The sequence below is a fragment of the Gossypium arboreum genome, chromosome 8, assembly GCF_025698485.1.
Source record: "Gossypium arboreum isolate Shixiya-1 chromosome 8, ASM2569848v2, whole genome shotgun sequence".
In the NCBI taxonomy this organism is placed as follows: Eukaryota; Viridiplantae; Streptophyta; class Magnoliopsida; order Malvales; family Malvaceae; genus Gossypium; species Gossypium arboreum.
Window position 1 is genome coordinate 139,498,902 of NC_069077.1, and position 72,089 is coordinate 139,570,990.

At 34.0% G+C, this 72,089-nt stretch overlaps 6 protein-coding genes, 1 long non-coding RNA gene and 1 pseudogene across 7 annotated transcripts in view; 4 read left to right on the forward strand and 4 right to left on the reverse strand.

Moving 5' to 3' along the window:
- The window catches only part of LOC108469876 (uncharacterized), an 8,101-nt gene extending 735 nt beyond the window's left edge, over positions 1–7,366 (reverse strand). The window contains exons 1-6 of the mRNA XM_017770960.2: positions 5,513–7,366; positions 5,060–5,200; positions 3,165–4,926; positions 2,474–2,766; positions 1,065–1,903; positions 1–979 (exon numbers count right to left, since the gene is read on the reverse strand). The exon at positions 1–979 is cut by the window's left edge and continues 735 nt beyond it. Coding sequence (XP_017626449.1) covers positions 1–979; positions 1,065–1,903; positions 2,474–2,766; positions 3,165–4,926; positions 5,060–5,200; positions 5,513–6,928 — 5,430 coding nt within the window. The 5' untranslated portion in view covers positions 6,929–7,366. The remainder of the gene's footprint in view (positions 980–1,064; positions 1,904–2,473; positions 2,767–3,164; positions 4,927–5,059; positions 5,201–5,512) is intronic.
- An 8,827-nt stretch (positions 7,367–16,193) lies between these two features.
- Positions 16,194–19,387, forward strand: LOC108470010 (indole-3-acetic acid-amido synthetase GH3.17-like). Its single transcript, XM_017771184.2, has 4 exons — positions 16,194–16,559; positions 16,655–16,756; positions 17,704–18,524; positions 18,615–19,387. Exons 1-4 carry the CDS (start codon positions 16,279–16,281, stop codon positions 19,184–19,186), a joined length of 1,776 nt encoding a protein of 591 aa, XP_017626673.1. The 5' UTR covers positions 16,194–16,278; the 3' UTR covers positions 19,187–19,387.
- Positions 19,388–20,157: 770 nt separating this feature from the next.
- On the forward strand, positions 20,158–24,864 carry LOC108470009 (indole-3-acetic acid-amido synthetase GH3.17-like). Its single transcript, XM_017771183.2, has 4 exons — positions 20,158–20,590; positions 20,683–20,784; positions 23,176–23,999; positions 24,088–24,864. The coding sequence occupies exons 1-4, from the start codon at positions 20,310–20,312 to the stop codon at positions 24,663–24,665; spliced, it is 1,785 nt and encodes a 594-aa protein (XP_017626672.1). The 5' UTR covers positions 20,158–20,309; the 3' UTR covers positions 24,666–24,864.
- A 1,080-nt stretch (positions 24,865–25,944) lies between these two features.
- On the forward strand, positions 25,945–26,634 carry LOC108468555 (lysine-rich arabinogalactan protein 19-like). Its single transcript, XM_017769435.1, has one exon. It carries the CDS (start codon positions 25,945–25,947, stop codon positions 26,632–26,634), a length of 690 nt encoding a protein of 229 aa, XP_017624924.1.
- Positions 26,635–27,750: 1,116 nt separating this feature from the next.
- Positions 27,751–32,461, reverse strand: LOC108467572 (uncharacterized). The gene is made up of 12 exons (XM_017768247.2): positions 32,132–32,461; positions 31,290–31,354; positions 30,857–30,955; positions 30,561–30,693; positions 30,413–30,472; positions 30,102–30,161; positions 29,713–29,835; positions 29,413–29,484; positions 29,071–29,208; positions 28,819–28,974; positions 28,557–28,661; positions 27,751–27,995 (listed from the first exon to the last, which is right to left on the reverse strand). Exons 1-12 carry the CDS (start codon positions 32,354–32,356, stop codon positions 27,963–27,965), a joined length of 1,269 nt encoding a protein of 422 aa, XP_017623736.1. The 5' UTR covers positions 32,357–32,461; the 3' UTR covers positions 27,751–27,962.
- Positions 32,462–34,135: 1,674 nt separating this feature from the next.
- LOC108468554 (probable serine/threonine-protein kinase At1g54610) lies at positions 34,136–48,068 on the reverse strand (annotated as a pseudogene).
- Positions 46,731–47,514, forward strand: LOC128279408 (uncharacterized). Its single transcript, XR_008269524.1, has 2 exons — positions 46,731–46,988; positions 47,266–47,514. It is a non-coding gene; the product is annotated as an uncharacterized LOC128279408 (long non-coding RNA).
- Positions 48,069–49,779: 1,711 nt separating the features above from the next.
- LOC108467643 (MLO-like protein 11) lies at positions 49,780–56,268 on the reverse strand. Its single transcript, XM_017768359.2, has 15 exons — positions 55,181–56,268; positions 54,623–54,680; positions 54,259–54,491; positions 54,033–54,149; positions 53,825–53,885; positions 53,522–53,616; positions 53,338–53,412; positions 53,139–53,224; positions 52,058–52,107; positions 51,821–51,861; positions 51,495–51,665; positions 51,361–51,396; positions 51,208–51,275; positions 51,061–51,121; positions 49,780–50,431 (listed from the first exon to the last, which is right to left on the reverse strand). The coding sequence occupies exons 1-15, from the start codon at positions 55,313–55,315 to the stop codon at positions 50,048–50,050; spliced, it is 1,671 nt and encodes a 556-aa protein (XP_017623848.1). The 5' UTR covers positions 55,316–56,268; the 3' UTR covers positions 49,780–50,047.
- Positions 56,269–72,089: the final 15,821 nt, after the last annotated feature.

Below are 72,089 nucleotides of genomic sequence, written 5' to 3' on the forward strand. Positions count from 1 at the left end.
TGATTTCCATTCCTTAAGCAGAACCTTTTGCATCAAACTCAGGAGGGCATGTAGGCAGCCAGAGCAGCATTGATAAAAGCATGTAACTTCTGATTCAGCTGGGAGAACAGTTCCACTTGAAGAGAAATTGGGATCCTTTTCGTGTTCATGATCTTCATGCTCAACATCTTCAGATGTGATACTGATCCTTGTTTCAGAAGCATTAATCTGGCTGCAAGATTTCCCAGAACCAGAGAACTTTGCACCATTCAGTTCATCTGAACTACAGAACCCATTCTTAGAAGGAACAGATTCACTGGGTGCAAATCCATTACATTGTTTAGAAGACCGAGGATCTCCCACAAGGGTAGGATTTATAGTAGTTACTGACTCACTTAGAGCAGGCATTGTCCCGTTTTGCTTGCCTACACAAACCAGCTCATCGACCACAGAATAGTTACGATGCTCCATTGAAATAGTATTACCACTGAGACCTACATTCATTACCGCACCTTCCACTGCAACAACTTTACCCTCATCACTAGGAGTACAATCATCATCTATCTTGTTCGTGTCAATGGAATCTATATTTTGAGCATTTAATTCTCCATCAACCATAGGATTTCTAGTACTTCCAGACACACACAAACTAGGATTTGTGGCAGTCTGCTCATCTACATGTGCAACTGGTATGTCAGCCAGAGTACAATTAAGATGTTCTTCGGAATCAGTATTACCACTGAGGCCTATCCCTTGTATGGCTTCTTCAAAAAGTTTCACTTTTCCATCATTGTCATCCTTTTCTTTCAAGTCAATGAAATCGCTATTTTGCACAGTGGATTCATTAATTTTTGCACCTGGACCTTCAGATTCAGGGAAACTTTTCGGTCCATATTCCTTAATTCTATCTGTATCATTCACATGTATAGAATAATTACCTTGAGATCCCAAAGCATATGGATTGGGGCTTGATGCTTTTATTTGAAGATCCTGATCCAAACTGCAAATGAATCAAATCTCTTGTTAGATTATAATCCATACACATATATGAACCAAGACATATATATGTAATGAGAAAAGTGTACCTCTGCAGTGAATAAACCCAGCTGTTGACTATATCTTCCACATAAGCAACTTGAGACAGGATATGAACATACTGACATCTGTCTTTTCCAGTATTAACTTTTGCATTAATCCACCCAACTAGTAGCTCAAGAACCTTCCGCACCTCAGAGGAAACTTCTCTGAGTGATGTATATAAGCCTCTGTATGCTGATAAACCAACGGCAACCAGACCTCTGACCAAACCAAATTTCTCTTTGCTTTTAATGTTGCTGGACCCACAAGTTGCCTTGCCAGATGAGTTGGTGGGACGAATGATACAAGAGTTGAAAGGCCAGCCCTTCCAAGGACCACCTATTTCTGCAGAAGGACCTTCTTTAAGTTTCGATGTCACCCAGCAAAGCTCTGCAAAATGAGGGCATCGCAAAATCTGATACCCAAATGAAGTTATTGCCAGCATCAAGCTTGATTTGCCCTTCAAATTTTTACTGCTGGTTGGTGGTGTCGGCACCGTAACAGACAAATCACCATGAGGGTGTGATCCAACTTCACAAGCCAAACCATGAGATGTATTATCATTTTCTGTAGCTGCACTAGTTTGGACAGAATTTTTTCTTTTGGGACCTTCATGGACATGAGATCTTTGATGAATCAAGTGAACGAAAGATTGAAGGAGATCTCTTGATAACTCTGCAGCAGATAGTTTAACAACCATATCATGGTCGAAATCCCTGCCAAGATGCACAGTAAATCTGGGTACTGCATGCCCTAATGTAGTTTTCCGATTGCAATTTGGTAGATCACTCCTAAAAAATTCCCTTATCCTATCAGGGAGCTCCAGATAGGGAGTTTCAGAAGTAGCCTGTTTGGAGATAAGAAGCCCTAAGCCTTAGACATGCTTGCAAAGAAATTTACGATTAAACAAGGATCAGCTCAAAATACTAACAAGTTCATAACAATTGGCTTCATAATATCCTAAACCAAGTAAAAGGACCAAGCATGAAGTTTCAAGCACCATGTTTCAAGTTTGTATTTTAGTTTGATAAGTCAATCTATTCATGTCAAGTTTGCAGAGAACGAGCTCTACCTAATACCTTTCTCCAATGCAGTTATGTCAACTCTAAAGTTTATCTGAATCAATCAGCTTAAAAAACTGATAAGCAGTAACTATCAAATTAACCTCTACTGTAAAATGGAAGAAGTTCTACTAGATAGCAAGTAGAAAAAGTGCTAATATGTCCCATCTGACACTAGACAAATCAAAGCAACCAAGGAATTGTTGAAGAAAATAGAAATAAGAAAATCAGATATCCAGAGCAAAGCAAAAACTACTTTCATTACAAAGCTCCACAAGTAGAGCCTAGATACTCAAGCAACCAAAAAAAAAAGAGTATTAGATCTTGCAAATAAGTAAAATGAAAATAACTCGTACCAGAATTATCAACGATGTAGACACACAAATAGATTCCACTTGCTCAACAAATGAGCTCCAGGCACATGAGATGCTATGAACAGCAGCTGTATCCTCTCCTGTTTCTGCCAGCTCAGATTGTTGCTGAGAGGATCCATTTTCCTTTTCAACAAATTGAGGATCTTCCTCCATTGGTGCTTGATGTAATGTTGAAGAGGAATTGCTCTCCTCAGCAACTTGGTAAATGGTCTCCACAGCCCACAAATCTATTCTTGGCATAAACACTACACTTGATCCCAGGCTTGCACATTTCACTGCCAATGAATTTGTAGTTTGTAAGGATTTCCCAATGAACAAGATCAACTAAACCTTTAGTCAAACATCACAAAAGAAATTGCTTTTGAGTTTAAAACACGTGGTGTGAAAGGATAGAATAAAAGCAGAAAACATGACACAAGAAGCTGAGTAGTTGCCATACATGCTCTTGAAACCCCTTACACACCACTAAGCTACCAACTAGAAGAGGGAAAAGAATGATAAAGAAATATTCCTAGATTACAGAATCACTAAGTAGCCTGAACCATGACCCAAGAAGCATAGATGGCGAAAAGGTGCATCAAAATAGTATATCTCATGTTAATTAAAGAACAAACAGGAATTACTGAAGAAATAATTCTGCCTAGAACATCAAGATGAAGTATGAGGAACATACTCAAAATTTGAGTTACTCCTTGAATTAAGTCACCATGCCCTTCTTGTGCAATTGTAGCCAAATCAACTTTATGTATTTCAACATTCCCAACAAAACAGTGAAGAAGACAGGAAGCAAGATGCTTTTGGCCAGACCCTGGACAACCAGCAATTAATATTCGAAACCCTCTTTTCCTGGTTGAAGTCAAATAGGTACTTCGTGACAAACTGGAGCGTGTGCTGCCATTATGCACTATTGAATGTTCAAACTTGCCAACATCATCACTAATATCACCTACGGATGCATCATAATCAGCAAAGCTAGTCTTTCCAATTAGCATTCCAGCACATGATAGCCTACTTACTATCTGCTTAACAACCTGTCCTTCTTGAAGAAGATCACGAACATGGGACCACCAATGATCCTTGGGCAGTCCCCTTTCATGCAATGTGGAAACAATTGCACTCTCAATCACAGCACCACTTTCAGAAAGAAGGGGTGGCAACCAGAGGCGCTCATCCAAACGTAGAGAAAGAAGCAAATCAGATAATGGTTCTACCAGACAAGGAACGAGATGAGCAGGAAGAGGAGAGGCAACTAAATCTTGAGCAGCCATTCCTGCTTCTCTGCGCGAGCAAGGAGGTGGAGAACATGACAACGCTTCCAACCAATCCCTTTCCTCAACTTTGAAAGTGGGAAGAGGAACACGTTTAGCACCCAGAACTTTCTGTTCAGCAGCAGACAATATTTCCTGCAAAGGAAAATTCCTCTTCAGAGCAATAACAGCTGTTTGAGTACAAAGGGCCTGCAAATCTGCACCAGCAAACCCTACAGTCTTTCTTGCAACCCATTTCAGCAAAGAGCCAGTAACTGGTTTTGGCCATTTTTGAGTATGAAGTTCAAGGATTGCAGCCCTGTCCTCCATTGATGGCAGTGGAAAATAAATTTCTCGATCAAATCTCCCTGGCCTCCTCAATGCAGGATCAACAGCATCAGGGCGATTTGTTGCACCTATCACCACCACTGAGCCTCGGGACTTTAAACCATCCATCAGAGAAAGCAATGTGGACACAACTGAACTATGTGTCTGATCTTGCTGCCTTGTCCGTCTAGGTGCTAAGCCATCTATCTCATCAAAGAATATGATTGAAGGTTGACATTTCTCAGCGACCTGGAACAAGAGCCTCAGCTGACGTTCAGCATCACCAACATATTTCCCTAAGCAGTCAGCACCTTTGCGGGCAAAATATGCAATTCGTTTATCCCCACGAGCACAAGAACCAATCAATGCTCGCACTACAAGAGTTTTACCTGTTCCAGGATAGCCATGCAAAAGAACACCTCTGGGTGGTGTAAGCCCCAGATTATCAAAGAACTCAGGATACAACAGCGGTAAGATGACAACTTCCTTCATGCAACGGATAACATCCTGCAAGCCAGCAACAGATTCCCAACCCTCAAAAGATTTTCCACTGTCAGACTCTGAACCTCCAATATAGACAGGTGCTATTCTTAACAAATCCCGATGAAGTCTCTTGCCCTCCCGTTTCAAGAACTCTTCATCCTCACCACAATTCTCCAACCATTTTTCTTCTGCTTCAATATCCTTTCGCCACGCATCATTTGATTCTTTCCTCATTTCCAACTTCATTTTCTTAGCTTTCATTTTCTTTATCTTAGCTAAATATTGAATACCATGAGGTTGAAAAAGATGTCGATGATCAGTGCAGGCTATGAGAAACTTGCGATGATCAAATATACACCCATTAGCCCTTGCACAAGGCTGCAAAAAATAGAATGCTATTGATAAGAAAGTAATATGGACATCTTCATTTGTCTCTAATGAAAACTGAAGCAAGAGAAGGGGAGGCTGTACTGAGGGAGATTCTTTGGAAAAAAGATATCAAGAAACATACCAAGTGGTATGTTTTTGGACATCGATCAACACGACATCCAATTGTTGCTCCAGGCCTCCCACATCTGGTGCACTTTAATGCTCTTCCTCTACAAAGTGCTGCCCTAACATTTTTTAAGTGACCCAAGCCAGCAAAATAAACCTACAAAAAGGAACATTAGAAAAAAGGGGATATATATGCAAACAGAGAGAGTGAATATTGTTAAAAGGGGAAGTTTCACAATGGAATGGACAACAAGCTATGGTACAAGACCATGGTGTATCAAAAGCCCAAAGAAGCTACAGTAACAATAGTGGACGTCCAAAATACCTATAAAATCCTAGAGCTTATTGAGGAGGAAACAATAGTTGATAAAATCAGCATAATATGTGTAAATGCATATATGTGCATACTCAAAAATATCACGAAAAGGCAATTAATAAGCTCAAAAAAGAGGTGGAAAATAAAGCTCACCTCAGGACTCCATACAGCACACTGTTGATGAACCCAGATTCGAGCAATACCATAACGATCATTTGTAGGACCCAGGAGACGACCAAGCCACCCAGGTTCATCACCAAACCCATCCCAAATGTCATAGTTAGGTTCCTCAGAAGCTGAAGAGCTGTATGCTTCATTTTCACTATCACCAGCATCATGAACCAGCTTCTTTGGTGGTTTGCCATCAGTTGCACCACCACACAAACCACACCTCCTCCCTTGTTTGATTCGTGGCTTGCTAATTGTCTCAGCAGCTGTTTGATTTGACTCTTCTACCTTCATATCACTTTTATGCTCCAAAGTTTTTTTAGGAACCTTAAACAATCCATTATCTTTTGCATCATGAACACAACAATCTTCAACTTCCTCTGCAACATTATGTACTTCTATAACATCCTCTCCATTTGCTCCTTCATCCTGACATTTGAACTGTTGAACTTGTTCTTCCGCCGGCTCCATGCTTTCAATTAATTCAATTACCTTAGCATTTTCTTGGTCAATGTAGCCCTCATCCAATTTCATACAATTTGATACTTCTCTATGTTCTTTGTTAATCACCTCAACCAGATTGCCATCCAACCTCTCCTCATTTCTCTGACTTATTTCATTCTCTACAACAGCTGTACCTTCCACAACCTCATCCTCATTATTTTCACTCATTTCACTTTCAAAAGCAGACACACCCTCCACTACTCCATCACCTCTAATTCCTCCTTTTTCCACCTCTCTTTCTTCTTCCTCGCAACAAATATCAACCTTCACTTCACTCCCTGAACCACTAGCCGCCTTAACCCTCCCCAGCCTCTTGGATTTAACAACCACCATTTCCCTATCACTCATTTGACCCTCCTCTTCCATTTCGTCCTCCTCCTCATCATCATCATCATTTTCATCCTCCTCCCCCTCCTCCTCGTCCTCCTCATTCCCACCTACATCCTCAAAAAGCTTCCTGCTACTAGACAGAACTCTGTCCTCCATCTTCACTTTGACACTCGCATTCCTTCTCCTTGTCCTCAACCTTGACGTCCAACTCCCCAGAGTCAGTACCTCCCTCATCCGTTCCTCCTCCTCCTCCTTCACACTTCCTAACCTCCTCTTACCCCGACCAGACCTCCCACTCTTCCCAACCTTTTGCCTTTTCTTCGGAGGCCTAGGTGACACATCCAAAATAACAGGCGCTCTCCTGACCCGTGAGCTCCTACGGAGTTCCAAATCCACACTCTCTGGCCCTTCAACATCATCCCCCTTATTTCCTTCTCTATGGTTCCTATTATACTCTTCTTCACATATTGCATCTAATCTCTTACGCTTCGTTTGAAGCCTAGTACCCGTTTTTTTCCCACAACCCCTCTGTTTCGATGAAGAAACCGAGGTCGGTGTTAATTGCATGACCACCAACCCCCCACAAGTTAATATGTAAAACCTCTAATTTATATACCAAAATATTCCTAAACTTCCATAAAACATTGCATATAGTATTAATCGAAAAGATTTAGGCAAATGAGTATTCAACTAATGATCCATATTTCAGTTTTCCCAATTGGGTGCTTCTATAAACCGATGATATTTGAAGACAGATACAAATCGTTGGAACTCGGTACTTAACTCACCAGGGCGTACGCTGAATTGGATCGTTCCGTACTGAAAATCGAAAATAAAGCGAAACCCATTAACTACAATCGCTTAGAAACCAATTTAGTAGAAAATCATTTGCAGTTTGAGGGGCTTCAAGTTTTGGGTTTCTTTTCAGGTGAAGGATGAGACTTAGGGCATAAGGTTTTAGAGAAGGGAAAATACTAAAGCATTTTATACTAGTGAAATTTTTTGTTCTATTAATCTTCACGCGCCTGAAAAGGTAGTGAATTAAATTAAATTAAATTTATAATTATTATAAAAATTAATAATTTACATTATAAAAATTAATAATATTCCATTATTAATTTAAATTCTATACATTAAAAATTAATATAAATATATTTTAAATATGTGAATATATCAAATTTTATATAGAACAAATATTATATGTGAATTTTATAAATATATAACACTTTATATTTTAAAACGACTATATATTTTACTCAATTGAATTAAAATCACGAGTAAATTCAACATTAACTTAATTAGGTATTAATAAAAATTGATTATTTTATAAAATAAATTGTATTATTTTAAAGGTGTTTTGTCATTTTATATATTTTATATAGACAAATATACACGTATCAAAACCTTATTTATTATTTATATCAATTTCTATAAAAGATCTCAAGATCTTTAAAAAACAAAAAAATCTCTATTTTATTAAATTGTTACATAATTTTAACCATAAAAAATTCACATTTTCAAAAAATCCAAAAAAAAGTAAATTTGATTTATTTTTATAATAAAAATATTTAAAATTATATCAAATTAAAATTTTCAAATCACATTTTATATTTATTTATTTATTTATTTATTATTTGATCAAAGAGGCCATTTTGGATTGTTAATTAAATAGGAGTGGGAACGTACGCGTTTGATTGATGAGTGGGGATATTTGTAAAATCAGTTATTTTTCTTTTTTATTTTTTTTAATTTTTGCTACCAGAAAGGAAGAATTGCCGCCAAAAATATTAGATTTGTTTTTGATAGAAAATACCAAAAAGTAGGGGAAATATGTAGGTCAAAATATGATATTAGTCCACGTATTTCTATAGATTTTGAGATTTAGTTCGTATATTTAAAAGTTAAAAAGCTAATCCTTTTATTTTCTCGATTTAAAAATCTTAATCTAATTATTATTATTGCTACTAATTTCTATTAAAAACTCAACATGTTTATTCTTCGTCAATTATATTTCGGACTAAATTTCATAGTTTATCGATTTAATTATCCAAATCTATCACTTGAAAAGATCTACCAATTATGAATTTTAATTGACTAAATTATAAAACAAAATTATCGCAAGTGATATCCCTCCAAGAGACAACGATCTCATGTTAAAGCTCTAGTAAATGTTATATATAAAATTTTTTAAATATTAAAATTTCTAAAAAAAAATTGTAATTTTTTAAGATTTTTTGGATGATGATGTCTTGATAACATCATCGTATAACATGTGGCAGTATATGATTGGTTGACTATCCCAATAAACTAACTTTTAAAGGACTAGACTGTGAACATCTTATAACAAGACCAAAATGGGCTAAAAACACTTTAAGGACCAAAGTGGGAAAAGAAGTATACTTTAGGGACTAAAGTGTGCATTAAACCCAGAAAAACAAACTCGGGGAGTTCATTGGGAATACGGTTTTAAGGTACAACGGCTCCTTGGAAGAGAATCACTAATTTAAAAAAAATACCTTTTAAAATAGTAAAAATACAATTTTAATTTTCATCATGGGAGACGCACATGTTCATTGTGTTTTATCCAAAATATGTATTTCTTTTATAAATCTTAATATATATAAAAGTAGGAGTTTTAAAAAAATTTCTTTTCAGATTTTTGCTCAGCGATATCAACCTCCAGGCCGGTTATCACATGCCTTTTTCCTCTCCATCACCCCTTTCTTTCTTTCTTCTTCTCATTCACTACATACGTCTTATCTCTTTTCAGTTTGCAGATCTATTTTATGGGTATCTTTGTTGTCTTCACAAGTTGTGATAGACAAATGACGGTGCTTGTCGTTCGTTAAAACTCCATCGGCTACCAGCAGTTTTTCTTGGAAAGCGAATGGTTCTTCGTCAACTTCTTGATTTGTTTCTGTTTTGAGAGTATTTCAGAATTATAAATAATTTCACGTATAGATTTGGACCCATGTTATCTTAAGTTTTATATATTTAATAAGTCTTTGGTTTTAAAAATTTTTGTTTGCTCTTGTAACACTAGTCTTGTTTATGCATGTAATCTTAGTTTTACAAGTGATTTTAATGATAATTTTGTTTTCGTCCTCTCTAGTTTGGTGAATGCTTTTTTTTGTCGATTTTTTATCATAGCTTTGAGCCATCCGGGGTTGATTTCCTTGTGTTAAGTGCTTACAATCACTCCAGATTTATCGTGCTTGAATTATGACAAAGTCAATTGTCAACATGTCATAATGTTCTATTGATGCTAAATCTAAAGCCTTTGTTGTGTTGATTGAACTTGTCATTCACCATATACGACGAGTGTTTGTTATTATTTTCTCTCCGAATTATATGGTTACATTCATTAAATGAATTAATGAATTTACCTTTTAAAACAAAAATTCTTTTCATAATATTATTAAATTCATATTTAAAAATAATTATAATATTTAATTTAAAAAATAACTGTAAAAATTATACATTTAAATAATTACAACGATAATTACATATTTAAAAATAATTAAAATTTAAGTTAATACCCTTATTTTCCATGTTCATTGTGTTTTATCCAAAATATGATATTTTTATATAAATCTATAATCTATAATATATATATATAAGTCCTTTGACTGTTGTTTAAAAATTTTGGTGCGATTCATGCCACGTGTTACTTCATTACAGGTCCATATGTTAAACGCGTCATAAATTAACGTGGTTAGGATTGGTACCAAAATATCGAATGGATAGAAAGTACATGTACTAAAATGAATAAATTAAAACTAGAGGTGCCACATTGACAATTTCATTAAAAGTATAGGGGTAAAACTTGGCATTATCCCAATCCTTAGTTGCACCTCAGGTTCCCGGTTTCTCTGTTTATGCAAGATAAACCCGCCACGATTTATGTGATAAAAGCTTAGTATAAGCAGAAAAATTAAAATGTTATGAATAATATTGAGATAATCTAATAAATTATTTTCTGTGTATAAAAACATTTAAAATTTATTTATGAAAAAATAAAATGTCGAATTTAGATATGATGTTGTAAAATATAAAATTTAATGGGAGGATAAAAAGTAACTTCATTGAAAATTAATTTTTGAAAACCAAAAGCTAAATATTTTAATTTTTGGTTTGGGTTAAAATTCCAATTTAAAATCAATGTTTGATTTGGAAAGCTCCTTATTCATTAAATTTTTTGATTTAAAATCAAAATTTAAGATGAAAAATATATAAATAGTTGGGTTACTCAAAGTCCAACTCAGCTCGAAATGTGTAATTATTTTTTTGTTTAAGTCTGACCCAATTTAAGAAAAGTAAATCGGGTCCGACCCGGTCTATCCATATTTGATTTTTTTATATTAAGTTTCAAATTGTATTTTACCTCTTCTATTAAAAAATTGATAAATTAATCTTTACACATTAGATCAAAGAACAAACTAATATTTTTTATGAAAAAATCATCCATTTTTATTATTAAAAACTAGCATTGTTGACATAATAATTAATAACCAAACAATAACACGTGATGTGTAGGGACCAACTTTTAACACTAGAATAATTCATGTAATAACTTATTTTTTTAACAATTTTATTATAAGTTTTAATCATATCTGCTCTTCTTGACACAATGCCTCCCTCCTAAACCCATAAATAGGAAGATAATGTGCTTCAATGCACTTGAGTCCACGTCCTCCTATATTAACAATAATACACATACTAATCGAACAAGACTCAATCGATAATTTAGTTTTAAATTCGAGAAGTGGTTTAATTGTGATATTTCCTTCATCGGTTTAATGTTTCCTAATAATAAAGTAGGCAACGTATTTTTTTTTTAACAAGTTCCAAAACAACTAGAGCTTACCATTATCTTATATAACGTCTTGTACGTGATTTTGGAGTTCCACTATAAGGTTTAGGTTTACACGTGTTGATGGGTCGGGTTTAGATTGGATTTTTGTATGATATTAATATATTTTATGTTTGTTTAAATTTAATTTGGTCTGAAATATGGGTTTAAATTTTTGTCGAAACTTACTTATATTTGTAAATAGTTAACTCAATTTCATTTTAGACTCATTTATATTGTTTTTTAAAAAATAGAAAATATAATTATATTAATTCAATATTTAATAATTTTTATTTAAAATTTTATATGCAGATCATCTTAACATTTTTATGTGTTATAAATTATATAATATAAGACATTACAAACTTAAAAAACGGGCCAAGCTCAGGTTTGTTTGAGTCTTGAATATCAATTAAAATAAAATATATTAGCAAATTTCAATACGAACTCAATAAGATGGCGGATTTAAATTCTAATAATGCAAAAATCTATTAAATTATATATATATACATATAATTTTCAGTAAATGGAATGTGTGACTAAACTTGTCCATGGGTTGGACCAGCCGCTCGAAAAGTGAGAGTGTTTGAAGAAAAAAATAATGTCCGTTTAGAAAACGGGTCCGGCATTGAGTAAGATTTTTTTGTCTAGGCCCGGCTCGACCCAAAATTACAAAAAGAAAAAATATGTTGTTTTCCCACTATTTTACTGTTGTTTTCTCACTGTTTTGTTATTATTTCACTATTATGTTGCGACTATTTTATTATCATTGCTTAGAAATTTTATAACTCTTATTTTATTATTAATTTTGTTACTATTTTAGAGGTATTTACTTGTTAAGTTATACTTATTTTAACGTTATTTAAATATATTTTTTAAATTATTAGAAAATATTTATTTTAATATTTTTAAGTCTATTATATATATTTTAAAAATTATATAAACAAATTTAATATAAATAGATCAAATTGAGCTCATATTTTAATATTTTTATCTAAATTAAACTTATATAAAATTTTGAACTTATTTTTGAGCTATGGTAGTCGCGTGAATGATATCATAATTTTCAATGGTGTGGTATACAACAAGAAAGAAGATGAAAAGCAAGATTTCTCGAGATTTGCTTCAAAAACACATGCATGGTCGGCTGTTTTATTTGAAAACATATTTGTAAATTATTTTTTATTATAAGCGATTTAATTTTTTAAAACAAAATGATAAATATAGAAAACTTGAATTTGATTTAAATATTCAAGAATAAATAATAATTTAAATAATTTATTGATTTTTTTAATAATCGGATTATACGTTATTTTTGACACAATCTTTAAAATTACTAATAGTCCTTAGACCTATTTATGAGGTCAAGTTACCCGTCTAGGCTTGAAGGCCCGCACGTTAGGAGGGTTGGGCAAAAAAATTAGGCACGTTTAAAATATGGGCCAAGCTCAAGCTTGAACGTTCAAATTTCGAGCTCAACTCGGCCCATTTTAAGTTTATAATACTTTATATTATGTTATTTTTATATATTATGTAATTTAGAACACATTAAAAAAGTAAACCTATATTAAATATACAATACTATTCTAATATAAATATTAAAATAATCTTAAGATGACTATATAAAACTTTCAATAAATAAATAAAATAAAATAATTAAATATTAATATAATATAATATAAATATAAATATTTTAAAAAATTAAAAAATAATATGGGTGGGTCTAAAATGGGATTGGGTTAGTCTTTTGTAAATATAGACGGGTTTAGATAAAATTTTAGGCTTATATTTCGGGTAGGGCCGGGTTTGAGCAAGTATAAAGTATGTTAATATTATACTTAAGCTCAACCCATGAGCATTTCTAATAACCTCTCCCAACACTTAAATATGAGGATAATGCGCTTTAGCTCATTCAAACCCACGTCCTCTTACATTGACAACAATACTTATGCCAATCAAGTTAAGACTCAATAAATGTATAAAAATTAAAAATAAATCACTAATATTCAATAATTCTAAAATCAAAACCACACGTGAAAACAATAAAATAATAACGATATTTTAACTTTCAATCATAATATTTAATTAATATCCCGTAAATTACAATTATAAATATAAAATAAATTACTTAAAGTTGTGGGAAGTTGAGAAAGTTCAATTACAAAAATAGTCACTTTTGTTTTGCTCAGATTATATTTTAGTCACTTATATTTGAAATGTTATATTTTAGTCACTTACATTATCATTTTGTTACGAAGTGGTCAATTTACCGCTAAACTTTGTTATCATTTTGTTATAGTCCTACTTGGTAGTCTAAATGAGTTTTAAATGCCAACTTAGATGTCCAGTTGTTGGGATGAAAATAGGTTTTTAATTAAATAAATTTAATTTGGATTGTAACGTAAGACATCCAGTTGGCATTTAAAATCTATTTGGACTGCCACATAGGACTGCCGTTAGGGAGGTAATAGAATTTAACAGTAGAGTGACTACTTCGTAACAAAATGATAACGTAAGTGACAAAAACGTAACATTTCAAACATAAATAACTAAAATGTAATATGAAACAAACAAAATTACTATCTTTATAATTGACCTTATGATAATAATGGAAAGAAGAAAATAAGAAAATATTGTATGTTATGTTTTTGTTTTTGTTTTTATTTTCATGTAATTAATGTGTTATAAATATATAAATTTATATTTTAATAATTTATTTTGTGAATAACTTTAGGAGGATGTCATACGCTTTATTATTATTATTTTGGGGATTTTTTATTAGGTTAAAATTTGTCATTAGTCCCTATAATTTGTAAAAATTGTGAATTTCATTATTGTACTTTAACTTGGTCACTTTTAGTTTTTATTCAATCATTGCTAAACGATAACTGATAAATTTATTAAATTTTGTTATTTTTAAAATATGGTACATCAAATATGTTATTTTATGTGTAATACCATGCCGTTTATTATAGACTTTTTAGTAAAAAAAAAAAAAGAAGAAGAAGCAATTAAGCTCTTAACAAAATTTAGCACCCAATTGAGCCCTTAAAAATGAAAAATTAGTCTATCAAGCTCCTCCGTTAACATTGATCAAGTTTAATCGTTAAAAGTTGTTGATGTGGCTGACAATTAATCTAATGGTGACATGTAGCAACCACTTATACATCATCAAATGCCACATCAATAACTATTTTTTAAAAGTAAAAAAAATTCCTAAAAAGATATTTTAAATTTGAATTGCTTTTGACTCAAATTATTGCTTAATAAATATATATATTTTTATAAATAATTTTAATAAGTTTTCTATACTTTTTAAAATAATTATTAAAAATTACAATTAGGGTGAACCTAGACAACCATTTTCCAGGTTCAAGATTTGATTTCTTAATAGTTATTTTTAAAAGATATATTTATTTTTAGGATTCTTTATTTTTAAAATATATTTGTTGATGTGGTATAGTAACCACCACATGTCATCGTTCGATTGGTCAATCAACCGTTAGTAAAACTTAACAACCAAACTTGGTCAACGTTAACGAAGGGGCTTGATTGATTAATTTTTTTTATCTTTAAGGGCTCAATTAGGTGCTAAATTTGATGAGAGCTTAATTGATTTTTTTGATTTTTCAATGAGGGCTTTTTTTTACTCATAAACCTTATTTCTATATATTACTCACAAAAAGTCCAATTAATGGATTAATAACCATTGTCATTTACGTCAATATTGAAATTTCAAAATTTGAAATGTATAGGGATTTAGAATAATTTAATTGAAGAATATGAACCAAACCTACAAGTGTACACATACTACAAGATAGAGTTGTCCATGGGTTGGGCCCTAACAAAATTTTAGGCCCGAGCTCAGCTTGTATTAGTTTTTTTTATTTTATTTTTTATAGAAAAAATATATAATACACCAAATACACTAAAAATATTAAAATAAATGTTTCCCAACAAATTAAAAATAAATTAAAATAATCTTTATACTTAAAAAACATTAAGAAAAGTGAAACTTAACAAGCAAATGCCTCTAAAATAGTAGCAAAATTAACAATAAAACAAATGTTATACAATATCCAAATATTAACAACAATATAATAGCAATATAATAGTGAAATGGTGGTAAAACAGTGACAAAAAGTCGAAAAACATTAGCAAAAACAACAAAATTTTTTAAATGTGGGTTGGGTTGGGCCCGAGCCAAAAAACCTTACCCAAAACTCGATCCGTTTTCTAAACGAGCCTTGTTTTTTTACCCAAACCCATTTTTCGCGTCTATATTTTTATTTAAACCCTCCTATTTTTTAGACAGTCCAACCCATGGACAACTCTAGTATAAGATAAGTGATTAAATTTAACCAAACAGATTTAATTACTACTATTTGGGTCAAGATTAAAATTTTAAAATTCGAAGAGTACAAAGATTAAATCAACAATTTTCGCAAAATACAGGGACTAATAGCAAATTTAACCTTACTATTATTATTATTTTATTTTATATTTTAATTACTAATGTTTGAAATATTACATTTTCATCACTTACGTTAACATGTTGTAACATTTTAGTCACTAAGCCATTAATTGTCGTTAACGGTGTAACAATATGACGTGACACGTTAAATCCTTCAAACAAAAAATTTAGATTAAATTATACAATTGGTTCCTATATTTTTTTCGTTTGGAGCTAAAATTTAACCTAATTTTTTTGTTTGAAATGACTATTTAACGTGCCATGTTAGCTTACCATTACACTGTTAATGACAATTAACGCTCAGTGACTAAAATGTTACAATATGATAACATAAGTGTCGAAAATATAAAGTTACAAATATAAGTGACTAAAATATAACTCGAGACAAACAAAAGTGACTATTTTAAATTTTTCCTTTTATTTTTACAAAACAATTATGGTAAGTATGGTACAAAAATAGTAATAATATAAATTCTGGATAAGGCAGTCCCTCTATATTTAGCTTCCAAAAACTCTGTCAAAGAAAAAAAAGAGGAAACAGTTGAGAGCTTTCCAGGATCTTATCGTTTACAGACCAGAAAACCAGTTTTGATGGCAACAAATGATTATGAAAGTGTGTTGAAGATGTTGGAGGAAATAACAACAAATGCTCGACAAATCCAAGAGCAGTTATTGGATGAAATACTGAGAAAAAATGCTGAAACTGAGTATTTACAGGGATTCCTCCATGACCAAACCGACAAGCAACTCTTCAAAAAAAATGTACCCATTGTTACTTACGACCATATCAAGCCTTACATTGATCGTATTGCTAATGGGAAGGCATCATCTGATATACTTTTAGTTGAACCCCTCATTGGGTTCTCATTAAGGTATGGATTTTCTGTGATTTCCGTCTCTGTTTTTCCGTTGTGTTTTACCCTTTTTTTTTCTTTTTTTTTTCTATCATGTGTTTGATTAAATGCAGCTCCGGGACTTCGGGTGGGCAGCCAAAGCTGATACCTATCACGGCTGAAAGTGCTAACGTAACGGCGGCATTGGGTAACTTGCACCTATCTTTGATGATCAAGTAAGTATGATTTATGCACTGAAAGTGATAGATTAGTAGACATGGAACATAGCTAAGTTATTTCGGGTGCTTGTAAAGTTCATTGATTTCTTCTTGATGAATGAGATTAGAGACATGATTTTTTAAGAAGTTAGTTGTTTTCAATTAGACGAGTCGGGGAGTCGGTACAAGATAAAATTTTAGACTTATTTTCTATCTTCAAACCTAGTCTAAAAATAGACTAAAATTTTATCTAAACTTAGATTTAAATAAAATGCTAAACATTAAAATAAATATTTTTCAATAAATTAAAAATACAATAAAAAGTCTTATTTTAAAATAAGAATAAAATTAACAACAAAACAACAATTATACAAAATAAAAACAATAAAAATATAAAAGTAAAATGACAGTAAAAATAAAATTAAGCAAATTCGGGTTAAGTCAGGGCAAAAAATTTTACCCAATGCTAGACCTATTTAGAAAACGGACCTTATTTTTGTTAAAATTCATTTTTTAGTCTTATATTTTTATTTAAATCCTCTCATTTTTCGGATGAATCTTTAAGTCTAGACGAGTGCGCGGGTGATTATCAAGTCTATATCCAACTCACCCCTGAGTTTGAATAATATAGGTATCTTATATATGTTATGTTGGTGGCTTGAAATATTGGTGAGTTTGTCTCATCTTCAAAAGAAAATGAAAACAGGAGCCTGTGTAGTGTCTATATACGGTATAAAAAAAAAGTTTATGCGGGAAAAGCTCTCAAGTTCAGGCATAAAGTGATTTAACCCCAAATGAATTATGTAGCATCAATCGTTTTTGGTTTCCATCCTGTTAGATCTTCCTGATACATTGTTGCTGAAAGCCCCCCCCCCTCCTTTTGGTTACTGGCATAGGAACAGCTCTGAAGAGCTTTTACAACAGCAGAGTCCTAAAACTAACCACTTCGGTTTATCCATTTATAGGCACTTTGGTGACCTAAGCCAAGTTGGTAAAAGAATGGAACTTTTGTTTGCCAAACCAGACGTTGAAACGCCTTGTGGCCTCAAGGCAAGTGCAGTCACAACGAGAGCATTCAAGGAGAGTAGCTTTCAAGCCATTTTGCCCAAGCTTTACACTAGCCCTTATGAGACTATCTTCTGCTCGGACACCAAACAAAGCACGTACTGTCAGTTACTTTTTGGTTTAATACAACGTGATGAGGTCGTGGTGATTGGCTCAATCTTCGCAGCTACGGTTTTAAGAGGTATCAAGTTCATAGAAAATAACTGGCGAGAGCTATGCTCTAATATAAAAACAGGTAAAATAAGTGATTGGATCACCGACTCGGGATGCAGAAAAGCAGCATCATTGATCTTGAAGCCTAATCCCAAATTGGCTGACTTGCTAGAAGACATATGTAGTTGTAAATCATGGGAAGGAATAGTGAGAAAGCTATGGCCTAGAACAAAGTACATTGGTACCGTATGTACAGGTGCCATGCTACAATTTACTGCAGAACTTGAGTTCTATTGTGGTGGGCTACCATTAGTGTCAGGTTTTTATGCTTGCTCGGAAGGTGCCATCGCGATCAACTTAGAACCTCTATCTAAACCTTCAGATGTCTCTTACACAATCCTCCCCAATACGGTTTACTATGAATTCCTTCCGATCAAAGAAGACTGTGTTACAGATTCTCAAAACCAGGTTCAGTTACACACGTCTCGCCATAAAGATACCGAAACTGTTGATCTTGTAAACGTGAAGCCTGGTCAATGTTATGAAATTCTTGTCACATCTCCTACAGGTAACATTATCCTCAAAACTCTTAAATCAGAAGCCGAATTCATTCAAATGCCATGTCCTAACACATGATATAATGATCGAAACTTTTCAGGATTATATCGATATAGAGTCGGAGACATTATTAAGGTGACCGGTTTCCACAACAATACACCTCAGTTCCAATTTGTTGGGAGGCAAAACGTTGCTCTAGGCGTCGATATGGAAAGAACAAGTGAAGCAGACATCTTAAAGGCAGTGGCAGAAGCAAAGGCACTTCTCGAGCCGCTCGGACTCATCTTAACAGAATACACTAGCTACGGTGATACATCTTCAGCACCAGGTCACTATGTCATATTCTGGGAGATTAAGCCAAAAAAAGACAACAAGAAGAACGGTAAAGAACTTGACCCAAAGGTAATGGAACAATGTTGCTCTAAAATGGAAGATTCATTGCATTTTACATATAGAATGTATAGGAAGGAAAACATAATTGCAGCTTTGGAGATTAGGGTTGTTAAACAAGGAGCTTTTGAGGCATTACTGGATTACTTTGTGTCCAATGGAGCTTCTTTGAGCCAATACAAGACACCTATTTGCATCAAAACTAAGGAAGCTTTAAATATATTGGATTCAAGAGTTATAGCCAAGTTTTTCAGCCCAAGAACTCCTATACAAGACAACTAATCCTTGCAATGTTTTCCAGAGAAAATAAAAGAACTCATTTCTTCTTAATTTAGATTATGTCTTGTGACATTTTCTTCTTTAGTATTTAACTTCATTCTAGTGTTATTATTATTTTTAAATACCTTGCTTAAAAGAAAATTTTAATTTTGATTTTTAGTACTTGTATTTTTGTTTTCTTCAATGGAAAAGGCATAGAATCAATGCAATTGGTATTGTATTAGTATTGGTCATATTGATTTTTATGTTATTATATCTTATATGTGTAGTTACTTGAAACTCTTACAAGTTAGTATTGAATTTATATTAAGTATAACACGATACGATTATATAAAATATATAAAAGATACTTTATATACCACAAAAATATGTGGATATAGATTTGGATATGTCTATGGCGGATATTGAAGTTACTTTATATTGAAATTAGTATGCTCCAGTTACCATTCGCATCATGTTGATTACTTTATTTATGTTAAATTATAGAGTAAAAATTTGAAAATTAAAATAAAATTTAAGCAAGATTTTCATAACTAGACCGTAGTTGAATTGGCTAGGTTACTAATTCATACGGTTCGATTAAATAAATCATTAAAAATCACAAAAATAAAAACCCGGTTCAATTGATTTTTTTAACATTGTTTAATCGGTTTGTACCAGTTTGCAAGTCAATTGATCTGATACCTCTCTTTAGATACGCCGGTCGGTTTCTGGTCTAACAATCGGTTTGGTTCGGTTCAAACATCATAACTCTAAGTTTTTACACTTCGTAAATTTACAATTTCGTTCTACTTTTAATTTTGAAAATTTAATCCCTCTACTTATTAAATTTAAATCCGCTTTCAATTTATATATATATATCATATAATATTTTAATTGAATAAAAATAAAATTAACTATTTGAGATAATTAATAACATTTTAAAAATATAAAAATTATATTATATTAAAAATTAAAAATTTAAATTTAAATTTAAAAAGATAAAATGATAAAGAAAAAAGCATGAGGAAGATACATTGCGCTTCTGTTCACGTGCGGTCCAAAATAGATTTCAAAGTCAGATAAAAACCAAAACAGATAGGGTTTGCCAGGATCTAATCGTTTACAGACCAGAAAACCAGTTTTGATGGCAACAAATGATTATGAAAGTGGGTTGAAGATGTTGGAGGAACTAACAACAGATGCTCAACAAATCCAAGACCAGTTATTGGGTGAAATACTGAGTAAAAATGCTGAAACTGAGTATTTACAGGGATTCCTCCATGGCCAAACCGACAAGCAACTCTTTAAAAAAAATGTACCCATCGTTACTTACGAACATCTCAAGCCTTATATTGATCGGATAGCTAATGGGGAGGCATCATCTGATATACTTTTAGTTGAACCCCTCATTGGGTTCTCTTTAAGGCATGGATTTCTCTCTGTTTTCCATTGTGTTTCCCTTCTTCTTTCTTTCGTTTCTTTAATCCTAAGTCTATCATGTGTTTGATTAAATGCAGCTCTGGGACTTCGGGTGGGCTGCCGAAGCTGATACCTACCACGGCTGAAAGTGCTCACATAACGGCGACATTTAATAAGTTGTACCGGTCTTTGATGATAAAGTAAGTATAATTTGATTTATACACTGATAGCGTGATAGATTAGTAGATTGAAACATGCGACATTGCCATCTTATTCCAGCTTCTTGTAAAATTCATTGTTTACTTGTTGATGAATAAGTATAGGGTGTAATTGAACCAAATCCAAATATGGGCAAGCTTGAGTTAAATCAAATATCTATCTTAGCTAGGGGTTGGCTTGAGATATAACCATTAAACTAGTTTATCAATTTTTATATTCGAACTGGTATAAATTTGTACCTATTCAAGTTGGAGTTTAAGCTCGACTTGATAATTAAGCTTAGTCTTAATGATGTATAATTAAGCTCAACTTCAGCTCGATCGATAGCTTAATCTCCGCTAAATAATTATTGAACCAAGTTCAAGTGTTTTTCGAGTTAAACTTGAATAGCATGGTAGTATTAGTGTCTCATTTACACCCCTAAATGAGTCTAGAGAAATGATCCTTTCAAGGCCTTCTAAATATATGAAAATTTTATAAAAATTACTAGTATCCAATTTACACCCGAGTTTGAATAACACAAGTTTCTTAAGCTCTATTTATTTAACTGAAAATGGTTTTTGAAAAATATTTTCTGCATTTTTCCGTATTTATTTCATAGAAAACATTTTGACCAACTGAAAATAACTTGTAGGTCAACAAAAAATAAGCCATCTTTCTTGTAAAATGACTTAGAATTTTTTTAAATGTAAGTCATTTTTTTTTTAAATGTAAGTCATTTTACAGAAAGAATCTTTCTTGTAAAATGACTTAGAATTTTTTTAAATGTAAGTCATTTTACCGAAAGAACTACTTTATGAATGATTTTATTTTTATATAAAAATTAACCTAAGTCAAACTTAATAATATTATTATAATAATTTTTATTTTTATTTTAAAAATATTTAAAATTAATAAAATATTAATATAAAATATTATAATTTTCAATATTATTAAACATACATATTTAATTATCTATATCTAATCATATAAATTATTAATATAAATTATTATTTAAATAAATTATTTAATATTTCAATTTTATTTTAATAATAAATATTTATGATAATTTTAAATATATTAATAATAAATGTTTTATATTATAAAGGTTAAAATATGTCATAAGTCTATGTACTCTTCACAAATTTGGAATTTAGTCTCTGTAATTTTATTTTCAAAAATTTAGTCTTTTACTTTTCAAATTTGATAATCAAGTCCAATTGTTAACATCGTTAAATTTTTGTCAATTTTGTTTATGTCACATTTTTAAATAAAAATACTCGGAACTTTATAGTGAACATGAATTTAACAAAATATTTTTAATAATGGTAACAGTTGAACTTGAATTTTGATATCTAAAAGTAGGACTAACCCAAAAATAAAAGTATATGGACTAAAATTTAAATTTATGAAGAGTACAATAATTTATGACATATTTTAATTTAGTATAAAAATATGATTGTTTTAATTATATAAACATGAATATTTGTTTAAATAATGCTTAGCTTCATTTGTCCCTTACAACTCTAATCTCTCAATATGTACTCTCATATATGTAATATATATAATTTAAATTAAGTTTTAATTAAGGATTGTTTATTATTAAGTTTATATATGAAATTGATTATCAAATATTTTGATTGTTAAAAGGAAATTGCACTGTAATATTTTATAACAAATATATTTATGTCATGTTTGTTTTAAAAAAACAATGGAAAATATAAATTTATAAATATAAAATAAACTTAATTAAACAATTGAAATATAAGAAAATTTCAAATATATGTTTGTTTCATTGAAAACAACTTTTATAAAATATTTTTAGGAAATCTGTCGAACAACAAAAATATATTTTACACATATTCATTCGAACACCAAAAAATCATTTTTCAGAAGTTATTTTCAATAAATCAAATGGAGGCTTATGTTGGTGGCTTGAAGTATTGGTAACTTTGTCTCATGTTCAAAAGAAAAACGAAAACAGGAGACTGTTTAGTGTCTATATATGGTTGTTGGCTTTGGTTTAGGGCCTAATATATTGGCTGTTAGAATGCATACTGGTACAGTCACTAGTTATTTTCTTTCATTTTCTAGGTACAAAAGCTCTTTAATTTTCATAGATTTGTTGGTTGCTTATACATTGATGAACTTGACTTGAAGATATTTGTGAACTTGAAATTCATGCTTATGCATTTCATTCTCGTAACTTATATGGCAAATGAAATTCGAGTCCAGAATTTCTAAACGTAGCATAAATTGTTTTTGGTTTCCATCCTGCTGGATCTTCCTGAGACATTGTTGCTGAAAGCCCCTCTCGTTTTGGTTATTGGCATAGAAACAGCTCTGAAGAACCGAGTCCTAAAACTAACCACTTCGGTTTTATCCATTTACAGGCATTTTGGTGACATAAACCAAGCCGGTAAAAGAATGGAACTTATGTTTGCCAAACCAGATGTCGAAACTCCTTCTGGACTCAAAGCAAGTGCAGTCTCAACACGAGCATTCAAGGGGAGTAGCTTTAAAGCTATTTTACCCAAGCTTTACAGTAGCCCTTTTGAGACTATTTTTTGCCCGGACACCAAACAAAGCATGTACTGTCAAATACTTTTTGGTTTAATACAACGTGATGAGGTCGTCATGATTGGTTCAATATTTGCATCTACGGTTGTAAGAAGTATCAAGTTCTTAGAAAGTAACTGGAAAGAGCTATGCTCTAATATAAAAACCGGTCAAATAAGTGAATGGATCACTGACTCGGGTTGCAGAAATGCAGCATCATTGATGTTGAAGCCTAATCTAGAATTGGCTGACTTGATAGAAGACGTATGTAGTTGTAAATCATGGGAAGGAATAATCAGAAAGCTATGGCCTAAAACAAAGTACATTGGTACCGTATGTACGGGTGCCATGCTACAATATACTGCAGAACTTGAGTTCTATTGTGGTGGGCTACCATTAGTGTCAGGTTTTTATGCTTGCTCGGAAGGTGCCGTCGGGATCAACTTGGAACCTCTATGTAAACCTTCAGATGTCTCTTACACATTTCTCCCAAATACGGTTTACTATGAATTCCTTTCGATAAAAGAAGACTGTGTTACAGATTCTCAAAACCAGGTTCAGTTAAACGCCATGTCTCATCATGAAGATACCGGACCAGTTGATCTCGTAAACGTGAAGCTTGGTCAATGTTATGAAGTACTTGTCACATCTTCTATGGGTATGATTTCCTCAAACTCTTAAATCATAAGCCGAATTCATTCAAATGCCATGTCCTAACACATGATATAATGATCGAAACTTTTCAGGATTATATCGATATAGAGTCGGAGACATTATTAAGGTGACCGGTTTTCACAACAATACACCTCAGTTCCAATTTGTTGGGAGGCAAAACGTTGCTCTAGGCGTCGATATGGAAAGAACAAGTGAAGCAGACATCTTAAAGGCAGTGGCAGAAGCAAAGGCACTTCTCGATCCGCTTGGACTCATCTTAACAGAATACACTAGCTACGGTGATACATCTTCAACACCAGGTCACTATGTCATATTCTGGGAGATTAAGCCAAAAGAAGGCAACAACAACAACAAGAACGGCAAAGAACTTGACCCAAAGGTAATGGAACAATGTTGCTCTAAAATGGAAGATTCATTGCATTTTACATATAGAATGTATAGGAAGGAAAACATGATTGCAGCTTTGGAGATTAGGGTTGTTAAACAAGGAACTTTTGAGTCATTAATGGATTACTTTGTGACCAAAGGAGCTTCTTTGAGCCAATACAAGACACCTATTTGCATCAAATCTAAAGAAGCTTTAAATATATTGGATTCAAGAGTTATAGCCAAGTTTTTCAGCCCAAGAACTCCTATACAAGACAACTAATCCTTGCAATGTTTTCAAGAGAGAAAAAAACTCCTTTGTTGTTGTTAATTTAGGTTATGCCTTGTGACTTAATATTACTTTGTTTCCATTTTCCAATGTTATTTGTTTTAAGCCTCTAGCTTAAAGAACAATTTTATTGTTATTCTTATTAGTTGTACTTTTGTTTTCTTCAATGGAAAAAGGTAGAGAGTTGGTGCAAGAGGCATTGTATTAGTATCGGTATTGACCGTTTTGGTTAGTACATTCTTATATTTAGATTTGTTCATAGGTAAGATTATTTATCCAAGGTTGGCTCGAAATTTGAGAGAGTTTAGGCAAAAACGTTATGCCTAAAATGGGCTTGGGTAAAAACAAACTTATTTTCCATATGGGTCAAATTCAGATTTGAACATTTAAAACTTGATCCTAGCTTTGATTTGGCCCATTTTTTAAAAGTTTTTAATGTTTTATATTATGTGATTTATAACACATAAAAATTAAATTTGTAGTAATATATAATACTATTATATTGTAAATATTAAAAAATATTAAGATAATTATATATAAATTTTAATAAATAAAATATATAAATTTTAAATATTAAATCAAAATAATATAAATATATATATTTTAAAAATTTAAAAATAATATGGATGGGCTTAAATGGGCTTGTGATTGTCATTTGTAAAATTGATGAGCTTGGATAAAATATTAGGCCCATATTTCGAGTCAATCCGAGCTAGGGCAAGCATAAACTATATTAATATCATATAGTGGTCCAACTCGAACTTAACTCTGCTCATGAACACCTCTACTTATATCTATAATTTACTTGGAATCTTTACAAGATGGTCCTCGAATTTGTATTAAGCAAAATACAAATATATATATATATACACTAGGGTGTATAAGTTTATTATTTTAAATCATAATGTCAAATTTAATCTTTAATTTAATTCTTTTTAAAAGATTAAGTGAAAAAATTAACTTAAAAATTATCAAATTAACATGGCAAGTTTTAAATATTAGCTGTATCCTAGTAAGCCACATAAATTATCAAAACTATGTAATTAAAGTAAATCAACTTTAATTTCGTTAATTTCCATAGTATCAGTTTAATTCCTATTGATTTGCTACCGTTTTGATTCCTTTTGATTTCTTTCTCATAATTTAGGGTTTGAAAAAGCTTTCCTTGAAGCTTCTTCCCATAATTTTTCTTTCCTTTTCCTATGCATACTTATAGGTATATATATGCACCCATATATGACTTATCACACAAATCATCATATAATCATTCAATATGAAATCTCATAGATCTCTTAGCCTTTTCGTAGTGTTCATTATTTGTCTCCTCTCTTTCTCTGATGCCTATAGAAACTTCGTTGTTCTTGAATCGTCTGTTTTGCATGGACCAGCACAATCTCCCAATCATCATGGTTCAGTTGCTAGGCCAACCATGGCTCCTACATCACCACCTGTAGTTGAGCCTCCTAAACAATCATCTGTCTTACCTGGACCATCTCCATGGCCAGCACACTCTCCCAAGCATCATGGCCATGTTGCAGGACCAGCCTTGGCTCCATCATCTCCATCACCTCTAGCTGAACCTCCTAAACAATCATCCCCAGGGCCAGCATACTCTCCAAAGCATCATGGTCCGGTTGCAGGGCCAGTTTTGGCTCCTACATATCCACCACCACCACATGTAGCTGAACCTCCTAAACAATCATCTGCATCACCTGCACACTCTCCCAAGCATCATGCTCCAACATTGGCTCCTACAAATCCACCATCACCTCCCCCGAAACAATTATCTCCACCTCTACCGTCAACATCACCCCAAGATTCAACTCCATCCCCGGCCAGCGATCTCACGCCGGCTGTGCCACCTTCCAAGTCATTTGCAACTTCAACTTCTTCAAGTGTGATAGTGTTAGCAGCTAGTGTCTTATTGAGTATGGTATATAGTAGCTTTGTGGGTGTTTTTTAGAAATATTGAGTAGCTTAGTCAAATTATTCTTTCGATATTTGAAGTGTTTTAAAAGCAAATTCAAGTCATTATTATTATTTTGCATATTTATTTGTATTAATTTTAGGACTTAATTCTATTATATTATAATTTCCTTTTTAATTTTAATTTGTTAGTCTTGTATTCTCAAATAATATTATTTTATTATAAAAAATGCTTTATAATACTTTTTAAAGTAAAGATGTTTAAATTATTTTACATATAATACAGATAAGTTAATTTGAAAAGAAAGATATTATAAATTTTAAAATTTTAATTTTCATAAATAAAATTAGAATATTTTGAATTTTATAATTTAAAAATAATAATTTTCACATTTTTTCATATATTTTATACCATAGTTTTGTTTATTAATTTTACCTAAAATTTCAAATTAATACAATTTCTTTTCCAGTTCCTTTCAATTAAAATATACATAAACCTTCTTATGACCCAAAAAGAATTTTTTATACATGAGATTGGATTTTCTTGATCCTTCTTTATCAACCCTACTTATTTGCTAGAGGCAACTAAGTAATTATATCAAAATTTAATCCATTAATATTCATCTCAATTAGACTTGTTCAAAGGTCAGGCTACCCCTTTGAAATTTGAGAGGATTTTAACAAAAATATTATACCCGAAAATAGGCTTGGGCAAAAAAATTAAATCTACTTAAAATATAAGTCGAGCTCAAACTTAAATATTCAAGGTCTAGTCTAACTCATTTTAAGTTTATAATATTTTATATTATGTTATTTTTATATATTATGTAATTTAGAACACATTAAAAAATAAACCTATACAATGTAAATATTAAAATAATGTTAATACTATATAAAATTTATAATAAATAAGAAATGTATAAAATTATTAAATATCAAATAAAACAATATAAATATTTTTAAAAAATTTAAAAATAATATAAACGGTTCTAAAATAGGCTTAAATTAGTCTTTGACCCAAACCCAACCCAACTCAAACCATAAATACCTCAAATATGGACTACTCATGAAATATTATAATTTTTTTTTTATCTAAGCTAATCTCGGGCCATCCAAATTACCATTCATTAGAATAAAAAGTTATTAATAAATATTTTGTAATTAAATTCAAATAAAAATACTTTTATAATAGTAATTCAACCCAAGTACAAATTACATTATCCAGAGCCGATATGAATAAAGTCTACCGGCTCGTACCTTGAAAAAGTTTATTGAATAATATTCATGCCTAAATCACAAATACAAGATTGGAAAATTTAGTCATAGCCATGGCTATAAATAGATACAAAAATGGGTTGAAATGATTCAGAAGAATAGCCATCTCTTCCTTCTAGCCCTCTGCAACATAAACACAAAGTTACCAACATTATTATTATTTCGCAAGTTTAAAACTTCCGCTGTGCAAAGACTTCACAATAAGCCTATATCATCCTCATTGCTTTCATAATATTTAATCCCAACCGGAGAGTGAGTGTTGGGTATGAGTCTGCTATTGCTTAGAAGGTTTTTCATATATTTGAAGGATTATACTCTCGTGTTCAATACGTATTCAATACATATGTTGAACAAAGTCCATAATCTATTTGTATTGTTAAAAACTAACATGGTTGACAAAATAACCGACAGTGACATGTGGCATGCCATGTGTAACTCATACTGATGTATAAGGACTAGATTATATCAGTAAAAATAAATGGAATTTTTAATAAAAGCACCAGTTTACTCTTTGATTTAACATACAACGACTAATTTGTCCATTTTTTTAGTAAAGGGGGGTAAAATACAATCCGACTCCTAGTTCGAGCCCTCCATGATACTTTTACCATCAGAGCTGATTATAATTGCATTCAATACAAGACTACAACATAACATTTGTAAGTGAAAAAAGAAAATACAAACCTTTTGATTCCCAGTTTGTGATGGTATTACGATTGGTTGAGGAAGGACGCCATTATCGATGTTCTGAATGTACGGTCGCACCTTCTCCTCCAACATCTCATTTAACTAAACATCAAATATTGGTTATGATAGAAATACACACAAAAATAAGACATACTGAATCCATTATAGAAATAAAGGAAGCAGTCCCTAAGAGAAAATAAGTTTAAACGTATGTGTGTTATGATACTTGGACTTGGGTGGCACAAGTTTGATTAAATACCTTCTCTTGACGCCATTTGGTTTCCCATTGCGCATCTAAAAGTTTATCAGCAATTTCTCGTTGAGCATTAAGAAGAACAGTCATTTCATACAGTTTTGCTGGATCTTTAAGATCATCTTCGCTCCACGAAGATGCATTTAGGGGAAGGTCCAAATTCTGAAAGCACCACCAAAGTTTAATCCGATTATTGCCATTACAGTTTCTTTCTATGAAATATACAAATTATACAATATGACAGCTGAGGATACTAACACCCCAATTTTGTGGCCTTGGAGGAGGATCTAGTCTCATGACTTCGGCCTCCAACGCTTTCTTGGCCTTGTAATAAGGAACATTTTTCACTACAACAGGGTCATCCCTCGCACGAACAGGATCTAGGGTAATCAAGCCCTGTGAATGTTAAACTAGGTCACGTCATGAACTTTCCAAAGAAAGAAACCATATGATATGTTGCTCCGACTATTCAATTTCTTTAAGTACCCATGTGTGACATAACTATCCTACACATATGATCTTCCAAGGACTCATATTGTATTACAAAGTTGTCTTAGACATGTTACTAAAAAAAAAATGCCTATTAATACATGATCTTACTTCCTGCAAGTGCTCCCAGCCTGGATTTCTCTTTGCCACTACATCCCGTAGTTGGTCATACCGCATTGATTCCTAAATTCAATAGAAAATAAAGCAGTTACAAGAATGCTTTGATTAGATAATAATGAATGTCATTTATTGAGTAGTGAGGTTATACATACATACATGCATATATATTATCATGTAGACTAGATTTCTAACAAATATAGTTCACGTTCAATCTCTGAAATGCTATCCATTTATTGCCATGGATTCTTAGGATATCAATATGAAAAAAAGTGAGATCATAGACATCTATACCTTGTATTGCCACCAAATTTTCTGCTTCACATCATCATCATACTCGAATCCACCCACAATTTGAGGCAGGGTAAGCAACCAAAAAGCTGCAATGCTGGGGTCTTTCATGCTGTGAACAATGTGCTGAAATGGCAAGTTTGGCGAAGAGATATCAAATTAAAATAGAAGAAGTATATGACAAGGAATCATTTATGGACACTAATTCTAGTACCTTGAGTATTTTGATGGATCAAAGATATGGCGTGCATGGGAAAACAGAAATAGGACTCTTTTTGCATTCTAGTGAATTTAGATAATAACATATTCATTTTCAATTATTTGATGATACAAAATGTTCTCCATATTTTTCAACATTGAAAAGTACGTAATGGATAAGTTAGGATACTTGCCTCATATGGATAGTCCATCTTCCTTAAGATGTTATAGGCTTTCCATGGAGGTTCCATTATCTACAAAAAGCAAGCTAAATTTAAGGATGGGCAACTTTAGCATGAAACAAACAAGAAAACCCAAACAAAGCTACTAGAAGCACAACTAAAACAAGGTTGTCGAATGTTCTGGAAATATACAATCAATTAAAAAAGTTGACAAAGAAAAAAAAGAAAGAAACTAAGTTGTACTTAAACAAGTAGCCTTTTTTATTCAAGAAAATGTATATCATCAAACGTCCCATACGCTAAGAGTGATAGAAACAACTCACATCATCCGCAGAGATCCTGACTTGTATTTTGTGCTTGCATTCGGGACAGTGCATTACTCCCTACAAGCAACACATGTTTGAACAGAGGATCAAAGCTGAATATTGTCCAGTTAAGAAAATTCTCCAACAAAAGAAAGATAAGACTCACGCTTCCATCACAAGTTGGGCATTCTTTAGATGGCAACGGTGCATTAAGATCAATGGCAGATGGGAGGTGCACTAACTCTGCTCGATTATCAGCAATAGCATCTGCAACACATTCTGCGGTTGCCTTCTCCCCACTGTGAAGATTCAGAAATAGTCAAAATTTCACATTAAAAACAATCATAATTCACATAGCTAAACAAAGTCGGTTATTGAGAATGCGATTCAAATTTCAAACTATAAATAAGAAGACTATATAGTTACGACTTTATAGTAAGAACACAGTGGAGGTCGATTTACCTTCTCAAGGAATGAGTTTTCACTTGATAGAGCACTTTCCCTGATCCTTTGCACATAGTACACCGCAAAGCTTGCCATCCATTGCAAGTACGACAGTTCCTAAACTTGACAGACCAGTCTCATGTAAGAAAAGGTAAAGAAATAAATAGAAGACATGTATTCCTTTCAACAAAACTTGGTTCTTATTTTACTGTCCGATCTACTTCATGACATTGATAAATAATATGGTTAATGATGTGCCAAAAGTTCAGTGTTTCTTTAGTAACAGACAATTGAACATATGCCAGAAAGTATGAAACTTAAGTGTAGAAAATTTGTTTTATTTGTTTCTTTATTAGAAAAACGTAAAAGTTGAAGCCATTCACAAGTTCTACGAAATTTAATCAATGATGAGCAAATCCAGGATTTAACTTCTAAGGATATTGAAATGTACCTTTGACATATCACCTTCTTTCCTAGCTCTAAAGCAATATCATAGGTTCCCAAAGCAGCAATAGCCTGCGATGGACACATTTCAGTAAATCATGATTATTAATAGAGAACAGGTTTGGCTCCTCCTTCATTACTTTTTTGTCCATTATTACATGTTTAATCACGGTTCACAAGTTGACTTTCACATTTAATGAATGAAAAATAATGGACTGATCCTAACCTATAAAGAACATACCAACCACAAAATGATAAGGAAAACTTAGAACCCATTGGAGCAAAAGACATCAAATTTCAAGAAAAGCTCAAAAATTTAAAAGAACAGAAGCTACCCATTTCAGGAGATTACAATTATAACACAAAGAACATACCAGCCAACAAAAAAGGAAGTGAGAGTTAGAACCCATTAAAGCAAAAGACTTAAAACTTTCAACAAAAAACTCAAAAACTTAATAGACTTGAATCTACACATTACGGCAAAGTATATTTACGACAGAGAACATACTAACCAACAAAAAGGAAGAAAAACTTAGAACCCATTGGAGCAAACGACATGAAATTTCAAAAAAAGTTCAAAATTTTAGTAGACTTGAATCTACATATTACGGCAAAGTATAATTATAACAAAGAACATACGAACCAACAAAAAAGGAAGAAAAACTTGGAACCCACTGGAGGAAAAGAGTTAAAACTTTCAACAAAAGCTCAAAAATTCAATAGACTTGAAGATAAACATTACAGCAAAGCACAATTATAACAAAGAACATAGGAGCCAACAAAAAAGGAAGAAAAACTTAGAAACCATTGGAACAAAAGACTTAAACTTGACATAGATGAAAAACTTACAAAGATAGAAGTATGAGAAAGCTTGGAGATAAACTCGGGGATGCCAAACCCACGAGGAGCAGACCCAGCAATGTCAAAGGCAAGAGTGAAAGGAGAGAGCACTACTTTGATTGGGAACTCCAAAATGTCAATCACTTGTTGTCCATATCTAGTTGAGAAGAACTTGTACTGGGTATCTGCAAATTGCTTTACACTCTTTATAAGCTTCTCTGTTCCTCGGGACATGGCTATCAAAAGTGAAAGAGAAGTGGCAGGTGGGTTTTGGATAACGTCGAAGCTTTCAATTTTGTTTCATCTTTTCTATTGGGGTTTATAGAAGCTTTTGGATATGATTTATTCGATGATGGTGTAAGGAAGGACCCGTCGGGTTACCCGATGCATTCGTAGTACCCGAATTTTGAATTCTATTTTGGGTAAACTACACTCCAAGTCACTAAACTATTAGTAGGTTTACATTTTGGTCTCTTTACTTCAAAAAGTTACAAAATGACCATTGAACTATTCGAAATTATTCATTTAAATTATTGGACTGTTAAAATCGTTATTGCATAGCCTTCTTTTTTCACACCACTTGCACCAATCAAAAGCTCTCATTTCCATTCTCTTTTATAATTTAATTTTTTTTCATGAAACAGCTTTGAACGTAACAAATCTATGAATTAAAATCTAAACAAATTTTCTTTTCCGATCTTCAACATTGGCTGTTAGATCCACTTGAATCTAAGGTATGTTATTCTACTTATCGATGGTTATTGATCCACCATACTAATCGTGAAATCGTTGCTTGAAGCTTACTAGCCAGACTTTTTAAAAAAAAAATTAATAGCCCAATGACTTAAATAAAAACTTTTGAATGGTTCATTGACTGTTTTGTAATTTTTTAAAGTTAAATGATCAAAATATAAACTTATTAATAGTTTAGTGACATTGAGTGTAGTTTACCTTATACCCAAAACTCATAATTTTTTTCCAATTTAAGTGAGTTTAATTAAATTCAAAATCTAAGTCGAGAAACATTTCCAACACTATTTTTTTCATCCGCAAAACTTGAACTAAAACTTCTTACTATCAAATCTAACAACATTCAGATTCAAGGATCAATCTTAATCATTGAAAAATGAGACTTACAAATATAAATATATGTCTAACACAATATATACTAAATTTGTCACATTTTAATTTTTAATGATGAACACTTTTTCGTTTTTACCTCTTATTCTTTAAAATTAAATATGAATAAAAAATTACATAAATTTTAAAAATATATTTTTTTAAAAGTACATAGATTATAAAAATTTCAATGAAGTAATTTTTAATATATATATATATATTAGTAAATTTTAATTATGTGTGACTACTATGATGTTTTTATTTATTGGGATAGAGAGAGTATTTAATTTTTTTTCATGCACTCAATTTCTTTTATCATATTTCCATATGATATGAATACTTATTAAATTTTATTTAATAAATTATATAAATATAAAATATCTTAACCATAACAAAAGACGTGAATGGAGAGTTGGTTTGAGAGGTATTTACATAGAGATTTGAGATGCTATTAAAAGTATCAATGGTGGTTTGAGAGAATATTTACGTAGAAATTTGGTTCTAAGAATTCTAAAATTATGTAGTCATAAATGGAATGTTAGTTTTGAACAGACGATGAATGATGCCCAGATTTTCCATACAGCTGCCTTTTAGGTCCAGTTAAGAATGGTTAGCGTCTCTACTTTCGATGAATAACCCAAGTTTTCTAAAGCTACATGTGCTTTTCATTCAACATTAATGCTACTGCAATTACTTCTAGAATTTGCTTCTTTCATTCCTTCTCTTATGGCTACTAATAAGCTCTACAAGAATAATCATAGCTATATATGCCCACTACCTATCTGCCTAGGGGCTGAAAATAAAAACTATACAAAAATATAAAGGCCACCCAACAACTAGGAACACAGCAACCAAAATTATTTGCAATGATCATCTTGAGATGCAAAATTCAGCTCAACGACCTGAAACAAATAACGGTTTGGTTGATATTTGGTCGTACTCTTGTAACTGAACTTCCTTCATCTTTGCCTTGTCGAGGCGTGCTCGACGAACAGCTTCTCCGATTTGGCGATTGTGATCCTTGAGAAACTAATCGGTGTTGCTTGATGATGGAACTAATAGTGGACCGGAATAGTGAAGCTTGTTACCCTTAGATCCATAACCAAGCTGGAAAAGTAAACATCATTCAGAAGCATGTATCAGGTGCTTGAAATTGATAGATGTTAATTGCAATGCAAGCAACCGAAAACCGGAATAAATGAAATAGAAGAACCATAAATACCCTTAGTTTACTACTTACCGGAACCGCATCTTTGTTGTTACTTCTTCCATATTCTTTCTGCTGCACATTATGGTTTTGCTATTTTTCTTTGTGATCTTCTGATACAAGATTACTTCTCCTTGCTGCAACTAAACTCGACATCATTGACAAGTCAGTAGCAGCAGTAGAAAATTTAGGAGCATCATCAAGGTTATTCCCTGATAGAATCTTAGTAAAACAGAGAAATCTTCAAGAAGAAATTGCAGAAAATATTAAATGAAAAACAAAGGTATTATTCAATTCTTAGTTAACCTCTTATGAACAGAGAGTCTCTTCCTTATATAGAAGAAGTAAACTTTAAGTAAGTCTATAACTGCTGTTAACAACTTCTTAACAACCGATAACTGCTCAACCAATTACTATATCCCATAACATTCACCCAACTTCCTCAAGGGGCAACACCCGAAGAAGACTACGAAACCGACTAAACAGAGATACTGATAATGGTTTAGTAAGAATATCGGCCACCTGGTCACAAGCGGGAACCTCACCAACAACCAAGTCTCCACTGGCCACCTTCTCGAGAATAAAAAATAAGTCAAGCTCAACATGTTTAAACTTGGAGTGAAGAACCGGATTAGCCGCAACAGCTACGGCACTAGAATTGTCACACCATACAGTCGATAGATCAACCGAATTGACCTTGAGTTCTGCTAGTAAGGAGACCAGCCAAGTCACATCACTAGTGGCCGCAGCTAAACTGCGATATTCGGCCTCTGTCGTAGAGCGAGAAACAACTGTCTGCTTTTTAGAACACCATGAGATAGGAGTATGGCCAAAATAGACACAGTAGCCCGTAGTAGACCGACGATCATCAAAATCAAGACCCCAATTTGCATCAGCATAACCGACCAACGAGAGACGATCTGACGGACGAAATACCAACCCATGAGAAAGAGTTCCACATAAATATCGCAAAATTCGTTTTAAAGCCACCATATGAGAAGAAGTGGGAGCATGCATGAATTGACACACCGATTAACAAAGATAAGCAATGTCGTATGAAGTTAGAACAACATATCAGAAGGTGCTCGCAAGATCTGCGATATTCAATTGGGTTCGCCAATGCTCACCTCACTTTTAGACAAAACAGATGAACTCACCATTGGAGTATGAACACCTTTGGCATTAGCCATAGAACTTCGAGTAAGAAGCTCGCGAATGTATTTGCGCTGAGACAAATGAAGACTGCCAGAGGAAGACCGACTGACTTCAATACCCAAAAAATAATGAAGCTCACCCATATCCTTTAAAGCAAACTCATTATGTAACTGCTGAACAAAACAATTAATTTCATCAAATGAACTGCCAGTGATAACAATATCATCCACATAGACAAGCACATAAAGTGTAAGTGCTGAGGAAACTCGGACAAATAAGGAAGCATCCGATTTAGAAAGAACAAACCCAGAAGAGATAAGAAACTGCCGTAATTTGAGAAACCAGGCACGCGGAGCTTGCCGTAAGCCATACAAAGCCTTCGTTAAACGACACACAAGTCGCTCACCATTTGGACTGTTGGACATAACCAATGGGTCATTGCATAAACACTTCATCGGTCGGATCACCATTAAGAAAGGTATTATTTACATCAACTCGTCGTAAAGACCACCCCTTAGTCACAGCAATGGACAAAATTGTTCGTATAGTAGCCGGCTTGATCACTGGGCTAAACGTTTCCTTGAAGTCACAGCCAGGGACTTGAGAACAGCCCTTAGCAACTAATCGAGCCTTGCGACGATCAATAGTCCCATCAGGATTCTTCTTGACCTTGAAGATCCATTTACACCCTATAACCTTTCGGTTAGGTGGAAGAGGAACAAGCTCCCAGGTAGAATTGCGAACGAGAGCATCAAACTCATCTTGAGCTACAGAACGCCATTCTGGAGTGGACAGAGCTTCTTTAATCGTAGAAGGTTCGGTGACTTCAACATGCATAACCTTAGGCTTAAAAATACCAGCCTTAGCTCGCGTCACCATTGGATGCGTATTAGATACAGGAGTAGCACCGACGAAATGGCCAGTAGGGTCTCCCTCAACAGCAATAGAGCCAGAAGGAATACTATTCCCGGATGAACACCCACTGGGCTCTTGATCAGACCCAACCCCAGACTGAGCAGGGACAGGAACGGAAGAACAACTACCTGGAGAGGACGATTAAGCCGGGAAAGGAACACCCGAACGAGTAACAGCCACAGATTATGGTTGAACAAGAGGAACAAATGTGGACACAGACGAGCGCCGCACAGGCACAGAATTCGACGCAGAAGTAGACGATAAAAATCGAGTTTCATCAAAGACAACATAACGAGAAACCACAATTGTTCCAGAAAGTAGAAGACACTGATAGCCTTTGTGGTGAGGACTATAGCCTAAAAAAATAGAAGGTTGAGAACGAAAATCTAACTTATGAGATGAAAACGGGCGTAAGTAAGGGAAACAGCAACACCCGAACACCCGCAGATGATCATAAGTGGGAGCATGTCCATATAGAGCCTGAAAAGGAGTCAGACCCTTCAAAACTGCTGTAGGTAGACGATTGATAAGATAAACAGCACAACAGAAGGCATAGCCCTAGTATTCCATAGATAAGCTAGCCTGAGCTAGAAGAGTAATACCCATATCAACAATGTGACGATGTTTGCGCTCAACCACCCCATTTTGTTCAGAAGTATGTGGGCATGTGATGCGATGAAGAATTCCTTGAGAAGTAAGAAACGATGTGAAGGCACGACACTCGCCACCGCAATCACTCTGAAACTGTTTAATACTCACCCCAAATTGAGTTTTAACAAGTTGATGAAATTGAACAAAATATTAGAGTGCTTGTGACTTTTGTCGCAACAAATACACCCATGTAAACCGAGTGCATACGTCAACAAACGCTATATAATACCAATGATTCCCACAAGAAACAGATGCAGGGCCCCAAAGATCAGAAACAACCAATTCAAAAGGAGTATGATATTCAGTAGTAGAACGAGTAAAAGGTAACTTCTGAGATTTTCTTTTTTGACACGCTGTACACACACCATCAAGACAGTCTTTTGCCAACACAACATTACATTTATTTAGAATACTTTTAACAACACAAGTAGACGGGTGACCGAGGCGTTTATGCCACAAGGCAAACACATCACCTTTATCAAGTTTATTCTGAACTTCAATAGAAGCAGCAACTGGAACCAAAACTGTCGGCCTGGAAACATCTGGCAGTGAGAACTGATATAACCCATCATGAATGTGGCCCTTCAGAAGCGTTTCCTGGGTCACAATGTCCTTTACAACACAATATGTGGGGTGAAACTCAAAATAGACATTATTATCTCTAGCAAACTGAGAGACAGACATCAAGTTTTTACGGATGCGTGGAACACACAACACATCAGATAACCGAAGTAATTTAGAGTGCGTAGGCAAAACACAAGTGCCAACAGAAGATATTGAGGCAGGAGTACCGTCACCCATCAAAAGAGAGGACTTACCGAAATACGGAGAAGAACCTTGAAGAGCCAACGCATCGCGACATACATGATTGCTAGCTCTCGAATCCGGGTACCAAGAAGCAGACCCAACAGGTACGGGAATATAGCCATCAGTGTCACCACCATTAGAACCAAACTGAGCAGTATTAACATGTGAATTAGAAGAACCCGAAAAATTAGACGCATGTAAGTCACCAACCCGAGGAAGGCCAATATACGGATCGGAACCACTATAGACACGAGCTCGCGGCTTCGTTCGCCAAGGAATAGGTGGGGCCGAGTGATCACACCCATCACCAATGTCCGGTTCAGAACTCAAAGGATACCCAACCTGAACACAATTGTTAACTGGCCTATAATCATTTAATTGTCCACCGGCATTTCCAGCTCTAAGCCCATTATAAGGAGCACACGGCCTAGAAGGTTCATGAGAGACATAAGCTAGATTCGGCCGACTAAGCCCAGGCCTAGGCACATGACCGTCCAAGGCACTATTCTGCCCAACATAAGCATTATGCATGGGCCCACCATAATAACCAGCTGGAGTCCAATTTTGACCAAAATCATAATGTGGTCTAAAAGCATGCTGATTTTGACCAAAAGAATGAGTAAATCTCATTCGTTGAGCAGAAGGCCCTCCAACGCCACCATCAAAACCACGTTGAGGAGCAAAAGGAACTGAGCGAGACCCGCCAAGAGCATGAGCCGCATCCGTCGCCCGAGCCTCCGCCTACGACCCATCAAAGTTTCGACGAAAATGATAATAACATTTCTGAGCAAGATGCCCAAGTCTATTGTAGATCTGGCATTGAATCCTCGGCCTAAAACCACGTCCACGACCACTCATCAGCGGACGACCACCACGAACAGAAGCTTCCGGTGCGGGCGAGGGACCACCTTCAACCAGATTGGCATGCATAACAACTTCTTGAGCAGCCCGTAACTGTCGAGTTTCACACTCGAGGAGAATATCAACGAGACGTTGAAACGGCACCGGTTCCGACCACAAAGACGCCGAGGATACAACCGCATCAAAACCGAAAGGCAAACCTATGAGCATCACCTGCGTCTTCTCCTCGTCCAAGATCCGAGTGCCAGAGGCCGCCAACAAAGCACACAGAGTTGTAATTTTGGCAACATATTGCTTAATAGACAATGCACCTTTCGTAAGTGAATGAAGTTCATGCCGAATCCGGGACTGTTTAGCGCCAATATCCGCAGCAAAGAGACGCGCCGCGGTAGTCCAGACATCACATGTAGATCTCGCATCTGTAAATGAAGCCAGACACGAAGAGCTAACCGTGGAGAGAAGCCACGAGTTAAGCAACTGATCTTGTTGATCAAATACTTGAGCAGCAGAATTAGGAACCAGAGATCCATCCGGTGAAGCTAGAAACCGTGATGGCGGAGATAATGTGCCATCGACAAAGCCTAGCAAACTATAACCACCAAGAATGAAACGTACCTGTTGGCGCCACTGAATGAAAGTACCGTCATCAAGCTTTATTATATCATGCCGAGGAAAAGAGTTCACCACCTTGTCACCGTGAAACGCAGCACAACAACCATCAGTAGAAGTAGAATCAGCAGAGTTTGTGTGAGCCATAGGTCCAGAATAAAGAGGCGACTGATACCATGATAGAATCTTAGTAAAACAGAGAAATCTTCAAGAAGAAATTGCAAAAAATATTAAATGAAAAACAAAGGTATTATTCAATTCTTAGTTAACCTCTTATGAACAGAGAGTCTCTTCCTTATACAGAAGAAGTAAACTTTAAGTCTATAACTGTTGTTAACAACTTCTTAACAACCGATAACTGCTCAACCAATTACTATATCCCATAACATTCCCTGAGTTCATCCATGCAGCCCGGTGAGCCAGTGGCCCTGAATGGGAAGCTCTCTTCTGACAATTCCCATCTGCATCTGCATTTGATGCTACTGCTTGTGAAGGTCTAGGTGGACCTATAGGAAAGCCTGAGGTAACTTCCTCGGGATGAGGATTAAACTTCTCACTCCGGCTCTTCGTAATGTTTAAAACAGAGTCTAAAATAGGCCTAATCACCTAAAACAAATTACAATTGAGGTCATTAACCTTGAAAATGAATCCTATGTATGAACTTAGAGATCTTGCGAGTTGTGACATTGAAGACCAAATTGATAACATGATGCAATCACTATTTAACGATGCCCATCACCAAACATATTGAGCAAAAAGGGGATGGGATATTATTAACCAAATCGTAAGTTACCTGCATTGACGATACTAATTCAGCATTAGCATCAGGTGCTGGGATAGCTTGAGACTCTCCTGTTGTTCTCCTGTCAAGTTCCAGTTTCTGGCCTTTTGTTCCTGCTACTCCTTGTCTGTCAATACCAACAAGAGTAATTTATTAGCACCTATAGTGACCATTCAAGATTTCAGGCTATTACGGAAGCAGTGGCAGAACATGAAAGATAATAATAGCTCAACTAGTAAAAAGCAAACTCCATTACTGAAGAGATAAATTTATTTAATCGTTGGGCCAACATGCAATTACAAGTTAAAAGAAACGCCCAAAGAGTCTAAAGAATATTTATATTTTCTAGTGATTAAATATGCTATATGCACATTCGAGCTTCATTGTCCCTTTTCTTTGCATCAAGCTCTTTGCTTGGAGGATACTTTGGCAAGCTTGAAAGATCACAGGGAAGAGGTTCGGTTGTAAAGAACTGAAAACCACCAAAAAGATTACGTTATGACAATAATATTGATAAGCAATTGTCGTAACCATTTTTTTGGAAAACGGGTATCAACTTGAAGAAAAACCAAAACGGGAGTCGTCACCAATCTTTTTAAGTGTGATTGGATCACCTTGTAAAAGTGGTTATTTTTAATAAATGGTTTAATTTATTTAAACAACGATTTTGGTCCACGTAAATCAAGAAAACAAGTTCGGGAGTCGGTTACGCACGAGGAAGGATTAGCACCCTCGCAACGCCCAAAAATTGGTACCTAGTTGATTAATTAGTGTCTTAGTGTCGAAAAAAATGAAAGCTTGAAAGACATTGAAATACGATCCCTCTTCGTAAAAATGCTAATTTGAAAATGACCGAATAAATTAAAAAATGTTAAAGACTCTATAATATAGTAGTAATTATAATGAAAGTAAAAATAATACTAGATATAACAATAGTAATATTAGTAATAAAAATAATAGCTATAAAAATATTAACCATGACAATAAAGAATAATAGTAATAATAATAATATAGATAATAATATATATAAAATAATAATAATAGTTAGAGATAAAAGATAATGGAAGTAGTAATAATAATAGTATTAAAACAAAATATATATAGATACAAGTATAATAACAATAATGGTAATAAAAATAAAAAATAGTAATAATATTTAAAATATATGTATATAAAAACAGAGGTAAAAGGATATGTATATATATAATAATAATAAAATGACATTAGGATAAAATAAATATAAGTATAAATATGATAATAATAATAATGATAATGATAATAATAATAATATAGTAGTAATAATAAAAGTAAAATTAATAGTAAATTGATAATAATAATGTACGTTAATAACAATAATAATATATAAAGGATAGGAAATAATGAATGATAAAAAAATGACAATAATATGATAATAAAAATAATGGTGATGGTAATAATGATTATAGTAAGAATATACAATACATAGTATTAGAAGTAAATACATAACACATACATATTAGAAATAATCATAATAAAAAAACATTATTAATAACTATATAAATATATATACATGATATAGTTTGAAAAACATAAACATAAGATGATATGAAAAATAAAAATAAAAATGATATAGTATTAAAGTATATGCATAACAATAAAATAATATTAAAATATATATACGAGTAATAAAAATGTATCCGTATTAAAAATATATACATAATAAAATACAATATTTAAAATATTTATACAAGATATGCATAATAATATTAAAAATAACTATTAATGATATTACATAGATATATACATATGTAAAAAATAAATACATGATAATATTAAAAGTATGTACATAACATAAATATCATACATATAATATCTAAATATATACATACATATATATATATATATAGTATTTAAAAAAAAGAAATATACATAATATAATATTGATATATAAATATGTGTGATATGGAACATAATACATATATATTTATAGAGTACATAGGTGACATACAAAATAAAAACAATAATAGTAAAACTATTAATAATACTATATAATATATATAATATACATATATATATATATATATATATATAAGTATAACAAAAATATAACAAATAATTAAAATATAATAGCATGAATAAAATTAAAATTAAAGTAAAATAATGAGAAAGAGTAGAAGAGGGACGAAAATCGAAGCAAAAACGAATTTTGGGGTGAATTTCAAAGAAAACAAAAAGAAAAACAACCAAATTGCAGCATGCGCATATCCTAGAAGTACTGAAAACGCAATATTCCCCATCCTAAAAAGCAGCGCGTGGTCGAGGACCAAATTGAAAAACGAGACATATTCCAGGGCCGAATTTAAAGTAGCAATAACTTGATTATAGAGACATGAAAAAGCGGAAGGGCTAAATGTGCAAATAGCCCTTCCGCCTAAAAAAATGCGCGGATCCTCTTTCTAGGCGGGTCGGTTCGCTAGTTCCCTCCCCAAAACGACGTCGTTTTGCGTCTGGGGAGGGAACCCCAAAACGCTGCCGTTTCCTAAGGCTATGAAAGCCAAGTTTTTGGGCTAAATTCATTTCTGCTATCTTCATTTGAAAAGAAATCAGTTGCTCTCTCTCGCCCCCTAGCCAGAGTTAAAGTCCGGTGAACAAGCCACCATATGCCCCGTCGGTCGTCGTCGCCGTCCACCGCGTGCGGTGGTAGGATTTCCGAAGGTACGTTTTTTGCTTTTTTTTATTTTTTTATGTCCTTATGATATATGATATGTAGAGGTAAGCAAATTCGAAAATAAAATAAAAAGGAAAAAAATAATAATAAATAGAAAGAAAATAATAATAATGTAATATCACCTTTTGTTTTAGATTTTGATTCTTGATATTTCAATTTTTATTTTCCTGTTTCTTTAGTGTTGCTTGGATCTCTGTTTTCTTTTGTGCTTAGATCTAAAAATTGTCAAATGCGTTTTTTTTTTGTATTTGCTCCAAAAAAAAATTTTCTTCTTTTCGCTACAATGGTTTTAGTATGGCCTTTTTATAGCCATTTACAAACTTTATTATATATATATATATATATATATATATATATATATACTTAATGTCTTTTCTTCTTTTTGTATGGCAGGCAAACGGTGGTGAAGGTAAGTGCTATTTGCACTATCAATGCAACTAAGACAGTGGGATTAGGTGATTTAGGGTTTCTTTTTCTTTTCTTTTTTTTTGTTTTGAGTATTGGGCTAATTAGGCTAGGGTTAGGTATTAGGTTTGGGTTTAGTGGGTCATTTGGTTTAATCTGGACCTGCAAATTGGGCTTGTACAGCAATTACAATAGAAAAGTACAAGAATGGTCACTAAACTATTGACTTCGTTCTATTTTGGTCACTATACCTCACTCTTGAGAGCAGAAGCTGCAGATCCACGACCAGCAGGGTCGATGGAAAGTAATGTTTCCAAGAGTGCTAAAGCTGGAGCTGTGAATTCCTGAAATATTTCTGCAACACGAGGCCTATAAGGCTGTTGGGGTTTAAAAATGGATGCATTAGGCAACTTCGATTTTCTCCAATAGTCTTCAGAAGGTGAGCCACAAAGTTTTGAAAATTTTACGCAACTGCTCCACCTACAAAAGCAGAAAGGCGACAACCTTGATCATTTAATTTTGCAACCAAACTATTCCAATTTAATTACCACAAATTAGACGAACGAGACAAAGCACAATTCAAGAGAACGTCATAGCTACCTCAGGTAGCCACAATAATTGTTATGCATCTACACTTAAATGCTTAGTAGGAAACATGTCATTGAATAACAAAAGCATACCTCGGTTCTTCCAGGCATAATAGGCTTGCCAGCGTATAGCTCAGCTAGTATGCAACCAGTACTCCATAAATCCACGGCAGTACCGTAGCAAGTAGCTCCAAGTAAAAGCTCTGGTGGTCTATACCAAAGAGTTACAACACGACTTGTGAAGGGTTGACTTTGATTCGGATCATAAAAACTAGCCAGTCCAAAGTCTGCAATCTTCAAGATGCCATTATTGTCAATTAGAAGATTGGGACCCTCTCAATGTAGGACACCGCCACCGTGACAATGGTCGAGTCCACGCAAAAGTTGCTTCATGTAGCACTTAACCTGTCCAAAAGTCCAATAAATTGAATGTCAAGACAATAAATTTTTGCCAACAAAAAATATAAAAGCAAAAGAATCCGAAGTATCCGAGATTCTGAAAATTCGAGACCAGAGTGTAAAGCAAGACCAGCCAAAACATGTTCCATGAACTCAAAAACAAGGTACAAGCTGCAAGACATCCTTGAAGTAACCAGGTCTTCTAGCTTTACAACATTCGGATGATCAAGTCTTCGTAGAATATGAATTTCCCTTGCCATAAACTGAGCACTCTCTGGATCATGGTTATCAAATCTTACTTTTTTCAGAGAAACAACTTTTTTCTGATCCAAAACGGGAGCCCTATAAACACTAGCTTAAGTTCCCTGGCCAATCTGCATAAAAAAATATAAGTTCGGGAAGCATATTAACCCGTATCTAGTTTTTTATTGAGTTTATGAAACTAACAAAGAACTATGATTCCAAATACAGTAGCAAAATGGTGAATCTTGGCGATCAATCCACACAAACATGAAACCGCAAAAAATAACCCATAAGCCGCATACGAAATTAACAATGTTATTCAAAACATGAGAATCAAGCAAATAAAAACACCATTGTAACTATCGAAACCATTTTTTTGAAAACAGAAATCGACTTTGTTTGAAAGCGAAGATTAAAACGGAAGTCGCCACCGATCTTTATTAGATGTGATCGGATCACCTTTATTTTAATAAAACATTTTAGTTTACTAAAACGGTGTTTTTGGTCTACAAAACTCGAGAGAACGGGTTCGGGAATCGGATACGTGCGAGGAAGGATTAGCACCCTCGTCACGCCCAAAATTGGTACCAAATTGATTAGTTAGTGTTTTAATGTCAAAAGTTGAAAAATCGGGAACAGATTTAAGATACGATCTTTTTTATCAACGTCGTTTTTTTAAAAACGCTTGAATTAGCTCAAAACGATTGTTAAAGATTTCTTCGTCTCAAGATATCGGAGAATCACATCTCGTAAGTTAGGACACGATACTATGAATTCCCGAGCTTAAGTTTGTCTTTAATTTTAATTAGAATTCCGTGTATTTTAAAACTCAAAAAGATATTTGGCTATTTAGAATCAACGAGAGAACCGAAACCCCGTAAGTTAGGCCACAACTCGTCGATGTTCCAAAACGCAAAACATTGCCTTATTTTGAAATTTTTGTTTTTGAATAATAGCGAATACGATATTTAAACGACGTACGTTATTTGTTTGGGTTAAGATAAAATGATTTATTGGATAAATATGTTGGGATTAAATTCATGATGCGATGACACGAAAATAAAAATATAGTAATGAGCGTGGACAATAGTACATGAACATAACATCATACGAATGAGCAACAGCAATATAAAAATACGAAATAATCAAATTAAAATACACACAATGGCAGCAACCATACAACATATATCATTTCAATATTCACATAAAAATGAAATAAATCATATGAAACAATTTAAAATAAACAATACTATTTAAAATAAGTAATATATGTATATAAAAACAATTCAAAATAATAATTAAAAAAACAGTTTAAAATAAACAATATGAAACCCTTTTAAAAAAACATATAAAACAGTTTACTAAGTAACCTATAAAAATGTAAAATGGATAATAAATACAAAAGTTTAAAATAGATAATAGATATATATAAAAATAAATAACTAAAAGGTTTTTTGTAAAAATTTAACTAATTTTAGAATAACATATATAATAGTTTAGACTAACTAATATATATATAAAGTTTAAAATAGATAATATATATAATAACTTAAAATAATATATAATAAGTTTAAAATAAACAATGTGTAAAAGAAATTCAAAATAGATAGTATATAAAAATACAAAACAGTTTAATACAAAATAATTTTTAAAAATAAAATAAATAAATATGTAATAATAAAACGGTTTTGAAAAAGAAATAAATAAATAAATTAACAAACTAAGGATGAGATTAAAATTGGGTCGAAATTCAGGGTATAAATCATAAAAAGAAATAAAAGTTGCCAAGGACTATATTAGAATGTGCGCGAGAGAACAAGGATCAAAGAGCAAATGTCCCAGACCCTTTGTACGCAACATTCCAAGGGTCTATCTCTTCGAATGGTCGGAGGACCAAAATGAAATAGAGGCAAAATTCTGGGGAAAAAATCGAAATAAAAAGGTAAGGCGAGACTACATTGAAACGCACTAAGAAAGCGAAGGGATCCAATGCGGAAATAGACCATTAGGTCAAAATGCGCGGATCCTCCGCTGGGTACGGGCTGGGTCACGCTCCCCCCTAAACGACGTCGTTTTGAGGCGTGGGGGGGTTTTGCAAAACGGTGACGTTTTGCTTGGCTATTTAAGCCAAATTTTTTTATTTCCCTTTCATTTCAGCCCCCCTCCCCCCTTTTTTTTTAAAAAAAAAAGCAGAGAGTCTCTTTGCTCTCTCTTCCTCTCCCTTTCTACCTTGCGGGTAGGGTTTTAAAACCCATCATCGCCGCCGTTGTCACGGTGCCACCATGGGCGGTAGTTGGGAGGTGCGAGCCGGGCTTTCTAGCCCCTGTTTAAGCCATTCAAGGGCCACAATCTTTTCAGCCCAAAAACAAGAGAAAGAGGTCCTTTTACCCCCTTTTTGGAATCGACTGTCGGCGGTCCAAGTAAGTGTTTCCTTCCCTTTTTTTTGTGTGTTTAAAATTGATTTTTAAATAAAAAATAAAAGATAAAAAATAAAATAAAATAAAAGGGGAGGCAAAGAACAGTATAAACAGAATAAAAAATCAACCTTTTCGAGCTTTTGTTCTGCTTGTTTTATTAATGGTGTGTGTGAAAAACTTACAAAGAGGATCCTCAGGCTTTTAAAGCCGAATTACAACCCTTTACCTCCATTTTGTTTGTCGTTTTGCTATTATGCCTTGTATTAATTTCTCTCTACAGGTGTCAGAGGCGTGGAAGTCGGTGGTGGCGTGCAGGGAAGGCTCTGTGCGAGTTGGCCAATGGTTGGCCTAGCATGCGGCGGCTGGTGGCTTGATAGCTAGGGTTGCTGCTGTTCTATTTGTAATGGGCTAGGGTTAGAATTGGGCTTGGGTAGTTTGGGTTTGTATTTGATTTTAAATGAGCCTTATGTTGTTGGGCCATACATATGTTGTAAATGGACTTAAAGAACAATTAGACTTTCATTATTCATTTGGGTTTAATTTTGTTTTATAGTTCTGGCCAAAATTGGCTATTAAAGTATCCAACAAATTAATTTGAGTAAGCATATAACTACTTTATCTATTTTCTCAAACGAGTCTGCACGCCGTGGTATCCATCCCCTGATTGCTTCTCCCGCTACCACAGCTAACCACGCAGGCCACCCTGCAGCCACCTGTTCTCCTTCAGTTGCTTTTGGAACAGTACCGATCCTAGGCTGTTGACTAGCAATAAACTCCTGCTTCTCCCTCTTCCTATCCAAAATTTGATAATGTAACAAAACCGAAACATTCACTTGTTTATCTATCAACATCGTCCTCACGTCATCATTATCACACTGATCCTTTTCTCTATATGCTTCCTCCCTACGCGAAGAAGTAGCCCTCAATACCCTAACATCTAACGAGGCTTTGCTTGAAGTCCTATCTATGGGACTGTCCTTACTATCTTCAATGGCAGAAGGCTTACAACAAATGCAACCCATCATACATACACTAAAATCTTCTAGAATTCTATTTTCCAATATTATCATCTTCATCCATTCCCATTACACTTAAAAAGCTTACTCTTAACTTTAAAATATAAAGTTCCAACATTCCATTCAAATTTCAACATAATAAAAATCTCATTTCTTCACCACCTTTCAACCAAATGAATATAACCAAGAACCCATTTTCTTTTTTAAAAAAATAAATAAAACTACAGACTTTACCAAAAATCCAATTCAATGTAATTATAAAAAATAAAACCTTAACTTTTATATATATATATATATATATGTGTGTGTGTGTGTGTGTGACTTACAAAAGCAAGCTTGCTAGATGAACAAACTAATACAAATTCAATACCAGCCTTGAAATGACAGTTCTTTGTACACTCCAAAAAAAAAAAATTAACTCTCCTTGTCAAACCAGATGGTTCAAAATCCACAATTCTAAATTGCCTAAAAGCTTAAAAAACCCAGAAAAACCAACAAAAACCCACTGGAAATCAAGTTTTTTTGTGTTGGTAAAAGAAAATCAAGTACCTTTTAGAAAAAAGCTTGATCCTTTGCAGTATAATTATTGACTCTAAAAACCTAAAGAGAATTATATGATCTAAAGATTTTGCAAGTGAAAAACGGAAGGAAAAAAGAATTTTAAAAAGAAATTTGAGAGTTTTCATTTTTTTTATAAATCCCAAAGTTATATATCAATTTTGATTTTGTGAAACATAAAATTTTGATTTATTAATATAATTATTGATATAATTGCATACCTAAATAATTATATTTATTAATATAAAATACATTGATCTATTTATTTATTTAAATGTGTATTATTACATTCAAATTAAAGTCTCAATTGTATTTGTCTATGGGAAGGGTCGGGTCTTGATAAAACCTTAGGCCTGTTTGATAGTTTTGAGCCCAACTCAACCCGAAAAATGAATCTAAAATTTTGTCCAAATTCGATCCGATAAAAATACTAAAACTCGGGCCAGGCCTGTATTAAATTTTTTAATACAATTTTTATAAAAAATATAATATATTAAAAATACTAAAAACATTAAAATAAATATTTCTCAACAAATTAAAAATAAATTAAAAAATTTATACTTAAATAACACTAACATAAGTGCAAGTGCAATATAACAAGCAAATGTCTTTAAAATAGTAGCAAAATTAATAATAAAATAAGAGTTATACTATATCCAAACAATAACAACAAATAGTCGCAATATAATAGTGAGATGCCAGCAAAACTGTGAGAAAATAGCAAGAAAACAACATTTTTTTCTTCTTACAAATTCAGGTCAAGCCAGACCCAGGCAAAAACACTTTACTCGAGACCCGGCTCATTTTTCTAAAAAGGCCTTATTTTTTTGCACAATCCTATTTTTAGAGTCTATATTTTTACCCAACCCTCCCACTTTTCGGACAAATTTTTTAACTGAGTCGGGCCATAGACTGATCTAACTATAATTCGAACTAAAATTATTTTGAGAATACTAATATCAATCTAATAAATCACAAATTAAGTTTCATTTAATATCTATATTTTAATTCATAATCCAAATAATAAAAACCCATAACTATTCTTGTTAAATTGTCACTTCAAATTATCATACTGAGAAAAAAACTTCTTTTTTCATTAAGAAAATGTTTTTAAAAATTAACATCCGAAATAATTAAACTAATATCATTCTAAAATTAAAAATCAAATTATAACATAATTTAGTACTTGAATTCAACTTAAATAATAAAAAATATTTAAATTTATATCGAAAAATGTACATATTAGTTCATGTATCAACTTGCAACACCACAATCTCAACTCGAGTCATGCTAAATACAAACAGTTTTTTCATATATTTAGAAGATTAAACGCGTATACCTATATGTTGTATACAAATGTTAGATACGAATACTTTTAAAAATTAAAAATCCGAACAACAATAATTATGATCCGCAAATCTAATAATTATTGCTGTGTTATTCACTTTATGTCCCTATACCTAAAATTATTACACATGTAGTTTTGTGTCATTTTGGCATAGAAGATGATCTTTGGAAATCTTCCTTTTGAAGTTTAGAGATTGTCGATGCCGAAACGGAAGAAGACGGCCTAAGTAACGGTGTACCAACCCGGCTCGAATTTTCGTTAGCGAATGCTGGGGAAGGAGTGGATGTAATGTTTGGTGGCGGTTGCAACTCTACCTCATTGTATGTGTCCTTGTCATCTTCGTGAATATCGATCAACCGGTGGTCATCTTCCTCGAGTGACATTACCGTGCTTGTTTCCGTATGTATGGTTGAATCGTCGGTGAAACGTCCGAGCCTCCTCTTTCTCCTTGCTGCTTTGCCCCATCCATGGATTGTCTCCCGTATCCTTTGCGGAATTAGCGCTGCCTTATAGTTCGTTCCCATCTGAAATAAATGAAACCGTTCATAAATAGAGATCAAAGGCATAAACGAAGCTGTTTAGATGTTTTTCTCCGTTGAAACAATTTGATTCGGATATTGAGGTAGCCTTTAATATCGAAAAATTTACTATGAAAGCCTATTTGCAGTTAACCATGGTAGATACGAGGATATGATCTTTCAAAGATTCTCAATACACGGAAGGATCTTTAAAAAGTAAAAATAACTGATTACATTTTGTACTCTCTACTAAAAAATTGGATAAATTAACCCTTGTATCTATTTCTACTGATTAAAACTGATTCCTCTACATCAACATAAAGTACATGTGGCACAACATGTGTTACTATCTGGTTATTCCGTCAACCACACCAATTTTTAAGAGTACAAATAGATGAAACTTTTAACGGAAATAACCGGTTTACTCTTTTGATTTAACATATAGGGATTAATTTACCCATTTTTAATAGAGAGCAAAATGCAATTTGACTCTTAATACATGAGCCTCCATGGTACTTTTACCAAAAATACCCTTGTGAGAAGCATACTTATATCCGAAACTCGTACCCAGAGTTTGAATTTTGCTTTGATTCTTTTCCTCGAGTGAATGGGATGTAAACAAACAAATATAATACCTGAGTGACCAAAGCATAGAGTGGAAGAGTGATGTAGCTACAAATAAATTGCCCAGCAAACCTACGAGTTTAAAGGACAATCAAGTAAGGACACATGACCGATGAAATCCGCACATTAAACTAGAGAGTCAATAAAAACACTCATACCCCAAAATCAGTCTTATGTAAACAAGCGTATGGTTACGGATGAAGCATGAATCGTAGCCGAATTGCCACTGCAAAGATATCAACAAACACTAACTAACACATGTCTATAATATCAAAGTCTCATCATCGATCGAGTCAGAGAACAGAAGGTACCCAGAACCAGAAAAACGAAGCCAGTTCGAATGCATTCTGCAGAGAAATGAGACGAGAATATAATAGTCCGATGAAATGTAAGTTGTGAGTAATTCAAAATCTTTTTACTCGAATGCATTGTCGTAAACAACAACCTGGAATAGAATGAAATGTATAAGGGACAACAACCATTCCGGCTTCTTGAACCAGAAAAGTTCATCTCGAGGCCTCAGCTTTGCTCCAGTAACATAACCAGTCATGTCGGCAGTCTCTAGTGCCAAGGTTGCGATGACATGTTGTAGCTTTGCGCCCACAAGAAGAACAAGCTGCACATGAAATCTCTTCAAGTGTTAGTTTTTCAATGCATATGCAAGCACCAAACCAAACATATATTCTTGTATGACACTTGTATTTAAGTCCTAGTAAAAAGGGCGGTGAATCCCGAAAATAATACCCAGCAATAAAAGGGGAGAAGACTTACGGTAATGGGAAGGATTGCTATCCAGAAATACAGATTAGACCCTGTAAGAATGGAAAATAGCCAATAAATCATGAATACGGTGAGTCGATGGAATTGCCTAATAAATGAACACACCACTCGAAACTCCTTCGTGCTTTCAACAATCAGGAAAAATGCATTGATTGGAACGTAATAACCATGAATAACATACTCATGATAAAGCATTATAATTCAATCTCAATTTTCAATGTACAATACCTTTCACGTTGAACAGCATAAACGCGACAACGAATCCCCAAAGCGGAGCACTGCAAAAGATTAAACATAAGAACTTTAGCAATCCACAATCTAAAAATCAACTCAACCATGAAGCCCGTGATGACATCTGAGCATAGAAATGGCCGTGATGACATCCGAGCATAGAAATGCGCGAGTTACATTATCTTTTATGGTAGTTTCAAGTATGGCATATCCGAAAACAAGATACATAGTTTCCATGTAATGGCACATACCCACAATAAAAGCAAAAACCAATAGATACAACAACCTCGACAAGTGAAAAATAGGGGTCAATTATACTAGTAGTCATCCAACTATCGGTAAGTTTTTTTTGATCACCTAACTATGAAAAGTTACAAAATGATCACTCAACTATTCAATTTTGTCTTTTTTGGTCACCAGCCATTAAATGGCAATGGAAAAATGATGTGATAGGTTTTAAAACTAGAATAATAGCAACTTTAACTCTCAACATTTATACATTGTGTCAACTTAGTCTTTATTCTAAAAAAATTAACTCTCAACATCTCCGCATGGTGTAATTTAGTCCTTTTTGCAATTCTGTATTTTCATTTTTTTCATTAAAATTAAAGAGAAGCAAAACTACAGAAAAAGACCAAATTACACAATGTGTAAATGTAGAGAGTGAAATTTTTCAGAATCAAAACTAAATTGACACAATGTATAGATATTGAAGTAAAAGTTACTATTATACCAATTTTAAAAGCTGCCAAGTTATCTTTCTATTAGCTATGTAACGACAGGTGACCAAAAAGACAAAACCAAATACTTGGATAACCATTTTGTAACTTTTCATAATTGAGTGATCAAAAAGAAACTTACCAATAGTTAGGCGGCTCCCAGTGTAATTTACCCTAAAACTAGATAAGGGTGATAAAGCAGCTAGAATTTTCACTTTGGCACGGGTCATTTGATGTTTTAATCCATTTCACAGTTAAAAAGAAACGAGTTACTCCACAATCCATAGGAACAAACAGGGGCTTTTGGCACAATATGACCGAGAAACAATAAGATAGTTCCTTATGAAAACATTACTTGCCTAACACCAACAATTCGTTGAAATTCTTCCTCCATAGAACGAATCATATAGCCATGAAAATCGTACTTCGATGTCAGGTTGTGATTCTGCCATGAATACAAAAAAAAACAAAAGGTGCAAGGGATGAACAGATATACGTCGTACAATGGACAAAGAAATAATAGTAACTTTGCAATTACAAGGAAAATCTGATTGTTACCATGATGAAGCCCTTGCGGAGAGTCAAATAGTCAGCACGAACCACTGAATATCCGAATTGCTGGAAGAAACATTTCTGCCAGTTGAAAATAAGAACAGCAAGCAATTATGTAAATAATAAACAATTAAAAATGAGTAAAATAAATGAACCCGATTTTCAAAGTATACAAGTTGATGGTACCTACCACCCAAATAAAAAGACTGTTTTTGGTCAAGTTGTTCGACTCGCGGTTTACGACAAAAGCTGTTTGTCTTTGCATTATCAACTCTCTTGCTTTTGCTGAAGCAAGTAAATTCCAATCATCATTTAATATCTTTAAAACAAATCCTATAGTTACAACATCCTATTAACTCAGGCTCAGTCTAAGTATTGGATACTGGTATGCAACTAATACGGTCCTTAGAGGATCATATCCGCACACCATATCAAAGAATGTGTCAAACACGGGTATTATCTAAACCAGCCGATAATATAACATTGAACTTACCATTTAATATATCATGTCGATCCATATGAGCTTCATCCTCCCATGCCCTCCAACTATGTATCTACCAAATAGTTAATATCGAAATGTAAGCAAATAATCAACCTAAAACTGAAAATTTCAAGATTTCATCGTATCTATTGGACACAGATAACTGAAACAAAATTAATAGTCCGAGCAATATAACCTAAACAAAATTCAAAGGCCTAACCTTCACAATTGCAAGTAACATTGTTAAGCAACTATATGATACATGCGTGATTGCCATGACAAAAATGAAGCGATGCAACTGCTCAAGACCTTCGTATGAAACAAATGGTTCATGATCCTTAAAAACCAAATAACTTCGAGATGTTAGATCATATACAAAAAAGAAAAAGAATAAATCAAACTAAAATAGCATAATCTCGAGTCAAATAAATGGATTAGTTACATGCCTTTGCGCAGGTATTCCGGTTCATGCCATTCAACATTCTCCTAAATAAATGAAAATTGGTAGCCATCAAAAGCTTACGTTCCTTAGAAGAATCATCTTCAAGGTCTTCATCAATCTCGGACTTGGTGCATGGTGCAAAGGTACTATCGTAGAACTTCGATGGAATACAAATATTGGCTATTGTGCTTGAGGTTGCTATTAGAAGGAGTGATATAAAACCAAGCAGCATTAACTCTGAAGACACAAGTCGGACCATAAATACGACAAGACAAAAGAAAAGGGAGCTAAAGTTAGTTTATGAAAAATTTAGTGAAACCCCAAATCAAGATATACCATCCGTTTCGATTAGAAATATATGAAAATACCTTCTTTCATCTTCTCCACTGCCGCAAGCAGAGGTTTCCGATTAGTTTTCCGTAACCACTGTAACAAATTAGTACAACAAGTCATATAAGATGTCAGCATAGCAAAAACTCTAAATTCCAAATTACTTACTATGTTCATATCATATTTATGAATTTGAAACTGTTCTTGCCCACATAATTTCATGAAACTTAAAAACTACCATCAACACTAGTAATCTCTTAAAAAAAATTTCGAATTCAAATCAAAAATAAATTGAGAACATGCTAGAAATACCAAAACTTTCGAGCCAAAAGCATACATAGACGAGATGAACAACACAAATTACATTGCTTTTGTGGCAAAGAAACTAAAACAAGGCTTGTCAATACATTATAATTTGCTACGTAAACACAACTACTAACAACCAACAACATATTTACTCATCAAATTAACACAATAAATAATCAAAATTTTATTGAGAAACTAATAGATTTCTACCTAAAGACTCATAACTGCATAATCTCATTCAAGAAAAGCTACAAACATGATAAAGGCAACAAAAAAGGGGCTTTGCTCACCTTGCTTAACCGGTGAATCGACCGTTCAACGATCAAAGATACCACAACAAAGATTGTCAAAACAGTGGCAACTGACCATGTTGGTGTTAATGCTAATGATCTCATTTCTTTATCATTTTTCTCATCTTCCACCATATTTGAATACAACCCTTTTAAAACCTTCCTTTCAAACCTAATCCCACCACCAAAATCATTCAAACGAATGCTGCAACTATGTCTAGAATTACAAAAATCCTACATAAATTTAAACACAAAAAAAAAAAACAGAAATCTGTGTCTTGAATATCATCCTGTCTCAGAAGTTTATCCCACTAAATCTTCAAAAAGAACAAACTAAATATCAACATATCATGTTCTTTTACTTCAAAGAACTATCCAAATCTCCACTCACTCTCTTAAACTACAGCATATGAACACTTGAATCAAGAACAAGGATTTAAAAGAAGGGTACTTCTAGTTTCAACTTAAAACAACAAAAATACACTAAAAGAAAAGCCTTTTTCCCCCTATTTTGAAGCTTCTGAACAATAAAATCAAGGCAGAAGCTTGATTTGAGCTATGAGACTTTGAAAAAAACACCAAAAAAGGGGTATTTGGTGGCTTTTTCTTAAATGCAATAATGGGGTTTGATCCAGGTACTGAGTAATTAAACTACTACCCTTATAAACTAAGAAAAAAACAAAACTTTTAAAGGCAAGAGTTAATATTTTCAACAGCTCTTTGCCACTCAAATACTAAGCACGGCTTCTATGTCTAAAGTTTGAACACTCTTTTGTAATAAATGCGTAATTTTTTTTGCACTTTTTTTACAGACTAAAATAGATGGAAGAAAACTAGAAAAGACAAGAGGGACTGAAGTGAAAAATAGTAATATCAGATCTCTTTTTTATAGCAAAAAGAAGAGATTTGGAATAAACTTGAAAAACCCAGAGTGGAAATCACAAACTTAAAAATAAAATAAAATAAAAAACTTTTTTAAAATTTCTGCACTTTAGTGAACCATAAAATTGGAGTTTTCAGCTTTTGGAAATGAAAAACTTTAATGAAGAGGTTGGCAACTGGCAATGCTGATGCACATGGACCTACGCTAGGAGAGATCTCACTGTTCACTTTTATAATTTTTTTATATTTGTATATTTTAAATTTATTTATATTAAATATATGAATAAATATTTTACTTTTGGAAAAAGGTCCCTAAAGTATGCTCCAATTTTCAGATTGGCCCCTAAAGTTTTTCGGTCATAAGTAATCTTTTAAGTTGTATCTCGTCTGTTTTGGTCCAATTAGTAATCTTGTCAAAAAACTATGTACAATGATTAGGGATCAGCATTCAATCCAATTGAGTAAAAAAATTTCGAGTTGACGAGACATATTTTATCATCTTAACTCTATTTATATTTTTTTATTCGAGTTAAATTAAAAACGTCAAATTTGACATATTTTAGAGCCTTTTTACTATTAAAACCTTCACTTTTTATACCTAATCTACATCAATCAAATTTAAATAATTATTTCACTAAAATTTATATAATTTTAATTTTAATCATTTTACTATGTCAAAATTTAATATTTAATTTTTCTTACTTTTTCATAATTTAATCATTCTATTTTGTAATATTATTAGTAATTTCAAATTAATAACACCGTAATCATTGTTTATTAAATTAGTAACATGATTTCTTTTTTGCGATTATTTGATTGAGCATATAAAAATTCAATAAATCATATTCAATTAATAATAAAATTACATGTTTCTCAACGATACGTTAATACTAGCAATTAACGTTATTATTGATTTAAATATACTAATAACATTATAAAATTAAATGATTAAATTATATCAAATTAAAATAAATAAAGGGTTAATATAACATTTGATATCTAAACTTAAGACATTTTTTTTCTTAATTTGGTATCTAAGCTTCTTATTTTTTGTCTAATTTGGTACATAAGCTTTTGTCGGGTCCAATTTGGTACATAAACTTGACATTTTTTTTTCTAATTTGGTACTCGAACTTTTTTGTTCAACTTGGTACTTCAAGTTGTCAAACTTTATACATTTTACTCAAATATACTAATAGTGTTATTTTTTTGAAGTAGCAAAATAATCGATGTATGATTATTATATGATAGATGACATGGATTTTTTTTGTATTTTAAATGTTCAGTTATTTTTAGTTTAATTTAATTTATTTTAATTTAATATAATGAATTTCTTTTATTTTGGATTTTAAAACTCTTGTTTTCTTCTTCAATATCCATTCATTGAGTATAACTCAAAGTACAATTTTAGAACATGAATTTCATATTGGCAATATTTTTTTTGTGGAATTGAAGGATCGAGTCATGCATGAAGCATTTTGTCCCCCTGAAATCATTCTTGAAAAATAGTCAGAGTAATTTCGATCCCAATGAAAAGTATAATTTGAATATACTATTTAGCGAAAAAGAAGATTCCAAATAAATACAATCATTATTGCCATTAAATTTTATGTCATTCGGCATAAGTCGATCATCCATTAGTTGTTTCTATCCCCTCATAAAAAAACTAAAACAATTGTTGTTTTGCGTCACTTGTATACCATTTGGCAAGTTTAAATATCAAAATAGAAAAAGAAAATATCAAAAATCAAATAACGAATGTTACATTAATTCATAAGTAAATAGATAACTAATACCATAATTTAACTTTTTTTTTTAACATTAATCTCATTATATGCTCTTATCATATCTACTTTTTTTTTATACAAAGTCTAGAACTATCTACAGCCATTCCCTAACCCTTAAATAGGAGGATAATGCATTTCAGTGCACTTGAACTAGAGGTGCTCATGGGCCGGGTTGGGTTCGGGCCTAAGCATGATATTAACATATTTTATGTTTTTCTAAGTCCGGCCCTGTACATACCCAATTTTGCTAACTAAAACCCATTTTTTTAAGCCCAAACCCGGTTGGCCCGTTACAGTACCCAAATCCCTTAACCCATTCCTAAATACAAACCCAAACCCTTACAAACCCATCAGACCCAACAAATTACATAGCCCAATACATTTAAGCCCTAACCCGTTAACCCAATAGAGGCCCAAAATCTATACAACAGCAAACCTTAACCCTAATCAGCAGCTGCCCCCTACTTGCGCCGCAATGTCCCATCGGCCACTTACCCCTCTGCCATACCGACTGCCACCTGCTCCACCATGCCCATACCTGCAAAATGAGAAAGACACGCAACAACAACAAAGAGAATAAAGAAACAGAGTGAAAAATAGGCTATAAAAGCCGATTGTAAAAAACAGAAAAAGGGGTTCTTTTTCCTCTTCTTCTTTTCTTTTTTGTAAACATCAAGAGGAATTCATAGATTTCAATAAACAGATAATAGTGGTTGTTCAAACAAAAAAAGAGGAAACGAAAAGGTTGCATTTTTCTCTTTATTCCTTTCGATTTTTGCATACATATATACATTCATTTATTTTCTACTTATATAATATAAACATAAAATATAAATAAATAAAAAAACAAAAAAAGGAGAGTTTTTTACCTTTCCGGCCACCGTGTACGGTGGCCGACGCCGGCGCCGGCGAAGGTCCTATAGCCAGACCGGTGACCGCCCCTCCCTGGCCAGATCCCTTTTCTCTCCCCCTCTCTCTTCTTTTTTTTCTTTCTCCCCTCTCAAATATTTTTTTTTGAATTTTAGGCTATTTATAGCCTTTCAAAATGGTGCCGTTTTGGCATTAGAGTTCAATGCTGAAACGGCGCTGTTTCACCTTGGATCGGGTCGACCCGACCCTACCTGATAGGATCCGCGTGTTTTTTAATTGGAGGGGCTAAGCTTTCTCATGATTTTACAATTAAGTTATTTTTATTTTTAATCTAGCCCTTAAATTTGTTGCGCTTTGTGATGTGGTCCTCTGCCATGCGTTGCGTTTTGGGAAGATGGTTTATTGTCCGATTGAGTCCCTTCGGTTTGTTTGCGCGTGCAATTTAGTCCCTTTTCATTTATTTCTTTTAAAATTCACCCCAAACTTTATTCTTTAATTCGATTCAGTCCTCTTTGTTAATTTACTGCTTTATTTTCATTTTACTTGTTTTCACTTTCTGTTATTCGTTAATTTTAATATTTATATTTATTATATTAAATATATTTATTATATGTCTTAATGTATAATATTGTATATGTATGCATGTAATATACTCATATAGTGTATTATATATATAATTTTATATATCATATATATATGTGTTTTAAATATTATGTTATATATATATTTTCAATATTATTAGTTATATTTTCTTATAATCTTCCATGTATATATTTTGTATTGTCTCATGTGCATACTATTATATGTATATACGTATTTTTAATACCGTATCGAGTATATATATTATTATATTATTTTTGTTCCTATTATATTTAATATTAGTATATATATTTCATTATACATGTATATATATTTATGTGTATATAGTCTCATTTTCGTATATTTCATTATATTATTTTTAAATAATTATATTATGTATATATTTGTAAATATTATGCTATTCATATATTTTATGTTATTTCATACATATATTTCTATGTTATTTGTTATATATTTCTTTTATTATTTCATGTATATGTTGTCAAATACTATAATATTTTTATATATATATGCATATATATTCTTTTCTTCTCGAACTATCTTATGTATATATATTTCATCCTTACCATACAAATATTAGTATATGTTTCATTATTTATGTATATATCTATAATACGTATATAAATTTAATATATTTATGTATATACTTATGTAGTATCATTATTAATCGATTTTTTTGTATAGGTTTATGTAAATATTTCAATATTATATTATATCCACGTATATTTCATATATTATATACATGTGTTCTTAATGTTATATTTTATATATTATATAAATTTTAATGTATATATACATTTGTGAAGTATTATCAATAGTTCTTTTTATTATTATCTTTAATATGTATATATTGTGCATATATCATCATTGATTTTAATATACTTGTCACACTTATATTCACTTCAATATACTTCTAGTTCTGTCATCTGTTTCATCTCAATTGTGTTTTATATTACTTCGAAAATCATAGTCTTGTTTTACAATTAATTTTAATAATCGAGGCAATGTACCGATTCAATATTAAGTCATCGAATTTCATCGCTAAGTTGGATGGAATTTGTTGGCTTATGTTAAAGGCGGAACACCCTCCTCAAAAAACCGAAAATTTAAAATTTATCGTATTTTCAATCGGATCACGATTAAATATTATATTGAACTTGTATTTTTGAATATCACGATAACACATGTTTATGAGATACCAATTTTGGGCGTCGCGAGGGTGCTAATACCTTCCTCGCGCGTAACTGACTCCCGAACCCTATTTTGTCTCTGGATTTTAACGTAGACTTAAGTTCAGTCTTCTTTTGTTTTAAAAAAATAAATCTAATAGGTGTCCGATCACACCTAAAAAAAAAGATCGATGGCGACTCCTTGTTTATTTTAAAATCAAATTTCAGTTTTCAAGTTTTCAATAAATCGCCACAATTAGCGACCAAGCTAAGCCAAAATTTTTACGTCGCTACAGCTGGCGACTCCGCTGGGGAGTTAAAAAGGGTCGAGTCGAATTAAACATATGTTGTCAAAATTTTCAAAATTCCTTGTTCAAATTAATATTTAGTCGTGATCCTAAAATTGTGTTTTTGAAAAATCATGCATTTGCATTGTGTTGTATATATTCTTCTAATTTGTTTTGTCCGGTTGTTTTAAAGCTTTAAATTCTTATGATTTTTAGTTTTGGTTTAGTTTTTAAATAAAATGTAAAGGTTTGTGAGTTTCTCCCCCACACATCGTGCACTTGCATTTTGCATAACATGAGCTCTCTACCCAGACTCTGTCCGTTTAAGTGAAAGTAAACGCTATGCCTTCGTGAGTTAACTCGTCCCTTCGCACAGGCTAGTGAATACTTTCGGGTTACATATGACTTATGCTTTCGTGAGTTAACTTGTCCCTCCGCATAGGCATAAGTAAATGTAATCCCTCGAATTGAACTCGTGAGCTTGTGATGGGCTACGACCGAGGTTTCGTACTAATCTTAGTAGATGACAGTACGGACAATTTGAGTACCTATCTAGAACCGAAACCGCATATAGTGAACCGTATGAGCCACCTAACTAGAGCCATGCCGAACTTCCGTCTATTAATAGTCACCAAAATAAGTACATGAGAGGAACGTCTCTTACCTTTTATTTCTTTGACATTTACACTTCTACTTTGATTTTTTGTAATTCATATTTGTTGTACTAACCAAGATATCTGTCTGTGTTCTTATTTTGCATCATGCATTATAGGCATCATATTAGGAAGGTGTTGACTAGAGATTGGTTGCCAAAAAATGGGTTTCTAATGGAAAATTCAATTATGCAAACAACCGAGAAGAATGCCGTGGTTCGGGACTGGTCTCTAAAAACTCAGAAAGAAAAAAGGGATAGGCTAGTGGAGGGATGTATTGCTAATCTGCCCGAGTACGTAACTGTGAATGTTGTCCAGAATAACCTTGAATATTTGGTCCGGGTTTGGAATCAGTGGGACTCGGACACTAGGGGTATCTTCACCGAGAGATATAGAGACATAGCCAATTTGATTGCTGTCAACGTAGACGAACGATTGATCCAAGCTATGGTCAGATTTTGGGATCCAGCTTACCAATGTTTTACCTTCAATCTAGAAGATATGACTCTGACTATTGAGGAGTACGTTGCTTTGCTTCGTGTTGAAAATGCGCAATTCTATAAAGTATACGTGAAAGAGCCTAAGCCGATGACCTTCAAGAAAAAGTTAATGAGATTGACAGACATGACTGACGCATAGGCCGAAAAACAGATAAAGAAGAAAAATGAAACCATTTGCATTCCATGGTCTTCCCTACGAGAATTGGTTCTGAACCATCCTGACATGTTGAAAAGGGTAAATCTGTTTGCTTTGGCCATTTACGGTTTGATCATCTTCCCGAAAGTCCTTGGACACATAGAAGTTGCGATGGTGGATTTTTTCAAAAAATTAAAACAAAGAATCAACCCTGTCCCGACTATCCTAGTCGAGAACTTCAGATCCTTAAAAAGTTGTAGGAAAATGGGGAAATGACACTTTATCGGATGCGCGCAGTTACTAAATGTCTAGATTTTGAGTCACTTCTGGAAAGTAGAGCACACTCCGTTCCATATGTTTTCAAAAACATTTGCCTCGTTGAAAGCTTATCTCAAGAAAGAATGGCCAAAGGAAGTCACTGAACAGCATTGGGTCTCAGTTTTTCAGAACCTTCGAGCTGAAGATATAACATGGAGAGCATCGTGGATACGCCCTTCGGTTCTGCTATACAAGGTCGAAGATCAAGATTGGGTACCACTACTCGGGTTATGGGGAGGAGTTGAATATGCCCCGCTATTAGTCCAAAGGCAATTTTTTTCGCGACAATTCATACCCGTCACTGGAGGATTGACACAATCTGAGTTCGCTTTCGCGGGTGAAGGGTATATGAAGAGGGTCCGAGACACTGCAAAGTCTTGGAAGAAAGTTCATCTCATGGAATTAGCCCTATATGCTGATACCCTCACCCAAGATTACGACATATGGAGAAAGCAACGAATGAACAGTCAGCAAATCTCGTCAACGAAATACACCGTCCAGGATCCTTTCTCAGAAGAAATGCCGTCTGAGTTAGAAATGGCAAGACAAGAATTTGAACGAGAAAATGCCAAGATATATCAGGACCTTAGCGCTCTTTAAGAGGAAAACTACCAATTGAAGATCGACGTTCAGATTGAAAGATCCAGAACTGAGAAAGTGCAAAAAGAAGTTGAAGTTGTGAGAAATGACTTAAGGGACCTCCATCTGGAAAATAAAAAGTTAAGAGGCACAATAAAAAATAGTGGGCTGGGCAAGTCGTCGGCAGAATGGAAAGAATAAATAAGCAACATTAAAGGCGGGATGGAATTTTGGAAAGGAATAACGAAGAAAGAGGAGGAAAAGGCTGCGCGAGCTATGATAGAACTGAGGAAGAAGAACTCCGAATATGAAGTTGTGTCTGCAGAGGTAATGACTAGTCAATCTAAACATCAAGAACTAAAAGAAATGATACGAGAGTTAGAAGATATGCTACAAGATCGTCAACAACAACTAGATAATCGCTTGAAGGCTTTGGAAGAAAAAGATAGTCAGTATGATAGAGATGTTCGTGCTTACGAAGAGAGCCTCCAAAAAAAAGAAATGCAACTTAGTTATTTGATCAATGAAGTTCGTGGGGTAGCCATGCATGTGGTACAATTATCGGAAGAAGCTAAAATTGTCATTTGCCAATTCCCTCCAAGTCGAAGATCAAATATATCAGAGTTCTTAGCACGAGTAAAAAAATATGGCAATATAGCTAGGAAGTTTGTGTAATGGTTGAATCGAAAATGGAAAAATGTTTTGTAATGAACTCTTTTGAAGAATGAAATGCCTAAATAGGGGTTATCTTGAAATCAACACCAACTTCTTGCATTTCTTTCATGATTAACATTCATTTGAAATTTATGCATTCATTCATTCATTCATTCATTCATTGCATATCCTATAATCGTTCGCTGAGGTTAAAACATACAATTCGCAGTTGTAATACCACGAGACTAGAACTACGTCATTCGTATAGAACATGTCGACAAGCTAGGGCAATGAAGGCTGAATTCAATGAAAGAATCGAAAGAATGGAAAGAGTTCAGAGGGAATTACAAGAACAGTTGGCCAAGTCGCAGCAAGAGACAAGAGATTTAATGGTGAGGTCTCGAGAAGAATCGCTTAAACAAAGAGACCAAATGGCCAAAATGATGGAGATGATGTCAGCTTTAGTTAAAGGAAAGGGACCTATGCAGAGCCCTGACGTCGAGGAACCTCGATCAAGAGTTAATCACAATCAAGATCCACTCTATCCCCCAGGATTCACTCCGCCGCATACCCACGCAACACAAAGAGGGTACACCCAAGGGGAACCCACAGACCTGGAGCAACGGGCGGTGCCACCTGCTCACATAGGGCAGGGAGTATTCGTATCAAACCTGGGGTGGGAATGGGAATGGGAATGGGAATGGGAATGGGAATGAAAAATCGTTATACCCCTAATCCATACCCAAACCAACCCCGACCTCGAAATTATCCTCCTCTAAATTTCTATTATCCTCCTCAGACCCCTTACTACCAAGCACCACCTCCTTCCTACCCCGTATATGCCATGAACAACCAAAGGCTCGTCACTACATTCCCACAAAACACTCTACCCGCACAAAGCCAACCCAGAAATGAATCAAGACCAACAAAGCCCAATCCCCAGAGACCGCAATTCACCCTTATTCCTGTGTCATATGGGGAACTGTACCCAAAACTCCTGGAGAAGCAATTAATATCTCCCCATTACATGGCCCCCCTAAAACCTCCATACCCGAAATGGTACGATCCAAATGCCAGTTGTGCATACCATGCCGGGAACCAAGGGCACTCTACGAAAAACTGTCTGGCCTTCAAAAGAAAAGTTCAATGACTCATCGACGCAAGTATTCTGCGATTTGATGGCACTGGCGGCGCGTCCGGGAACCCATTCCCAAACCACGCCGAAGGGAATGTGAGCACAGTGGGAGAGGAGGACAAACGGCAAAGTAGAAGATGGGTTTCTGAAATAAGAACACCTCTGCAGAAAATCTGGGAGCTGCTAGTTGAAAAGGGGTTGCTCTGTCATCTTAACAGAGTATTCGAGGGAAGGAATACAAAAGATCAAGGCTTTTGTGATTTCCATGGAATTATAGGGCACGACATTCAGTCATGTGAGGAATTTAAAAGGGTACTTCAAAACATTATGGATAATAAAGAGATTGAGATCTTTTATAAAGGCGAAGAGGTCGATGGAGGAGAAATAAGCGTCTCTGACCATCAATCGTCAGGTTTTTCATATAGCGCCGACCGACTGTTAATAATTTATTACGACGCGAAGAAGGAGCCGGTGAAACCAAAATTGATAATCGAGGTGCCATCTCTTTTCCCCTACAAGGACAATAAAGCAGTACCATGGAAATATGACGTTAATATCGTCACACCTGAAGATTAAAAACCCAAAGCCATGACTGGAAGCGTTGGGGAAGTAGGTCATTTCACTCATAGTGGAAGATGTTATTCGAAAGAGGTCGAACCAGTGAAGAAGAACAATGACCTTAAACAGAAAGGAAAAGCACCGATGCACTTGACCGAAGATGAGTATGAAACTGTGCCTGAACAATAAGCTAAAAAGCCTATGGACGAGGAAGAAGCACAAGAATTCTTAAAATTTATCAAGCACAGTGAGTACAACGTGGTAGAACAATTGAGCAAGCAGCCAGCGCGAATCTCGGTATTATCTCTACTGTTGAATTCAGAACCACACCGGAACACTTTGCTGAAAGTGTTGAATCAAGCTTATGTGACAAACAATATATCCGTTGAAAAACTGGATAGGTGGGTGAACAACTTAAATACGGATAATTTCATTTCTTTTAGTGATGATGAAATACCACCCAATGGTAGAGGTTCAGTGAAAGCATTGCATATCACAACCCGTTGTAAGGGCTATATAATACCGAACGTGCTCATTGATAATGGATCGACACTCAATGTCATGCCTTTGGCCAAACTTTTCAAGATTCCGATGGATTTGTCCTATCTAAGGCCCTGCCATTCTACAGTAAGGGCATTCGATGGAACAAGACGAGAAGTCATGGGAAAAATCGAGATTCCTCTAGAAGTGGGTCCCTATATATACGATGTTGAGTTTCAATTCATGGACATTACACCATCATACAATTGTCTCTTAGGAAGACCTTGGATCCATTCTGCTGGAGCAGTCCCATCATCCCTCCATCAAAAGGTGAAATTCATCATGGATGGTTCTTTGGTAACCGTCGAGGGAGAAGAATATATTGTAGCATCTATTTCTACCGACGCACCATACATTGAAGTGAGTAAAGATGCTTTAGAATGTTCCTTCTGATCCATTGAATTTGTCAACGCCACATTCATCGCTGAGGGAAACAGAATTCTCGCGTCAAAACTGTCAAGAAATACCAGGATGGGTGTCAAACTGACTGTAGAAAGGGGAGCTCGAGCGAGAAAAGGTTTAGGGAGATATCTGCAAGGAATAGTTAGGGCCCTAAAGCCAGTACACCACAAGGCCCGATACGGTTTGGGGTTCCAGCCAGACATATGTCAAAGAAGAAACAGTAGAAGAAGGATCAGGAGAGAAGAATTGCGAGAACTTTGGGCTGAGAAATAGAATGGGAGCCCATAACGTACCCTCATTTGTCAAAAATATTTACATCTGCAGGGATGATATACCCCGGACAGGATAATATACAAAGCACGCTGTTATTAATTGAAAGCGGTCTTCAGAATGTCAGTATAAATGTCATTGACAAAGGAAGTGAGACAATTAGAGATGTTTCAATGATACGCCCTTGTCCTCCTGGTTTCATGTTGAACAATTGGACTGTCAAGGACATTCTTGTAGTTTATAAATCTTCAGAGTAATGCTCAAACATTAACCCTCTATTGTGTCCTTAGATATAATAGAATTATTTTGTAAGAGCTTGCATTCGCTCTTTATCATTTAAATGAATATCAATGAAGATGCATTTTGTCACGATCTTTCGCATTATCACTAACTTCATAATCATCTTCTCATTTCGTAGCCTATCTGTACATTTGCTTCATACCATGCCATAACATTTCGTTTGTTGGTTCCAATACTTAGATGCCCCTCTATAGTTTTCTTTTCCATTCAACTTTCAGGTGATCAGATATCAACAGCATGAACAAACCCGTTACGAGTCCTGAAATTGATTTTGAGAAGGCTATTTGTTTAGGAGAATTCGAAGTTGAAGAAAATGTCGAAGACTATGTCTCGTCTCCTGACTTGCTAAGAATGGTGGAGTAAGAGGATAAACAGATTTTGCCTCATCAAGAATCTGTTGAAACAATAAATTTGGGAACTGAAGAAAAGAAGCAATAAGTGAAAATTGGGACCTCTATTTCAGAGGACACCAGGCATAATTTGATTGCTTTGCTCCGCAAGTACAAAGATGTATTCGCATGGTCATATTAGGACATACCAGGATTGGATGAAGAGGTAGTGGTCCATAAGCTCCCATTAAAGCCAGAATACAAACCCATTCAACAAAAGTTAAGACGGATGAGACCCGAAATGTTGTTGAAAATAAAAGAGGAAGTCAAGAAGCAATTTTATGTTGGCTTCCTATAAGCATCCAAATATCCAGAATAGGTGGCTAACATAGTCCCAGTACCAAAGAAAGACGGAAAAGTACGAATGTGCATGGATTATCGTGACTTGAATCGAGCAAGTCCTAAAGATAATTTTCCCTTACCACACATTGATACGTTGGTGGATAACACAGCAAAGCATTCATTGTTTTCTTTCATGGATGGATTTTCGGGGTATAATCAGATCAAGATTGCCCCTGAGGATATGGAGAAAACTACCTTCGTAACAATGTGGGGAACATTCTGCTACAAGGTGATGCCATTTGGGTTAAAGAATGCTGGGGCAACATATCAGAGGGCTATGGTAACATTTTTCCATGACATGATGCATAAAGGAATAGAAGTCTACGTCGACAATATGATTGCTAAGTCCTGAGGGGAAGAAGAGCATGTAGTGAACCTGAAGAAATTGTTCGACAGACTGAGAAAGTTTCAGCTAAAGCTCAATCCGGCCAAATGTACGTTTGGGGCTACCTCAGGAAAATTGCTTGGCTTCATTGTCAGCGAGAGAGGCATTGAAGTTGATCCAAATAAAATAAAAGCCATTCAAGAGTTACCACCTCCGCGCACGCAAAAGGAAGTCAGAGGATTTTTAGGGAGATTAAACTACATCGTCCGATTTATCGCTCAACTTACCAACCGATGCGACCCAATCTTTCGACTCATTCGAAAACATAATCCCGGAGAATGGAACGAGGAGTGCCAAGTGGCTTTTGACAAGATAAAACAGTATTTGTCTAGTCCTCCAGTGCTAGTACCACCAATGCCGGGAAGACCATTGATATTGTATTTGACTGTGTTCGAGAATGGGTTGCGTACTGGGGCAACACGATGAGTCAGGAAAGAAAGAAAAAGCGATCTACTACCTCAGCAAAAAGTTCAATGAACACGAGGCAAAGTATTCTTCCATTGAAAAATACTGTTGCGCTCTGGTTTGGGTAGCTCAGAGACTTAGGCAATATATATTGTATCATACAACATGGTTGATTTCAAAGCTAGATCCAATAAAGTACATGATGGAATAACCTGCACTCTCAGGAAGAATGGCACAATGGCAGATCTTACTATCGGAGTACAACATCATCTATGTGAGTCAAAAGTGGATAAAAGGAAGTGCAATAGCAGATTTCTTAGCAGCTCGAACAATGGAGGAATACGAGCCATTGAGATTTGATTTCCTGGATGAAGACTTGATGTGCATTACAGAAAAAGAATGTGAGTCATCAAAAGAAAAATCATGGAAGATGAGCTTTGATGGTGCATCGAATGCTTTGGGGCATGGGATTAGAGCAGTCTTAGTATCACCAGAAGGGAACCATTATCCGTTCACTGCCAGGCTGAATTTCTTCTGTACCAATAACATAGCAGAATATGAGGCCTGTATCATGGGACTTCGTGCAGTAATTGAATGAAACATCTAAATTTTAGAGGTATACGGAGACTCAACATTGGTGATTTATCAGATTCGTGGAGATTGGGAAGTGAGGGATTCAAAATTAGTCAAATACAGTGATCTCATGGCAGGGTTGATTAAAGAATTCAAAGAAATAACTTTTAATTACTTCCCACGAGAAGAAAACTAGTTAGCTGATGCCCTGGCCACTTTGGCTTCAATGTTTAAAGCAAACAGAGAAACAGAAATAATGCCTCTGCAAATGAGCATATATGAAGTCCCTGCACATTGTTTCAGCATTAAAAAAGAGCCAGATGGACGGCCATGGTTCATGATATCTTAGAATACATCAAGAATCAAAGGTATCCCGAACAAACAAATGAGAACGAAAAAAGAACAATCAGAAGAATGGCAACGAGATTTGTTCTTGATGGGGACATCCTGTACAAAAGAGGAAAGGATCAGGTTCTCTTGAAATGCATGGATGCTGTTGAAGCTAGAAAAATACTTGAAGATGTCCATGAAGGAGTTTGAGGGACACATGCCAATGGTTTCACTATGGCTAGGAAGATTATGAGACTCGGTTATTACTGGTTGACGATGAAAAGCGACTGCATTAGTTTTGCAAGAAAATGCCACAAATGTCAAATTTATGGCGATAGGATTCATGTAGCCCCTTCGCCCCTTCATGTCATGACTTCTCCGTGGCCTTTTTCTATGTGGGGCATGGATGTTATAGGGTCAATTTCCCCAAAAGCTTCTAATGGACACCGATTTATTTTTGTGGTTATTGATTACTTCACAAAATGGATAAAAACCGCTTCGTTTGCCAACGTGACGAATACCGCAGTGTGCAAGTTTTTGAAGAAGGAAATTATTTGTCGATATGGTTTGCCTGAAAGAATCATTTCAGATAATGCCATGATTCTGAACAACAAGAAGATGAAGGAAGTGTGTGAGCAATTTCAAATAAAACATCATAACTCATCACCTTATCACCCGAAAATGAATGGAGCCGTTGAAGCGGCCAACAAGAATATTAAGAGGATTATCGAAAAAATGACCGAGACATATAAAGACTGGCACGAGAAGCTACCCTTTACTCTGTTTGCATATCACACATCTGTACGGACATCTACGGGAGTAACTCCTTTATCTCTGGTATATGAAATGGAAGCTGTGCTACCTATCAAAGTTGAGATCCCCTCTCTACGAGTCTTAATGGAATCAAAACTAGAAGAAGCAAAATGGGTTCGAGCTCGATATGACCAGTTAAACCTTATTGAAGAAAAACGTCTGAAGGCAATCTGCCATGAACAGATGTACTAGAAGAGAATGATCGTAGCCCATGATAAGAAAGTAAGGCCAAGAGAATTCCACGAAGGAGAACTCGTGCTGAGAAAGATTCTCCCAATACAAAAATACTTTCGAGGAAAATGGGCACCAAATTGGGAAGGTCCATACATAGTAAAGAAGGCATTCTCAGGCGGAGCTTTGATTCTCACCGAGATGGATGGGAGGGAGTTACCAAATCCAGTGAACTCAGATGCTGTAAAGAAATATTATGCTTAAAAAAAAAGAGATCAAGGTGAAAACCCGAAAAGGGCGCCTTGATTAACACGAAAGATTAGGATGAAAACCCAAAATGGCGTTCTAATGAAACAAACACTGGGCTTAGAAAAGCAAGGCATTTTGAACAGTGGGTCAAACAACGAGACTACAGTATTTAAAGCATTTTTGGAAAGCTCGAAATCTTCTACACAAGAAGCCATGCTCAAAAAGATTCTAGATGAAGGAACGTGGAAGAGTTCATGTGTTGAATATCTAGAGCATTTGTATCCGTTGAATGCGATCCCTTTCTTCTTTATGACACTTTTACTATCATTGATTAACTTTATTTGTTTGCTACATTTGAAATAAATAAATGTGAGGTAGCCTTTTTGCCCTTACCTAACCATTTTCATGCATCTCATTATGTGTTTATTTACATGATAAATAGTGAAATGACATGCTATAAACAAAAGAAATGTTAAGTATTACCTGGATGAAAATTTGACAAATACAAGAGCTTCAAAGCAAGGACAAAGTTCAACTAGGGGCAAGAGTGTGATATCTGAAGAACACAAATTACTCGCGAAATTTGGAGACGTGTACAAAGCCTAAAGAGAAAGTCAAGAGTTGAAGTCATGAATACAGATCACCATGATGAATCGTGACGAAAAAGGACATAACGACAAACAAGCCCAAGACGCATAGCATAATCATGTAGGCATGAAAACATTTAAGACCAACATTTGCATATCATGATAACAGCATACATGACATATATAGGTACTCCAGTAGAGCAAGAAGATGTGATGATAGATGTACTGAATCAAGGAAAAGGCACCTGAGTTCCACCAGATGACATCTTTTGGTATTTTGATGTTTTTATTTTTGTTTTCAAAAAAATCAACTCATATTGCGAGAGGTGAGTTGAGCCTCAGGACACACTGAGGTATTTTCAATTCCTGTTTTTAATTTCTGTTTTTCAAAAAATTAACTCATATTGCGAGAGGTGAGTTGAGCCTCGGGTCACATGCCGAGGTATTTTCACATTCTGTTTTAATTCATGTTTTCAAAAACCAACTCATATTGCGAGAGGTGAGTTGCGCCTTGGCTCACGCACTGAACTATTTTCAATTTCTGTTTTTAATGTCTGTTTCAAAGAATCAACTCATATTGCGAGAGGTGAGTTGAGCCTTTTAATTTCTGTTTTTCAAAAATCAACTCATATTGCGAGAGGTGAGTTGAGTATTTTAATTTCTGTTTTTCAAAAATCAACTCATATTGCGAGAGGTGAGTTGAGCCTTTTAATTTCTGTTTTTCAAAAATCAACTCATATTGCGAGAGGTGAGTTGAGCCTTTTAATGTTTGTTTTTCAAAATCTACTTTTCAAATTAAGTTTCAAAAATCAACTCATATTGCGAGAGGTGAGTTGAGCCTCGGGTCACATGCCGAGGTGTTTTCAAAATTTGTTGTTCAAACTCTGTTTTTAATTTCTGTTTCCCAAAAATCAACTCATATTGTGAGAAGTGAGTTGAGCCTTAGAACACGCTGAGGTATTTTCAATTTCTATTTTTCAGTTTTTATTTTTCAAAAATCAACTCATATTGCGAGAGGTAAGTTG

Coding starts and splice junctions, on each gene's coding strand:
- LOC108470010 (XM_017771184.2), top strand. CDS start 16,279: ATGGCAACAAATGATTATGAAAGTGTGTTGAAGATGTTGGAGGAAATA. Junction 16,560..16,654: donor CTCATTGGGTTCTCATTAAG/GTATGGATTTTC, acceptor GATTAAATGCAG/CTCCGGGACTTCGGGTGGGC. Junction 18,525..18,614: donor TCTTGTCACATCTCCTACAG/GTAACATTATCC, acceptor GAAACTTTTCAG/GATTATATCGATATAGAGTC.
- LOC108470009 (XM_017771183.2), top strand. CDS start 20,310: ATGGCAACAAATGATTATGAAAGTGGGTTGAAGATGTTGGAGGAACTA. Junction 20,785..23,175: donor TACCGGTCTTTGATGATAAA/GTAAGTATAATT, acceptor ATCCATTTACAG/GCATTTTGGTGACATAAACC. Junction 24,000..24,087: donor ACTTGTCACATCTTCTATGG/GTATGATTTCCT, acceptor GAAACTTTTCAG/GATTATATCGATATAGAGTC.
- LOC108468555 (XM_017769435.1), top strand. CDS start 25,945: ATGAAATCTCATAGATCTCTTAGCCTTTTCGTAGTGTTCATTATTTGT.
- LOC108467572 (XM_017768247.2), bottom strand. CDS start 32,356: ATGTCCCGAGGAACAGAGAAGCTTATAAAGAGTGTAAAGCAATTTGCA. Junction 31,355..32,131: donor TTTCTCATACTTCTATCTTT/GTAAGTTTTTCA, acceptor TGTCCATCGCAG/GCTATTGCTGCTTTGGGAAC. Junction 30,956..31,289: donor AAGAAGGTGATATGTCAAAG/GTACATTTCAAT, acceptor TGTCAAGTTTAG/GAACTGTCGTACTTGCAATG.
- LOC108467643 (XM_017768359.2), bottom strand. CDS start 55,315: ATGGTGGAAGATGAGAAAAATGATAAAGAAATGAGATCATTAGCATTA. Junction 53,413..53,521: donor ACAGTCTTTTTATTTGGGTG/GTAGGTACCATC, acceptor TTCAACTGGCAG/AAATGTTTCTTCCAGCAATT. Junction 51,862..52,057: donor TATGCTGTTCAACGTGAAAG/GTATTGTACATT, acceptor CCATTCTTACAG/GGTCTAATCTGTATTTCTGG.